Below are 72,089 nucleotides of genomic sequence, written 5' to 3' on the forward strand. Positions count from 1 at the left end.
GCCTTTGGAAATTTTGAAATTTTAGGGGTGTTGGCTCTAAATCCATAAAAATCTCTCTCTCTCTCTCTCTCTCTCTCTCTCTCTCTCTCTCTCTCTCTCGTTCAAGTCTCTTCGTCGGCCAGATCTTTAAGGTCTCTTCACATAGTTTCCTACGAGGTTAGAACTCTCTTCTTCTTCCTCCACGTGCCCTCTTCCCCTTTGGCCTTCATTATTTTTAGACATAATCGCCTTGTTTTGCGATGTAATCCGTGTTAAGCGCTCAAAAATAGATCTCGATTGTCAAAAAGGAATAAAGATTTGAAAACCCCCGCATATATCAAGATTTCATCCAGTTAAAATACACCGAAGCTAGTTTGTCTTCGGCCATACGCGTCAAGACCCTCTCCCTGTCTTCTCCAAGCGCCATGCTTAGCACACATACGACCCCCCCCCAACCCCCTTTTATCCTAATTCTCAAAAAAGCATCTCTGAAGATTCCTGTAAAAAGAAATGAAAAGAGCGTTTTGGCCACCTACTCAAACAACCCTACTTGTTTATCTTTTAAGTTTTTGACACATAACCAAATCGGATCCTACTTTGAGCAATATGGCTACATACTGGGTCCACCAGGCGCAAATTAATTTATTAGGCTGCAAGATTCCCTGCCGAAATTTTTGCGACAAGGAAAATTGGTGGTCGTTCCATTTCCCACGCGTCGCGTTGTCTGTGCCGAATCCCGTAGCTGTCGAGTCGAGCCCAGGACAGGGGTCCTCCACTGTTGCCTTCAGTGGGCTGGTCTGCGTGTAGTGCAATTGTGTGACAGCACAGACAAGGAGACCCTGTATTTGATTCAACGCTGCCTTCGGTGGGCTGGTCTGCGTGCAGTGCGATTGTGTGACATCACAGACAAACAGACCCTGTATTTGATTCAGATGACTGTTGGGGTATAAAGCTCAATGTGGTCGCCCAAGTAAGTGGGCGGGCCGCCAGGTATGTACACATGTTCTTTTGTAAAAACCTAATAAGAACTCACTATGCTCTACACATTACAGTAGAACGAGTTCACCATATCGTCGTGCTCTTCTTCTCGCACTCTCTCTCGCGTCGCACTTCCGCTCGTACTCCTTCAACTGGTATCAGAGCTCAGATCGAGGCTCGGGGCAGCACTGCAGGAGGCTAGAGTCACCAACTCAGATTGGAGTGAAATACGACAGGCGAAGACACGGCCCCAAATCTTGTGGGCAAGCCCGAAGGGCTTGGTGTTCTCAAAATTTCATTCTGAGGTCATCTCGGCCACCGTTCGGCTTCGTCGACAAAGTTCTGCGCAGGCCATTTTCGACTACGTGGTCTCAGTGGGTGCAGATCCGACTCTGCAAATTTGGGGTTTTCGGCCTACGACTGCAGGTGCTGAGGATATCGACACTCCTAGAGTGTTGATTTGTGGTTGTCTACACATCGAAGGACGACTCATAGTTCTTGGAGGCGTGTCACATACGACACCGGCGCATCTACACACAGACTGTAGGCGACATCCACTAGTTCATCAGGTAGCTTGTGTTTGCTGCTTGATATTCTAGATTTTATCCTGACATTGCGGGTACTTCCACATGGGATGTATTGTCAGAGATGATGTATGTTTGTTGAGGGTATGCCAGCTGTGAGTCACGCAGCAAACAACCATCGCAGCGGTTACAGCATACAGTGGGAAATTTGTGGATGTATGACTTTGTGGGAAGTCTATGTACTGTCAGATTTACTGCAACCTTTGTTGAGGGTCGAGTGAGGTTTTATTGAGCTGGGGGATTCTTGAATGTTGAGATCCTTTCGGTGATACAGGTCTTGGAGCGATCCCTCGAGCACCCTTAGATAGGCAGTGATGGGGGCTTTTCACAAGCCAAGCTCCTATACCCCTCTTCTCTCGTCCCCACTCCATGAAAACCTCCTCTTAGGGAGGGAGTGATAAAAAAGCATTGGAAAAAGTAAGAAAAAAAATAAAGTATGATTATGTAAATATATAAGAAAGGTAAAATAGGCCACCTCATGCCTGCGGGGTAGCCCATCCTCACCTTGCCTCCTTTTTCTTCACTGTTGCCCCGTCGGGTGTCCCTTTTCCTCTCCTCCACTCAAAAGGTCAACCCCCTCTCTCTTCCCCTTGTCCTTTCTCCTTTCTCTCTCCCCTCAAGTTACCCCACCTCTCACCAATAATGCATTATAACTCACCAATAATGCACCCTAACTTACATGCAACTTACCCTATCTTCCAAAATAGTATACCCCACCCCCTCTTTCTCTCTCCTATCATATCCCATGACCCAAATACCCCCCCCTCTCTCTAAAGGGCGCCATGTCTCTTGTCTTTTAGCTAAATAACCTTCCCCACACTCACACACACTCAGTTTCACTGAAAAAGGTGCCCACAGACCCATCCCCACCCGATGGTTACCTGATTTTTTTGTGTTCACACACATCTGCACACAGATTCACCTCTGAACACACTCCCCTCTCTCCCCTCTTGTAATTACTTTATTCTCCATGTCACCTCTCACTTTTTTTCATCAACCCATCTCTCTCTCTTAGTCTCTCTCTCATGAGACTGCTGTTCTGACACATATACACACAGCCAGACAAGTGGGGCCCATAGTCACATGGCCTATGTAGATAATGATTTCTTCATTTCTAAATTCTAGAATTTCTCCCCCCTCCTCCCCTATATAAAGAGGGGTCACCATCACACTAAGGGTAATATCCACAGTGCAGTCCCATGAAGGATTGCTCTTGTTTCGTATTTGTAGGCTTGGGTAGGTCTACAATGACTTTGACTTTGTCTAGGTCTGTGGTTATGCCATTTCTTGAGACAATGTGTCCTAAGATGCGGCCTTGCTTAACCATGAATACACACTTTTCCGGGTTAAGACAGATTCGATATGTCCTGCATTTTTCAAAGACCTTTTGCAAATGGTCAATATGTTCCTCTCTTAGAAGAGAGTGTACACAAAGATCATCCATGTAAATTTCTAAGAATATTCTTAGGTATTCCTTGAATGCATGAGTCATTAACGTTTGGAAAGTGGCTGGGGCATTAGTTAAGCCAAATGGAATAACTCGATATGCATAAATCTCCCATTCTGTGGCAAACGCTGTTTTGTGTTGATCCTCCTTGCTATTGCCTGCTGGTTGTATCCTGAAAACCCATCCAGAAAAGAATAATTAATCCCATTTCCCGACCACTCGCTCAAGTACATGTTCTGTGATTGGCAAGGGATAATTATCCCTTATGGTGGCTGCATTTACCTTTTTGAGGTTTACATAGACTCGCAGTTTTCCATTCTTTTTGGGAACTACCACAATGGGTGACACCCAATCTGTATGTTCAATTTCATAGATGAATTCACCTTCCATCAGTTTATCAATCTCCTCTTTGATTCGTTTAGCAAATGTGTCATTATATGTATAAGGACGTTGTTTGCTAGGTTTTGCATCCGATCTCAAAGGAATTGTATGTTGGCATATCAATGGATCAACTCCTTTGAGGTCTTTATATATCTTTATACTTCTTGAGAAGTTGTGTTAGCCGTTCTTCCTCTTCAGGCTCTAAATCGTTAGCTATATAGACCGGCTGAAGCTTTTCACCTAGTTCTGCAAGTTCTATCTTTTTTGCATTTTTTGGCCCATCGTAAGATTTTTGGTTTGTTCTTTCCCTGACTGGTGGTATCATGATGATTTTTCTGTCCTGGATAGTAAATTTCCGATAGTGTGATGGTACATTCATGTTTCCCTTTTCTGACTCCCCTTTACCATCACTATCTTCTTCAGTAGTCCATATCTTTCTTGAAGACCGTTTCAGTTCTTGGTATTTCTGTTTACGCTCCAGTTTTGTCCACTCTTGGTCTTTTGTTGTTTCTTTTTTTTATTTTTGAGATTTTTATGATTTTGTTTCGGTTTTAGCTTTTCGTACTTGTTTTATTTCCACTCTCGTTCTTTCTTTTCGGTCTTTTGAGAATCTTCCTGATATGTGATCTTTACACAATCCTCTGCTTTCACAAGCATCAAATAGTGAGTTTTACCATTTATCCTGGGCATCAGGTTCTCTCTCGCTTTGTTTCCTGCTCGTTTCCTCCTATAGCGTTCCTGGCGTCTAGGGTGTTGATTAGCAAAATCATAAAACTTGATATTCTCGGTTTCATTTCCACGCTCACTTGAGGTGTCTGAACACTCATTATCTGCATCATCATTTACTTCCAAATGTTCAGAGGAGTTGTAAAACTCTTCTTGTTCTGGTGGTTCTATCGTCTCATCTCCTGGTATAATGCTTACCATGTAGTAGGGTAGCACATCATAGCCATCCTTATAGCAAAATTTTGTTGTTGGACTGTCTGTAATGGTACAGACATCCAATGTTGCTAGTATGTATTCCCATTCTAGAGGTTCCAAGGAATCTTCAGGGAAAGGTTCAATAATATACTCTTTGTCCTCTATCTCTCTTTCTAAGACGCATTCCTCTCTTCTTAAGCTTCCACAATGTGAACCTTCCGCACATCCATAGCTCTTTTGGTTGCCCTAACCATGCTGGGAGTTCTGATCCTTCTACTGTAGCTGAATCAAACTCTTCCACAGGTGTTTGGTTCACATCTTTGTAACTATGGTCTTTCAGGTGTATTTTAGTTGTTGTCTCACCATGTCTATGGTATATGTGGTCATAACCCCAATCTTGGACCATCTTCAATTGTCGCATGAATGGTCATCCTACGATGATCTCATAATTGTTCTTTTTGTCGAAATTGACTATTGCCAATGTATGCTCGTACTCGATTCCACACAAAGTGACAATCACTTTTTCTAAGAGTCCTAGAGGCTTCTCCATGAACCCATCTACCAATTGCAGTTTCATTCTGGTAGCCCTCAAAGCTGGTTTTTCCCATTTTTTCCAGATTTTCTTGGTGGCAATAGCAACTCCCGCTCCATTGTCAAGAATAGCTTTGGAAACTACTACTTGGAATTCTACTGGTAGCGTGGTGTTTCCATCTTCTCCCTCGCAATACTCTCCAACCTTGTTCAATGGTACTGGCCTAGTGTTTAGTTGAGGCCTGTCCAACTCTCTGATCCCTTCTTGAAGCTTCCAGGTGAGGTCTTTAACTCCAAATTTTTCTAGGAATTTACCTGTTGTGGTCCACATGCTTGGTCGTAACCTTAGGAATTCTGCCAATGTGATTGTGCATGCCACTGGAGTGGACAACAACTCAATCAATCCTTGCGAATCCATCACTTTGTTAGAAGAAAGTCTTTGTGATGGGATTGCTCTCACTTCCGACTTAGCTTCATACTCTCCTAGGTAAGAGGGTAAAGTTCTCAGCGACTCTGGTTGGCTCTGCCCCGAACTAATTGATCCTTGGTCTCCCCCTTGTGAATGTATCTCAAAGCTCATTTGTGATCTCGCCTCAAATTCTTCAATAGGAGGTAAGATCACATTCTTTTCTTTTCTCGTGTTGTTCATGTGGTTACTCATCCTATTAACCTCGTTGGCCTCACAGATTTGCTTCCATAGATCATCTAGACTGTTACAGTCCTTATCCATTTCTGCCAACATTTTAGGCTGGAACCTGTCACTTGCCTCATCTGTGGTATTTGGCACTGTGATAGGCTCTTCTCTGGACTCATAGGCATTAGTGAGTCTTTCCTTTGTTTCCACATGTTTTTCTAAAGCTGGTTGGATAGGGGTTGGAGCTGGTGCCCCATGCCAATTTGTAGGTTTACCCAGCGGGTCTTCCATCAATGATTGAGCTATCTCGATCATCTTTTTACACATATCCAACCTCTGTTTTTCTATTTCTGCATATGGATAAGTCATCCATCTTTGCTCCTGGGTTTGGTTCCTTTTAAGTCTAGCTTCATAAGCTTTTAGAAGTGCATCCAACTGCTCATTTACCTTTTCTGCCAGTACAGATCCTCCTGATCCTGCACTTTTGGGCTCTGCTTCCTTGGGTGCTATGGTTGCCGTGGTGTGTGAGATTAAGCTAGCTAGATCCTCTAACCGCTCTAATCTATCCTTTGTATGTTTCAACTCCTCGGACAGAGATGTTTGTTCTCGTTCCTTCCTGGCTTTCCTACGCTCCTTTCTAGCTTTCCAAGTGCTTCTCTGATTCCTCGTTTCTGAACTTTGGGCATCAGTTTTTGGTTCTTCAAGTATGGGTTCGTTCGTCCTTCTTTGAGCTTGGGCTCGTGTTACCGCCTGGATGGGTATGATTGTTTCATTTTCCGATCCTCCACTGGAAGGTACTGTTTCTAGCATGTTCAAGGTGGTTTTTGCTCCTTTGCTCGGGTTTTTGGGGCAATCGGGAATCAAATGAGTAATTCCACATTCTGGGCAATACGCATTGACTCTAATGATTTCATCATGAGGACAGTCTCTCAGCCAATGGTCTCCACCACACTTGTAGTAGCAGGGTCCCTTGGGTTGTTGAGGTGCTCCTTGAGCTCCTCTTTGTTGGTAAGCATGTCCTTGTCCGCCCATGCCTCCATTGGCTATGAGCATCAGTGTTCGTTCATCTTAGCTATATCTTTCTTCTCCTCCTACCTGCGCAGCAGTTGGTGGTCCTGTATTTCCTATCATGCTCCATGATTTTGGTGTCGAGGGTTCTTCAGGTGGATAATAGGTAGGGTTTTTCGCATATCCATTGGGATCTTCATAATATGCATGCATAGGCACCAAAGCCTTATCCTCTGATTCAGTTACGGTTGGTGTGTATCTTATACCGACTGGTCGTAATCTTGGTAGGGGTGGTTGTTGCCCCAACACCGATTGTGGTCTTTCTACCCCTACAAGTCCTGGTAGGTTGCCTGCTTGATATCTAGGCATCGGTGGAACTTGAGGAGAAGCTACCGGAGCTTGGGGAGCGTAAGGTCTCTCTCTCACATATCCCTTGTTATAATAGCATTCCTTGGTCCCATGGTTTGTACATTTTTGTTCAATAGCACACCACTTGGGCTATTTAGCCTAGGGTTTGGCGTACAAGTTGATATTTTTTAGCACTTCATCTACGAGCTGCTCCTGGTTTACAGCTACTTCTCCTTTTGGTGCGGTCTTAGAAGACTTGCTTTCACTTTGTTGTGAAGACGAATCTTCATCAAGGTCCTTAAACTCTCCCTCTTTGTAGACCGCACAATTGTCCACCAGGTAAAGAGCTTCCCTGGTCAATTCATTCAACGTTGTGCTCCTCTTCATATGTAAGTCTTTCTGGAGATCTGCATTCCTTAGTCCTTGGATGAATATCAGCATAAGTCTGGACTGAGTTGGCAGTTCTTCAACGGGACAGAACTTAGCATATCTTTTTAGTCTTACGGCTGTCTTTCGTACAGATTCTCCATCTTTCTGTTTGAATTTATGGATCTGTGAGACGGTATTATGAGCTATTTCCCTTTGTGAGAATTCCTCGATAAACTCGTCAAACACTTCCTCCATGGACTCAAAGTCTCTACGCTCTACACAGTCAAACCAAGTGGCAGCATCATCCTCTAGGGTTAGTTCAAACCCTGAAAATTGGGTAGGAAAATCTAACACCTCTTCGGCTCTAATTACACGCACAAAGGCTGCTACATGATCTCTTGGGTCTTTGCTTCCTGTGTATTTCTTGTTTACCCATTTTTGCACTTGAGAAGGCCTAATTCTCTGATGATCTATAAACCTCATCATTGGATCTCCCCGTCCTAATCGATATACCTCCTCAGGCCTTCTATAATAGGTTGGTTCCTCTCCCAGTGGTGCTCCTAAGCTATAATTTCTAACAGTTCTCGCTGGAGGTGGTTCATCTCTTCGAACTCGTTCTATGGGTGGTCCTCCAGGCTCTGTTGACCCTTGAGTCTTTGGCTTACTCTCTTCCTGATACCTTGAATAGAGTGGTGGTTCTTGAAAATCCCTTAGCCCTCGTGTGGCTTGATAACCATCTCGATTTTGGTCTTGTTCCAATGTTGCACTCTGTCGGAGCCATGCCTGCAATGATGGCTGGTTTGCCGGTTGGTCTTGGTTGTTGCATGCTTGCGGTCGAGTGGAATGTGAGGTAGCGTCATATTCATCTGAAAAAAGGTTCGTCGACTTACTTGGGCTGTAGGTGGCTTTTGGAACTTCCTCAGGGGCATATGCTGATGCTCCTGGACATGTTACCCTCTCTACCTCCTCTGGGAGAATACGTTGGTATTCTCGCCCATATCTATCAACAAAAACTATAGCCTTCCCTGTAGCTATTTCATAAGAGAATAAGTAAAGAACCTTGTCTTTGCTTAATTCGTTTACGTATGGTTCTTTGCTACGAAAGTAGGAGATTATACCCTCACTCTCATGCTTGTAGATTCCCATGTTCTCGTTATAATTTGGAACCCTGGTTATTTTCTTATCATACATAAAAATAGCTTCAGGCCGATCAATGTTTGGTGGCGGTTCTTGAGCTTGTGAAACCAATTTCCCTTTCTCCACGTTATCTCCATATCTGTTGTAGTCTTTAGGGTTACTAACTATCAAATAGTGGCTCCCCTTTTCGTCTCGGAATCTATCTCCATCATCATAGACTCGGATTATCTTCAATATTTGAGCTGGCCTCTCCTCGATACAAATTCACTTGCGTCCTCGATAGTCAGAATAGACTAGGGCTCCCCTAGAGTTTCTTTCCTCTAAGAAGATCACAGTGAGCTTGGAATCATTTAAAGGATTTTGGGAGGTGCTTCCTCCTCGCATAGGTCCATCATAGGTGAAACCTCCTGGCTTTTGACTACCCATCATGAAGAAAGATTTGTCTGATGAAGTGTCAGTATCACTACCTTCCTCAATAATCGGTGCTAGTGGATCTAGCCTTGCCTGAGTTACACTCTCTTCGGTGGATACTAAGCTACCTTGGTCACCTGCCACCTTCTGGTCTCTAACAATGTATCTTCTTGATCTTAAATTCATCAAACTTATCAATGCAATTTATCACAAATCCAACCACTCACCTGGCAAAGGGTCAGTTTCTGCACAACTTCTTGCTTTGTTTGCTGAATATAACCTGTACACAAGCGTTTTAATTTCAGCAATCAGGTCAAAGCATTTATCTGCTAGAGGCTATTTTAGTAATGATTGGTATAACTGGAGAGTTAATCTCAACCACTACTGTATTTTATACATTGCTGATGTTCTGGATTAGGTCTGCTAATATGAAATTGTACTTCCCTCAGATGTTGGTCAATTTACGCGAAAGAGTCTGAATTCAGTCTTTGCTCCGTCAAATGGGCAAACAAGGTCCAAATTCACTTCTGAAAGAAGTTCTGAAACCCTTAAGACAAATGGAATCTCACTGTCTATGCCCAATCAAATTTTCTCTTCAGTAGGCCTCAATAGACATCCTACGCGTAGGATGTCTCCTGCTTTGTTTTGCCTGGATTTTTGCACTATGGTTTTCCCTTGATGTTCTGAGCCCACAACTGTATTTACTTTTTGATTTGGACACCTATTAGCTGGTCAATGAGTCAGAAATCTATTCCGAAAGTGTGTTACTGATATTGGTCAGTCTAATCAACTCCAATTTGGACCAAAATTGACTAGGAGGCTTGCCTTAAGCTATACAACACCTTGTTATGCTCACTGTCAAAGTCTGGCTTCAATTTCTTGCTTTAGACATCCTATGCGTAAGATGTATTTTTCAAGAGAATGGCTTCAAACTCAAATCACAGGCTCCCCTTGAGTTGCTAATCACTTTGGTATACTCAAAATTTGGTTTAGAGTCCAAAATCACACAGAAGACATCCTACGCGTAGGATGTCTTTTTGGCCTGTTTGACCCCAGACTTGTCCCACAGCTTCCCCTTGATGTCAGTAACCCAGTGGTATGCTTAGGTTTTGGTTTGGATTTAAAAAATCCCAAATTTTAGCTGTTCTTGCCCTTTTCAATCAAAAGTGCTAAAGTCCGCTTTGAACCCAATTTTCTCACCCAAATGAGGTGAAATCCTTTTCAGTCACTCAATATATCATGCAGGACATGCTCATGCATCCATCTTATGGTTTTGGTCTCAAAATAATGTTTTGGCCCTATTTGGGTAGGATGTCTTGAAAATTCAGTCTATCTGGCCTTTTCCTGTCAAGATATGGTCAAATTTCCACTTTCCAGTTCAAATTAGGGTAAACCCTACCTTCTGAACACACTGGTCAACTCAAAATCCCAAAATTCCTCCCAGATTAGCCTGTAGACATCCTACGTGTAGGATGTCTCCTGGCTTAAATTTTTTTTTTTTCTGACAGGAATGCTTCTGATGCTTTGTAGATCTATCAAAAACACTCACAGTAACTTTTGGACTTCAATTAGGCTTTCAAACACACTTTTGCGTCTTTTACAAACTTGTGATGACTTTACCAAGCAAGTGTACATGCATGAAATGCTCTAGATCTTGAATCATGATGTCCTACTTACTCTACTCCTACTTATCATGTGAAATGGTGATAATGGTGTTTTTGGTTGCTTTTTGGCCTCTCCGGACTCTCAAGCTCTCCTCTCGCCGCTTCTACCACTCCAACTCCCACTCAAGAACTCGACTACTACCTAAAACTATCTTGGTCTACCTAAGTCAAAGGATCTAGGCCAGACACACGCTTCCTAGACTCCCTCTAAGACCTAGAGAGTCCTCCACCCTCTGATCCTATTTAAATGTAAAACAATATTCTTGGCCAGCCAAAAATCCCAATCCTCAAGGATTAGTCTCGGTCACCTATCCAAGGTTTTCGTCCCCGGTAGCGGCGCCAATGTTGGACGGATACGCCGCGATGGACGTCAGCACAGCGAGAACTCACCTAACATATAATGTCAGCTAAGGAGGAAGCTCGACCGATAGGCACGTGGAAGCAAGCATAAGGTGTCAACCTACACTCGACCGACTCCTAACTAATTACTACAGAGGTCTCTACCAATTATCTAAGTCACAGCCTTCAAGAGTGCATAAGAGGAAACTTCCTACAACGCTTCCTAGAGCTGAACACCCATCAAACAATCTTGAAACACCATAGAACTTGCAGGAGATCCCACTAATACCAATAGGTCGCTCTCCCTAAGGTCTATGAACCAAAATCCCAACCCAAAACACCTGGTGCAAAATCAAGTAGGATGTCTGGCTGAAATCTACAGGTCTTTGTTTCCAAAATCTAAAGTGCTTAATGTGTAGTTCTACTCAATTTCAACGCGTGGATATGCTGCAATGCAAAATCGAACAACGTATGCTCACCCAAACACCTGATGAAGCTCGTAGAAGGAGCTCGCAAGACCGAACCGTACACGCGCAATGTATGTATCGACGCGTAGCTCTCGTCGGGGAAAATACGCTGCACTTCTCCGCACTCGATTCCAACCACCGCAGCACACGTAGCGTCAGGATGAAGCTGACACTTGTTTGGACGTGATAACGACATACACGTGCCCACCTAGCCAAGGCGCCCGTTGGGTCAGCTGGCCAAAGTTTTGATGTGGTCACATTATTTTTCCGATGTTTATTACATCAAACCCTGTAAAAGCCTAAAGACAGTCGTCTATGTCAAGTCTAAGTCAAAGATGTAATTTTTCCAATGATGTATGTAAAGGTCCATGAGAAGTTGGCCGCCGTTCACTTTAGAAAGCCCTAGGTATATAATACACTAAGGTTAGTGGGAAAAGGGAGATCATTTTTTGAAGACAAGTGACTATTGGGTTACGCACCGAGAGCTACCTCTTTGCTGCAACTTGTAATCATCGCTTCTATGGCTACGGTAATCCACATTCAGTTTTGTTTCTTGCATTGTGTTCCTCTTACTCTGCTCTTTCATTCAAGTGTAAGCATTCAAGATTTGGTGAAGGTTTCAAACGCATCCGTTTAGGCCTTAAATCGTTGTTTTGAGTGTTTATATGCGTATTTTATGTTGTTTTGACCCTAGGAGAGGCTTTAGGGACCCAAAAACGACCCTGTAGGATCATCCGTTTACTGTTTTTGCGTACTGTGGTACGAACGATCGCAATCTTTGTACCTCTCCAGAATGCTGTGACAGTGATAGGATATATTCCTGATAGTCCCCTGTAGCTTTCCTTCAAGTTTCATGCAATTCCGATATGATTTGCGTGGTGAATGGACGTGATGACTGTAGAGCTGTGTAGAAGGACATAGGCAGATTACTTGGCTTTTGTGAGTTTGATTTTCTTGTAGAGTTAGTAGTTGCATCTCTTCGAGTTCACTTCATTAGGATTGACACCGTAGTGAGTTTCCATGCCTCATCTGAGTCGCTTCCCTTGCATCGATAATTTTATGTTGATGCTTGAGAGCTATGCTATGGACGTCTGTTGCGGCGACCCGCAAACATTGGCACCGCTGTCGGGGAATGAATCTTAGGTGATGAGTGACCCAGTGCGTATTCAGAGTTTTCTTATTGTTCCAAAAGATAATTTCCATTCCATTTACATTTTAGTGAAGCATCTAGACAAGGGTTTAGTGCTTAGTGAAGTCTAGGGTCGGTGGACTGGCTAGATCTACTCTTGAGAGATATAGGGAGTTGTGAGTGAGGTTGCTTTAAGCATTTTTTCTCTTCAAATTTCTTTGTATTGATTGAGTACTGATCCATCATCCTTTTTTTATCCTGTTTGTTTTGTTTGATTCATTTTCTTATGTTCTTTCATTTCTGTACTTAGGAGTAGGATAAGTAAATCACATTCTAGTCAGATTTGGGGCAAAAGTCAGAGCCAAAAAACCAGAAAAACCATAACTTTGGCAAAAGGACCATAAGACCGTGAACTTAGAAAATCTGACCAAACAGAGCTGAAATTGATTCAAATCACAAAGTGGTAGCACCAAACACTGGGAAATACTTGTTAGAGAGAGCCTGTAAAATTTCATCAGATTTGGCTCTGGTACTACGATCACGATCGGTGTATCTCAGTGCCAGAATTTGACAAGATTTGGTGTGTGCCTTCCTTATAGTATTCTGAACAAGTTTGTCTAAAACAACCACACCCAAAAACATCAAAAATCAAGGAGATCTGGCCACTTGGGTAAAAATAGCATGACAGACCCAAAAACTGCAAAATCTTGACTTTTGGTGATCCAAATGCAAAAAGACTTGGGGGATAGCCTTAAAACATCAGTGTCTACAAGCATGCCAAATTTGGTCTAATTTGGGCTCCAAACTACGATCGCGCTCGGTGTACCTCGTCCCAAATTTTGACTAGATTTCATCTGTGGGATCCTCAGGTGTATACAAACATAAAAGTCTAAAGGACCTAGGGTCAAAAACCACAAAAAACAGGTCAAAACCACTGAATACAGATCCGAGTATAAAACTGCTAAACTGGCATAGAAATTGACTTTCAGTAGACCAAAACATACCAAAACTGAGAAGAAAGCATACAGAGGGATAGCCTGTACACAGGACAATCCCAAATAGCTTTCATTTCCCAAAACAAACACCAAAATCAAGTCAAACTGATAAAATTAGGAGAACAGGCACTTCCAACCAAGAAATGGTAGAAACTTGACTTTTTTGAGTCTAAATTCAAAAAGATTTGGCAGGTAGTCTTAAAATAGCCTAGTGAACAAGCTGGTGAAGTTTCATCCAATTTGGGCCCCAAACTACGATCGCGATCGGTGTACCTCATTGCCAGATTTTGACTAGACTTTACCCACACATACACCTAGGTTACATAAGATACCAGGAGTTTTCAAAATTCAAAAAAAAATCACCAAAATAGCCAAAAACAACAGGCAGTCAGGAAACCACTGCAGCAGACCAAGATCTGGTAAAAACTTGACTTTTTCTTATCCAAATTCAAAAAGATTTGGGGAGTAGACTGTACACATCATTGTCTACCATATCCACAAGTTTCATTCAATTTGGGCTCCAAAGTACGATTGCGATCGGTGTACCATAGTGAAATTTTGAGTTGAGGCTTGGTGAGTAGGTAGCTGATAACTAGACAAACAACTTTTCCAAAAGAACCAGGGTCAAAAAACCAAAAGACAGTTGTCAAATAGGGCAAACATTGATCACTGATCCTTCAGACCAAAATTTTGAGAAAATTTAAGTTTTTGTCATCCAAATTCAAAGTGGGTTTGGGAATAGACTAATCATACCCATGTCTATCAACTCCTAAAATTTCATGCAAAAAGGAGCTGGAACTACGATCGCGATCGGTGTACCCCAGTGACATTTTGGATTGAAAATTTATGAGTAGGTAGTTGACATCTAGTGCAACATATTTTCCAAAAGGAGCAAGGTCAAAAAAGCAAAAGAAAGTGATCAAAAGTCCTAGATACACAATCAGGCCAATAACCGCAAAACCACCTGGGATTTGTGTTTTCATTGGTCAAAACATCTCCAAATTCAAAAATACAAAGACACTTGGTATCAGGACATCAAGGGCTAGCTACTGTGCAAAAATCTTCAAAATCTATGACATGGGGTCAACGATCGCAATCGGTGTACCTCTACACAGTGGGGGTATCTGATTTCATAAGTTTGTAGACCTACTTGAGTACATCCCAAATCTCAAGTTTGAGTGAAAAATACCCTTTGGAAGCCAAGATACAAGCCAAAGTTCCTGTGTTCTGGTCCTGAGACTGATTTGAGTGCGGTTTCAAGAGCAGTTCACTAAAATTGCTCTAACTTTTGATAGGCAACTCCAAATCTAGTCAGGTATAGCTAGGAAGAAAGCTTGGTTTTAGATCTTTTTTCTAGATTTCCTAAATCCAAACTTTTAGGGTACCCAAGACCAGTTTCCAGAGACCAAAAAAGTCACAAATTCCTAACTTTTTAGAGACTTGACCAGGGGCTGAAATGGATTGTGTGGACTAAGCCAGTGTGTTCTTATCAAGGACCATCTTGAGAGTATTGAGTGAGGCTTAAACATGAAAACTCATCCATCATTAGGGTTTCCCACTCAACTCAGAGCTATGACACCTACACAAACAACCAGAAGTACTGCAACACGTATAACAAGAGGGTTGAGACAAGACCATGAGGCTTATCAATCATATCAAGCCAAACCTCAAGGCATGGCTCATGGATATTTGTCAAGTGATCTGGAATCCAAACCAATCAACTAAAATGCAGGAGTTTGGAAGAACAAAAGTGGAAATTGCTGGAGACTTAGAGGAGAATCATCCTCTAATCAACAAACCCAATGTGAGGTTCATCAAAACCAATGAAGCCACGAGAGTTCTAATAGATTACACTTATGATGGCCTTTATAGGTTACCTATTGGGGATCAAAACAACTTCTATAGATGTTTAAATTCCATCATTGAAGATTTGATAGACTATAAGAACCTCTATGCCTTCACATACACAGATGACCAGGGAGTGCACGTTCTAATAGTAGATAAGTATGGACGAGAGTACAAACTTATCAGCCCAATTGAGCTAGAAAGATATACATACATGGGTACCCCATTCTCTGCTTACTAATTTCAACCGAGTGTAAGCGTACCAGGGTTTTTTGAGACTGATTTGCAAGAAGCGAACATTGAAACTATGGAATCAAATGGACCTCAAACATCCAAAATAGCTATTCACGAGAGTGTAGCTCCTACCTCATTGAGTGGAACCAAGAGACCACCAATTAGACTTAAAAATCCATCAACATTTCCAAAACATGTCTCAAAGGGGATTCCACCAGGATTTGCTCCAAGACGAGAAGAAGGAACGAGGGATGTCTTTGTGAGAGACCCCAACACGCTAAGATACATGGTTGAACCAGAACCAATGAGACCATATCAATTGGCCAAATGTGTCAAGAAGAAGTATGATGGATTAAGGGATCCATACGTACATGCATCCTTGTTCAAACAAGTGTTAAGAGCTGAACAAGTATTTTATTTTCATACACAGTATGAGGGATTTGGCTTAACCTTGGAAGGGATAGCATTGAATTGGCTCCAACCGTAGGACAAAAATGCCTTCTCAAATGTTGAACAACTGTTGCAAGAATTTGTTGTGGAGTTCTCTAAAAGGGGAATCAAGTATAACACAGTGTCCCAAATCTATGCATTCAAGCAAAAAGAAGATGAGAGAGTGAAGGAAGCATCGCTACGCTTCAAATAATATATAGAGAGATGTCCGTAACGCGAGTTACCACAGGATGAAAGATTATCAATTCTCTTCATAGAGGGTTTGAAAAATGAAACTCTCAAGAAATATTTGCACTTAAAAGGATGCACTTCCTTTGAACAAGTCACGAGAGAACCGTTATACCTAGTTTACAATTGTAAAGCCTATGGCGAGGAAATTGGTGATACAAAGATCACTAGGGATAATGATCCTTTAGCATCTAGTGAAACCAACACAAGGCAATAGGTTATGTCTCAATTAATTACCAACCTAGATGAGCTAGCAGCGCAAGTAGCACAACGAATAAAATGGTGTGCCATTGAGCAAAAATGGACCAATCATGATATGAGTGAGTGCTACTATAATCAAACCTACACGAGGGGGATACTATTTGGACATCAAATAGAAAAACAAATGCCATTACCAAATCATCCATTATTTCAAAATAGGGTTGTATCAAGGGCTTTACAAAGAGCTGAGGTATCACAACCTAAGCTAGGGCAAGAACCTATGAGAAAACTCTATTCATTGAATGAGGACACTCTGATGGTCATAGCCAATCAAGAGAGTAGACCAGAGACCATTCTGGCTAAGCAAGAACAACCATCAATTGTGCCACCAGTGACTCAACAAGATGGACCATGCTACAAGTGTGGAGGTAAACATTGGGCCAAGAATTGTTCTCGTGTAGAAATAATTGGATATTGTTTGGAGTGTGCCATTACGCACATTGTTCCAAATTGTCCAAAACACCCAAACAAACAGGGAAAAACAACAATGAATGTTGTGGGAGTGTTACCTTCTCCAAGTGGATCAGAGGCAGAACCCAAAATTCCTATGAAGGTAGTGACCTGAGCCCAAGCAAAAGAAAATGCTGAGGACCAAGCTAATGAGGAGAGAGATCAACAACCCAAACAAGGGGAAACAACTATTGTGTCAGTGAGGACTGGGAGAAAATCTTGGAAAGCCAAAAGAGACAGAATTAAAGCAAAAACAATTACAAATCAAACTCCACTACAAACAGAATTACAAGAGACAAAGGAGCAGTTAAAACAAGAACGGGAAAACAAAACGGTGGTGAGCGATAAGAAACCACGGAAGGCATCTTCTGGAGGATCTCTATTTGTACTCAAAGTCCTAGAGACATTAGATGCTGCACTGGAAGCATATGAGGCTAGATTGAAACCCAACCAAACCCTAGAGCAATGAGGGATGAAGTATCCTCATGCTGAGGTAGAGACTGAGAGGTTGAAAATGTGTAAGGAATTGGTAAAAACTGCACAGGCAATGATGGAGCCTGAAGCATCAATTCCACCTCCAAAAACAAAACCAAAAAGTGTTGGATTTGAAATGCCTAAGGCAAAGGTTGTTCAAACATTAACTCAAAGAAACATTGAGCTAAAATCACAAAAGTATGTGCAAGCAAAGGCTGTAACACAAGAAACCAACAACCTAGAAATTCAACTAGATGATCAAGTAGTGGCCAACACCACTAATGATGCAAGGTCAAGATCACAATTTATGGCACCTATCCCAGAGATAGATGAGCCATGGCCAAATGAATTGTGGGAAGCAATTAGAAGTGCAAATTGAGGTCAATACAGGGAATGAAGTCTATTAGGGAGACATTCAATCTCTAAATGGAGATGCAGGGACGAAAGTTTCAATTGAAAGCAAACCAGAGTCCTTGAAGACCTTACCCTCATACATAGGAGAACATGAGGTAGGCTCAGAGATTGAGTGGTGCCATCTCAGAGGAGAGCCATATCCAAGATGATGGATACAAAGAGTATGCAAGAGTTGATGTCAGCTCCAATACATTGCACCATTAATCTATCTGAACTGCTTAAGATTAGACCACATATATGGGATGAAGTAGGCAACAATTTGGGGAAGATGGGATTAAAGATACCTCTTCAAGATCTACCCTCAAATGAACAATCAAACAAAACTCAACAAGAAAGTGCAAACGCTAAACCTGTGCCAATAAACAAGGTGGGGGAATATTGCGAAAGAGAAGAAGGAAACACCACCTTACCTGTGGAATACAAAGGAGTTAAAACATTTGCTATACTTGATAGTGGGGCTGGAGTAGCCATAGCCACAAAAGACATTTGGGAAAAATGGGGTAGACTAGCGCTTAGGAAAACTAGAATGAAGCTGCAACTTGCAGATGGATACATGGAAAAAACTATGGGTATCTTAGAGCAAATTATTGTGACTTCTTGTGGAATTGAATATGAACATACATTTGCAATAGTAGATTTTGGAAAATGGAACAATTTTGATATCATTTTAGGAAGACCTTTCATGTGTCAACTTAAGATGGTTCAAGATTGGGGCTATGACTATATCTACTTGAGACATAAAAAGATCACCACAAAAATAAGCATAAAAGACCATAGCTATAGAGATGTGAATAGAACTCCTTTAGAAGAAATTGAATCTACTATAGTCAATGGGAAAGAGATACTTGCATGGCTACAAACCAAACAAGAACTTTGGATGTGTGGTGCTTCGAAGTGTGGAAGCTCAATGAAGGAGGATTGCATCCTAAAAAGATCAATGGACGATGAAGCTTACATACCGGAACCCTTTCCAGAGGAGTTATTTGAGCCATTTGGATGGAATCAAATATTGGCAACCTTGGATGTGTGTGTGAATGAGGTGACCCCGACTAAATTTTGTGATGAGGAAGGGTATGATATAACTCCCGTATTTACGATAAAGGTGTTGAAGGAAGCTAACGAGATTTGTGAGTGTGAAGGTAGAAAAGGTGAAACAAATAGCTACGTCATGGAGCATGATGCCAAAGTGCACATGAAGAAAGTAGAGCAACAACAAGAATATGTCATTATTGACATACCTGATGAAACAACAAAACCTGTTTCAAAAAAGCCGACTCCAAAAAAAGTGCAAATGAAAGTAGATGAAGGAGAAAAGCTTCCAATTTCAACGGAAAATCTTAAACAAACGCAAGATCAAAAGAAGAACAGGGACAAGGAAGAAGATGGACTATCTCCTACGATGATCAAATTCAATTTATGCGGACAAACGGGGCTCAAGGTTACATGTTCGGCCGCAATAGATCCAGAAGCAACACATAATCTAATGACTTATGGAATATGGATCATGATGGGAAAGCCACCAGTCAATGAGCTAGAAGAAACAGTTTACACAAGTTCAAAAATGTCGATTCCTAGCTTTGGAGTGGCATAAGCTGTACTCAAATTGAGTACTTGGGAGTATAAAGATACTTTCCACATAATCAACTCCCATCATATCAAAGAGAGTCTGGTCCTAACAGAAAGCTGGAGGAACATCTTCTTTTGACAACAATCAAAAGCTTCAACAACAACAACGGTAAGACTCCATGAAGCTTCTCAAATCCATGCAGAGAAGAAATCGCCAACCATCACGGAAAAAGGTAAAGCAAAGGTAAACATTGAAGTATATCAACCTCGCCAGACGACTTTACCTTCAACCAGCTTCCATCAAATTTTCCACGAAGCCTCTACATCAAGAGCCACACCATCAACAATGCAATGTAAACCAAAGCAAAAAGTCTATCAACCAAAGTTTCCATCACAAAAAAGCATCCAGAAGAAGCCGAAGAATGTCAACCAAGTGTTGGTATCCAAAGAGCACATCCAAGTCAAAGACCTAGTTTGGATACATGAAACACGGGTTCAACCACAACAACAAAAGGTGACAGGGTGGACAACATCAAATGAGTCAATCACTACTCAAGGCTACTTCCAAGGAAACATTAATGTTTGGGCCAAAAAGCCTAAAGTGACAGCCTGGACCTATCCACCTCAACCAATGAGTTCTACAAGGAACAAGATGCACTATCAACGGAATACAAAATACTCAGGCAAGCGAAAGAACACCAACAAAAGGCAAACAAAAAGACCCCTTCAAGCGGGCAATGCGACATGTTTGGGTACCAAAGTCACTCGCTAGTCAAATTACCCAACGCAAACAGGTGAATCAGCGAATGATTCCAGTTAAGCTACTTGAAGCACAAGGATTTTATGAAGGTAAAACACAAATATGGTTACCAAAAATTGTAGCTCAATTGGGAACAACGAAGAGAAATCAAGCAGCACAAGCTCTTACCCCAAAGCAAGCAATGACAACCAAAAGCCAACAGAAGCCAATTACAACCAAGGCTGCTGCAATCTACAGATGGATACCTTGTTATCAATTACAAAAGAAAGGCTTTTACAACGGAAATCATCAGGTTTGGATACCAAAGCCTAGTGTCCATCAAATTGTAGAAGAAGATAAAATGCCAAAGGTGGTCACACAAGGACCAAAAACAAGATGGGTTCCAAAATTGCTAGTGGAAACTCAATCAGAGAGAACCCACACATCTCGACAATCACTTCTCATGGAAATTAATGCAAAGGCTACATCAAGCCCTATCAGAGCTGAAGGACTTTTTTTACAAAGAAGTATCAACATATAACAAGCAAGTCAAGAGGAGCCAAAATATGCCAACCTACTCAACAAAATGGTGGAATCCAAAGACCAACACAATGATAGAGGCCTTAATCTCAAGAACTTATGGCATTGGGTTTCAGGCCATGAATAGGTAAGTCCAAGTCGCCATTATAAAAAAAATAGCATTAAAGTCAAGAGTCGGGCAACTGAGCCACTAAATGAGCAAGGCATTAGTCCCAAAGCTTCAAGTAATATTCTCTGTGGTCTAAGAGTCTTATCTATTCTAGGTATTGCTCAAGGTGGAGGAGTTGAGCATATTTATGTTGTGTTGCTCATGCTGGTATAGGTGAGCATAAGAGTCCAAGTCTATGTATTTTAAGTTTGGTAAAGTGAAAAGGAGAGTCCAAAAGACACTCACGCACTATACATAGTGAGTAATGAGTGGAGAAGCTTCAACATCAAAAACCCTTCTTGGAAATGTGGAAGCTATTGAGATGTCCTTGGATATCACATATGCTAACTTTGTTCCTTGAAGCACCCAATAACTCATTTTTCACACCGCATGATTTTCTTGAAAGAACTCTTGTGTGCATATAGAGTGTCCCATAATTGGCACTTGCATTACTTTGTTTCTCCCAAGCACTCACCTTGCATGAACAAGTACTCAACTTCCAAATGTTCAACCCCAATAAGAGCGTATACCAAAGGCAAATTTTTCCCATCGGGTTTTTTCCCTTTGGTCATCGAGGTTTTAAGACCCTAATCCAGACCTCATCATCAACTTCTTGTATATATTCCTTCTACATCAACAATAATGAAAGGTCTACCCAAATCAATCAACAACAACTTGGAGCAAAAACAACACGTCTCCATATGCTTATCAAGAGAATATTTTATCTTCAAGGGTAACAACAAAGCTCCATCCAACAATGGCACGTCAAATAATGGCCTACAACATCAAGCAATGAGAAATTTAGCAAGCGAGCTATCCACAACAATCAAAAGTAGCTCACACGGTGCTTCAACAATGGTGACCTATTGTAGAAAACTCAAATTGCAGTGGACTTTGAAAGAATATCCATCATAAAGTCCACGCCACAAAGAGGATCAGTTCTACATGATCAAACACTTCAACATCCATCTTTACGGCGGCTAAGATTGGCAACCAAGAGGCGAATGCACAACAAGAAGAAACGTTGCGTCGATAATCAAAGCTCAAATCATGTATCAACAACATGACAGCTATGCATCACTCAAGGAAGGGGGGAGCGTCATCAACAACAACGTGCTTCCCAAGATGAAGACCAACCTTGAAGACAACCGTATGACAAGACTGCAGAAGGTCGTGTCAAGGGACGACACGAGCTAGGAAGTGGGGAATGTTTGGAGGTGATAATGACATACAAGTGTCCACCTAGCCAAGGTGCCCGTTGGGTCAGCCGACCAAAGTTTTGATGTGGTCACATTATTTTTCCGATGTTTAATACATCAAACCCTGTAAAAGCCTAAAGACAGTCGTCTATGTCAAGTCTAAGTCAAAGATGTAATTTTTCCAATGATGTATGTAAAGGTCCATGAGAAGTTGGCCACCGGCCACTTTAGAAAGCCCTAGGTATATAATACACTAAGGTTAGTGGGAAAAGGGAGATCATTTTTTGAAGACAAGTGACTATTGCATTACGCACAGAGAGCTAACTCTTTGCTCCAGTTTGTAATCATCGCTTCTATGGCTACGGTAATCCAAATTCAGTTTTGTTTCTTGCATTGTGTTCCTCTTACTCTGCTCTTTTATTCAAGTGTAAGCATTCAAGATTCGGTAAAGGTTTCAAACGCATCCGTTTAGGCCTTAAATCGCTGTTTTGAGTGTTTATATGCATATTTTATGTTGTTTTGACCCTAGGAGAGGCTTTAGGGACCCCAAAAAGACCCTTTAGGATCATCCGTTTACTGTTTTTGCGTACTGTGGGACGAACGATCGCAATCGTTGTACCTCTCCAGAATGCAGTGACAGTGATAGGATATGTTCCGTATAGTCCCCTGTAGCTTCCCTTCAAGTTTCATGCGATTCAGATATGATTTGCATGGTGAACGGGCGTGATGACTATAGAGCTGTGTAGAAGGACATAGGCAAATTACTTGTCTTTTGTGCGTTTTATTTTCTTGTAGAGTTAGTAGTTGCATCTCTTTGAGTTCACTTCATTAGGATTGAAACCCTAGTGAGTTTCCATGCTTCATCCGACTCGCTTCCCTTGTATCGATAATTTTATGTTGATGCTTGAGAGCTATGCTATGGACGTCCGTCGTGGCAACCCGCAACCAACACTCTCTGTCGTACACAGTACGCTCACTCACAGACTTCAACACTTGTTTTAAAAATGACAAAAGGTTTTTTCATTACGGTCAAAAAGTGGTATATATACCTTACAATTCTCAAACCCTAAAGTTCCAAAATCAACCATCTACTCAATCTATCTATCAAAACTGGGATACAATCTGGAAACTTCTGTAAGTCCCAAAATTTACAAGGTGAAAAATCAGTTTTTTCGCGATGAATGAATAATTACAAAAATAATAATCCGCCGAGTAGTTAGTTGCCATGGGGTGTGTCCAGCTTCTAACAGCTTGATGCAGCAAAACTGGGATCAAAAGGGGGAAAGTGGAAGGGGGTTGTGATGCACGACAAACTTCTCTCCCCGAAGTGGTCTTATCTAAGATATGGTGGACTCTCAGGGGAGCTGATGAGGAAGTGCAAAAGTGTTGCTGAGGTTTTGGAATGGGGGGAAGTAACCAGATACTTTAAGAACTCCATATTGCAATGGTCCCCCTGGCTCTCTAAAATATTGGGGCCACCGCAAAGCTCTTACTGGATAGAAATGGCCAGGAAGGTGAATAATAAGGGGCTCATTCGACTAGAGCAATTCTGGGATGGCAACAGGAAGTGCTGGAAAACTACTGACTCTTTAGCCATCCAATTTCAACTGGATGGCTTTAAGATCTTACTAGTCTATAGGGTGATTAAAGATCTTGATAAGGTGGTGATGCCAATTTGTGAATCCAACTTTGAATAGGGTGCTTGGAGATGGCCCGGGAGTAGCCTCTTCTGGAAATCACACTCTAAAGGAATTTACCATGCATTAATGCACGAGGCTAATTGGTGTAGCCCCCTCAACAAATTATGGAAGAGGCATTGGACGGAAAAACGGTGAGAGGGAGTCATGGAGAACATCTGGAAGCCAAGATGGCCTCAATATATGAAGATATTTCTGTGGAAAGTGATGTGGGGTGCGTTGCCGACGGGCGTAAAGATACAAGAAAGAGGCATCCGGTCCGATCGTTTCTCAGGGTGCATAATAGCCAGTGAAGACCTAGCCCACCTTTTCATGGGATGCCAGGCAATCAGGGGCATGGCTGGGAAAATATGCAAGTGGATTCAAAGGACATGGCAAAATAAGTTTTTCAAGAATGCTCTCTTCTTTGGTAGTAACAGTATGGGAAGTCCTGCTCTTCTCGTTTGTACTCAAATAATCAGGTACTACTTCTTGCACCATATTTGGCAAGCAAGGAACCGCTGCGTGTATGAGGGGGATCTAGCTGTGGAAAGCTTTTGTGAAATCATCCAAGAGAGCACAGTGATGATCCACATGATCGGAGGCAAACAAGCCTCAAAGGACTAGTATAGAACAATACATAACATCTTGTAGTAAGTAAAGCCGAGGAGTAGGAGTGGTTTCTCTGCCAAGCAGATAACTTGTAATCCTTTGATCCTCAAGGCTCGGTCTGAGCTCAAGGATTGGTGTATATTTTTGTTCTTAATACTATCCACTCACAATTGTTAGTTTTTTTTTTTTTTTGTAAAGATGTGAAATGAAAGGTGAAATAAAAAGATCCATGTACTATTTTAAAGCTGAAATAACATTTAAGGTATGTCTCAATCCTCACTGAAAACAATGAAAGTATGCTAACCCATTTAAGATATGTCTCAATCATCACTGAAAACAATGAAAGTGTGCCTAACCCAGCACTCCTGTTGTAAGGCTTCTTTTAGAAAGCCAAAAATATAAAAGCGATAAAGTCATTAGGTTGAGTTTAGCTGGAATCAGTTTTCGAGAAAGGATTGCCTCAGCTTAGCCTTGAGCTGGTTGAAGATGGAGACTAGCCGATTGCAAACCATGGAGAAGGGAAGAAAAACGATGAAATATGTGAGAAAATAGTTCAAAAATCTTACAAATTTATGCTACTATTTTCGGTTCGCTTCTTTGTTATGAGAAAATTCGACCAACGGTCGCTAAATAAAGAGACTTTCTCAAATATTGACTAAAATTAATTTATACAATGCAAGAAAAGTCAAGCGTGAGACTGTGAAATAAAAATAACTCATCAATATATATGTGTGTGTGTATCTATAGAATTTACTAAAATTATGCAAGGTGAACCTTCACTTAAATATTCTAAAACAATAGAATGCAAGAAAGGTCAAGACATGTCACGATGAAAAATGAAAGGTGAAATAAAAAGATCCATTTACTATTTTAAAACTCAAAGAACATTTAAGGTAAGCCTCAATCATCACTAAAAACATTGAAAGTATGCCTAACCCAACTGTCCTCTAAGGATTCTTTTAGAAATCCAAAAAAGTGAAAGAGTCACGATTGCTTTCTAAAACAATAATAAAGTGATAAAATCATTAGGTTGAGTTCAAGGTTGTGTGTATGTATGTGTGTGTGTGTGTGTATGTATCTATAGAATTCAAGGTTGAGTTCAAGATTGTGTGTATGTATGTGTGTGTGTGTGTGTATCTACAGAATTTACTAGAATTATGCAAGGTGAAGCTTCACTTTAACATTCTAAAAGAATAGAATGCCACAAAAGTCAAGACATGTCACTATGTGAAATGAAAGGTGAAATAAAAAGATCCATTTACTATTTTAAAACTTAAATAACATTCAAGGTAAGTCTTCATCATCACTGAAAACATTGAAAGTACGCTAACCCAACTCTCCTCTAAGGCTTCTTTTAGAAAGCCAAAAACCATTTTTTTGGCCATGTTTTTCAAGGAAAACTATCTCAATTGTGCATTGATAAAATTTCCTTTTGGTCCAAGGAGACCTTAATCAATGGTTCAAAAAGTGCACCAATTCTCCATTCACTCTCCTATGGACTTCTGAAGGCCAAAAACAATCATAGAGACTAGGATGCATTCTAGTAATCCATTGAAGTATCCTTAGAATAGGATGCACTCCAGTAATACATTGGAGTACTACAAAAGAGACATTGACAAATTCTTGTTTGAAAGAAAACTTATATATTATAGTAATTTTTTAACAACTCTCGGAAGCAATACATTAGGGAGAATATTTCAAGAAACATCTTGTGTGCCACAAAAGAGAACATTGTTAGTCATTCTTTTGTCTTGAGAAGTACACATCGAGGAGATTATTTGTCTCAAGATCATCATGTTGGTTTACAATTGTGTTCTATGTATAGTCTCTATTGTTTTTCATGAACAACCGTCCTAAAAACCATGGAATCATTTTTCCTTGTGAGAAAAGTTTGGAGTTTCTCAAAAGTCTCCTCCACGTGTTTAGAAAAATGACATATGTTTTTGTCATGTTCTATGTCATTGTATACAGAGTGTCATCAAATATTCAGATATTACCTCCCTCCAAATCTTCAAATATCCTCCAAATATAACTCTATTTTTCATGACCAACTCTTTTGAACCCTAACACAATGTTTGGATTTTTGCAATTCTTGTTGCTCATAAACATGTTGAACTTGGGAATTAGGGTTGGCCATGCAAAGTTTCTTAGGGTTGGCTGCTCTAATCCGGATTAAGGCCACATCCATTTAGCCACTTTAGTCTACTTAGGGTTAGAAACTTATGGTTTGGGTACTTTGAGTTGGTTGTGCAAAGTTACTTAGGGTTGGACGTGTAAAGATGATTAGGGTTGGATGCTCTAAACCTGCTTAAGGCCATGTTGGTTTATGGGTTTTAGTCCGCTTAGGGTTAGCAAATTATGGTTTGGCTGCTTTAAGCTGGCTTTGCAAAGTCACTTAGGGTTGACCACTCTAAACCGGCTTAGGGACACATTGATTTGGCCGTTTTAGTCTCAAGGGTCACTACATTAAAAGAGGCCTATTGCATGGGTTAAATACTAAGGATTATTTTTATATATTTTGTCGCATTTTACATACACAATGGTACTAAAAACAAGATCTTGAAAAAAAATATTGCAGATTGAATAGAAAAAGGGTCCCTTTTATTGGTGAAAAATTCACATCTAAGGGGTTTCATGAATAGTCATTCAATGTATGCAATATATAGATTTTACATATAGTGAATTCCCAAGGTTTTAGTCTACATAGGGCTAGCCTCTTAAGACTTGCTTCTTATGGTTTGGCCTCTTTAATTTGGCCATGTAAATCTACTTACAGTTGGTCGTGTAAAGCCACTTAGGATTGGCCACTTTAAATCGACTTAAGATCATGTTGGTTTGGTCATTTCAGTCCATGTAAGGCTAGCCACCTAGGGTTAGCAACTTATGGTTTGTCCACTTCAATTTGGTTGTGTAAAGACACTTTGGATTAGCTGATCTACCTTGTACCTATTGATGGTTTGGGCAAGATAGCAAACATATATGGAAAGTGTGTAAATTATTTCTAAAGTCCGTTTTCATTTAGGAGAGAAACAACGCAAAGTGGTTAGCTTGAACGGAAAAATGGCAAGCAATTCCTAAAGTCCAATTGAATTTTTTCTTACGAAAACATAAACAAACTTCAAAAACACTTTTCTATCTTTGCCATTTGTGTCAACAAAAGTAGAGAAGGCTTTCTCAAACCATCAATAAGCAAGTGGTCAAGCAATATGCAAAGCGACAAGCACAAACGGCAATGCACAAGCTGTTTCTAAAGTCCATTTGCATTTTTCTTATAAAATTGCAAACAAACTTTGCAAATGGCTTGATGCTTTACATATAGTTTATCTAGACTAGTAAAATGGTGCCGCCTTCGACGGCGGAATGCCCTCTATTACCCTCAATCTCTTTGCTCTTGGAAAATTTCATAAGAACAGATGAACATTTACTCTGTGTGTGTGTGTGTGTGTGTGTGTGTGTGTGTGTGTGTTTGTTGAAGTCTACACTGCCGAAGGAGTTGAAATCTAGTATAGTCGCCCTCTTCTGGTGCCCCCTCTCTCTCCCTCTCCCTCTCTCTCTCTCTCTCTCTCTCTCTCTCTCTCTCTCTCTCTCTCTCTCTCTCTCTCACACACACACACACACACACACACACACACAGTCATCAGGGCTATAGGACCCTCTTTCATCAGTCCTCCTTCAAATTTAAAATGTAGAGGTAAATCTCAAAATTTGTAGATGGGATTACACTAAACCTTGATGTTTTTTGAGAAATTTCCTTTCTCTACATATTGGGTGGATTCTTTCTCTCTCTCTCTCTCTCTCTCTCTCTCTCTCTCTCTCTCTCTCTCTCTCTCTCTCTTTGTTGTCCATGTATTGGGCTCTCTCTCTCTCTCTCTAGCTAGAGAGAGATAGAGCTCTCTCTCTCTCTCTCTCTCTCTCTCTCTCTCTCTCTCTCTCTCTCTCTCTCTCTCTCTCTCTCTCTCTCTCTCTCTCTCTCTCTTATCAAGAGAGAGAGAGAGAGCGGCATTGTATGTGTTTGAAATTTATAAGATGGACAACATTTGAATCTTTGCAAGTTCACCTGAAAACCTTTATGCAGCAACCTAAACAAAAGTTATAACAACATATTTTCCAACTAGCTTTGCACTAACATATATAGAGTAAGTGATATTTCCCATGTCAAAAAGCATAACATGCGTAGACTTAAGATTTATAAGCTCAAAAGAGTAGCCTACGACATGCCCTGCTGTGGTATCGGACCACCCATGGCCCACGATGTAAAACACATCTACAAATCATTGGAGGAAGAGATCCTAACACAAAAACACGTAGGAACCAAGCACCGAGACTAAGATTCTGAGCAAACATAGCATTAATTGGATGGGTTCTACCTAGCTCTGCAATGGTGACATGTGCTCTGAATCCTATCTGAATAGCAACTTGAATGTAGCACAGTAAGCTGGGATCATATGAAGCATGATATATACTCACCATCAAGAATTCTGGGTAATATTGTGATCTATATCCAAACAAAAAGCTATTAATATAGATAGATATTTTGATACAAAAAAGCTATTACTTTACTATATCAACATCAACATTGTTACCTTGCTACATCCAAGTCCTCGAGTAGATGAATCACCTGCATGGCTGTGATTAGACCCCTCCATAATGGTGGATCTAATATATAATCGTTGACTGTGAGATTTAAATTCTTTAAAGTATCGAGATGTCATAAACACACATATACAATATTTTACCTCGGACGTGTCGAGGTCGTCTCCCTAGTGTGTAGGTCACAGAGGTGTTAGGATTCATATTCATTCATACATATATAATAAAGGATTAGAAATTCACCAAAAAGCACATGAATCATAAATCTAGCAGCACTACTAAATCTTAGTCAATTGTTTCAGCGAATATACCTTACTTGCGGCTACACCATGTTTCATAAGAAGATACTAAGCTTATAAATGACAAATAAATAGTCGCTCTATCGCTTCTTGTGAGAGTCACCGTGCTTTTTTATTGGATGAAACATATCCAACCACATTAAGCCCCATGGCAAGGGAGTGGGAGGGGGCAGGTCAAATTGCAACACCTCTTTGTAGACAATGTTAGAAGTGTATGTTCTTTGATCTCCATGTCTACTAACGCTTGTTAAGTGACTATCACCAACAACAACCTTGATGACAGAAGAGGATCTCACGCAAGACATGGCCACATACAGCTGACCATGGGTGAAAACAGGTGTTGGGAGATACAATCCAAGAACTCCCAATGTTGGCCTTGTGACTTGTTGATTGTCATCCCAAAAGCACAACGCAGGGGAAATTGGCGGCGTCTCAAATCAAAAGGGAGACCTTCTCTAGATCCCATGAGAAAATCAATCTTTGGAATGAACAATGCATTTCCTGCATGTGACCTTGTAATGATTTTTGCTTCAATCACTTTGCTGTGGAATTGCTTACAAATCAAGCGTGTCCCATTACAAAGACCACTTCTTGAATCCAAATTGCAAAGAAACATAACTGGAGCATTCTGTTTCAATTGTAAAACATGCGGTGGAAACCCTCCCCCAAGATCTAAACTATTTACAAACTCACTTGTGAATAAAATGCTATCACAATCTGATTCACACACTAAGTCTGCACTAACATATTCGTTATAAGTACCATGAAATTGTTGCAAGCCCAATTTAATTGTTTATAGCATCCACCTGCTTGTTCTGTGGAGCCAAAATTGCTCTATCCTTGAAAAAGGTTGCATGGCAAGAGAGTGTTTCAAGGTATCTATATATGCAAGCAACCAATGTTTGCAAATTATCTTGTGGTAGCATCATACAGGCAGGAAAAGCCACATTATCAAGTATGTCCCCATCAGAAACATCGCCATTACCAATATCAAGTGTCCATTGCACAAAATCTCTTTCAATAATATTACTGAAACAATTGACCACTCGCATATTTTGTGTTAGATGCATGATTTCTCTACTTTGCCAAATGTATGAGTGGCACAAAGATGCATAACAATGTCTGCTCTTCCTCCTTTATGCACAACAGGTAATATCTGTCTGAAATCACCACCAAGGAGGAGAAACTTTCCACCAAACAACATGTCATTTTGCATGACATCTCTTAGTGTCTTATCAAGAGCCTCAAAAGCGTGTCTATGAGCCGTGGAGGCTTCATCCCATATGGTCAGTGAACTCATTCTCAACAGCTCAGCAAGTTGACTGTTTACTCTAATGTTACATGTGGACTCAGAAGTTATATCAATAAGGATCTTGAACCTAGAGTGTGCAGTCATTCCGTTGTCGAGAAGTTGTGTTGCAATCCTGGACGATGCACATGCCAAAGCAACTTTGGACTCTCCACATATCCAAGAGAGAAATGCATTGTAGACATAAGTCTTTTCCATTCCACCTGGCCCATCCAAGAAAAAAACAGTCCCTCTGCTCATGCTAACTGCTTGTAAAACCCGATTGTAAGCTTCCCTTTGCCCAACATTGAAAGATGATTCCATTCTAGCAGAGAATACTCTTTGTTCGTCTCTGTTATATATGAACTCTTCAGCAAGCACTCCATGCTCACTCATAATTTGCAACGTGTGATCCACCTGGGGCATTCCAGAATAATCCGAGAGCCTCTTTCCATAGTGTTGAAGCATTGTCTCTAAGTTTGACAAAGCTTGGTTTTGCGCCATGTGTTCACAGATATTCGCATCATTTGTGCGAACCCTCATATGGTATACATGGTCCTCAGAAATCTCCTTACAGAAGTGATTCCACAATGCACCAGGATGTATCGGATCACAAAAAATCAGAATGACTACAAACAGTAGGCACACTTTTTTGCCCTATTTGTTGAAAAGAAGCTTCTTCCAAACAAAGAAACCATCCATCATCAACTTGGAGTGATCCTCGTGCATTACATGCTTCTTTAAATGTGTCATATACTTGTCCATTGAAGGTTCTAATATTCTCAAAAAACTTACATCCTTTGCACATGTTGAATAACATACGCAAATAGTAAAAATCTCCAGCATTCGGAACAATGTGGTACATTCTTTCAATCTATCTTTGAGTCCATGTTCTACTTGCTGGATTCCAAACCCACTTTGTTGGGAATTCTATGTACAACAAATCGCTGGCCTCTGGATATTGTTGATTTGCAACAGACCATTCAGTGAGTGTTGTCTTATGCTGGCCTCTCTCTCCACCACACTCTGTATAGTCACTCTGTCGCTGAAGATGACTTGATTTTGATGAGGCAAGTGAACTTGGAGCCTTTGTATGCCACGTTTCTCTTGATGCATGTGAAACCAAAATATATGCCAGATAGCCTCACATGTTGATACATATAGAGCATTAAGATAGTTTGTAACTTCATTTAGAAGCCCTTCACTATCTTGTAGAACAATAGTGGCCCTGTCATGTCCCTCATACACATACTTGTAGAGATATTTCACAGCAGATATAGTGGAGAAAATCTCCACATTGATACGTGCATTGTACCTTATTGACAAAAATGGATTGTATGGAACAATCCGTTTATTACTCATTTGCACTTTATTATGAACAGTGTAATTTCCATCATCCTTCGTCATGTACGTTGGGTATTAATCCCTAGCCAGAGTAGTCGAGGCACTGAAGCTTCGAGGATATTTAAACCTGCACTTTCCCTCTTTCATACATGGAGCATTCTTATTCAAGTTTCCACACGGGCCATGCACATTACACCGACTTATAACATCATACAACTGTGGAAACATTACCTTATCAAGTATCTCCACACACATAATCTTATCATAATGCAATTTCTCTGTTGGCTTATGCTCAGATGCAAGTATCAATAGAATGTGAGCACGAGGAAGGCCACTCTTTTGGAACTCAATCACAGAAATGTGTCCAATGACCTTACCAAAAATATCTCTCTTAATCATAAAGACCATCAAATCCTTGAACTTATGCTACAAAACACGGGCAGTAAGATCAGGACGATCATTGGATGTCTATCCAGGAAGTAATGCATCATGTATCTCCTTCCATCCAGGACTGCATGTGAATGTAATGAAGGGATCAGGTTTTCCTCTCTTGCGTACAATTGCCATGGAATCCTGATACAACTAGTGCATATAGCGAGGACCACCAACATACAAAGAAGGAAATACAATCCTTCCTCCAACATTAGCAACCAATAACAGTTCTCTATCATCCCTTGTTCCATCTCTTGCTCCAACCATATCTGTCAAGCCTTGATACACCTCACTTCGAAGTTCACTTTGATGATTACAAGCCCACAAAAGCCTCAACTCCTCCATACAACTATATGCATCAACAATATATTGTTGCAGTAGCCTACCACCATGTAAAAGACGTTGTGTCGTGTCATCTCTAATTTGCAATCTATACTTATAGAAATCCATTGTAGAAATATACTTTGTAGTTCCATTTACCCCCTCTCTGCGTACTTCCGCTCTTTTCACTTGCGGTATGTAAGGATTCCAACCCTCTTCACCATTTGGAAATAGCATCACATATAATAGAGGCATGTATGACCTATGGAAAATTGAGATTCTTTCTACAACACCACCCAAAAGATTCAACACAATATCACGATGGCCAACGTTGCTCTTTTCACCCTGACTAGGCATGATTGTAGCAACTTCCACACTTGTTGGAGCAACATACTGCCAGACATTTGTACGATTCTCAATAATGACCATCCTAATCTCCGGAATAATGAAAGTTTGGACCATTGTAGCAAACCCCCTAAAAGCTTGAACATACGGATTTACTCGATGCATCATGGATTGCAAGATTTCCAAAACATCCAGTTTGAGTTTAGAAACATGACTCATCTTGTTTTGCAACTCATTCTCAATGTAAAAAAAATACACTGAGCAAAGCAAGGGATTTGACCTGATTGTTCTTTTGGCATCAATAGACCAATGTTATGATAAATAGATCCATACACTTTGAAGGTATATATTCCTTTTCTTCGGCGGAGAGATTCATCTATATGAGCTCCCAAAGAAGCAGATGCCAACACACTATTGTATGCTCTGATATGTTTCAATAATTTTCTATTATTACCCCCATGCATCAATTCTCTTAATTCTAAAGGAGGTTCACTTAATGGTGGCAAAGAAACATTTCCTGAGTTGCAACAACTCTTCCCCACAAATGTGAGAATGGTCTTTGCTTCTGTTTTCCAAGCTAAAGCACCACAAAAGGAACATGAAAAATCCAATTTGCCTATGTTGTGAAGAACACACTTTTCATGAAAAAGAGACAACATAGAGATATGCATCAAGGAAGCGGTCTCAGAATATAAGTAGGTGATAGATAGGCAATGTATCCTATCTTTGGAGTAATCGCCCTCTCTGGAGACAATTACAGGCTCCTCAGGAACATCTCCATTATTGGCTTCCAAATTGCCTTACACTTCAATCCCTACATAACTTTGCGAGAGAATTGACTCGTTATCTACATCCAATGCAATCCTTCCGTGAGGAACTCATTGCATCGATTCACGTTTATCAAATGTTGGCAATCTTCCAAGCGAGGCACATTAATCCCCCCCATATAATGTCGAACTCTATCTCGTCTTGATGCACGTCTCATAGCTCGAGAGGCTTGACATATCCTACTACGTCTTGCATGTCCAGGAAAAAACACCTTTGGACCAATAGCCATCTGTCCAAAAAAAGAACTCTTATAAGTACTCACAGATATATATAGGTTAGTATCTAGAGAATTAAGAAGAGAGTATGGAAAAGAAAGGATTTCCCAACTATGTCTATCTTTCTTTGAGGGAGTCAGTGAGAGGAGGCTTACCAACCCACATGGTAAATGTCTATATACTTCTGTATATGTCTCTCTATATCTCATCTAACTACTACTAAGGATATAATTGGGGGAGCGAGTCCATCCAATTACCCCATTGACGATTGTCGGTTAAGGCCCGAGTTTCTGCCAGCAATTTTTCATAGAGGCAACACGCCAGTCTACACATCAGCTGGATTCTCGCAGTCGATGCAGATGTGCTAGTTAGGCACCCTTATTTTACCCGTCCAGTTTATTCTTTTTGTTGGACTTGGATGATCAATGCTTGCCCGACCTAGACACTCAAAAAATTATAAGTAACGTTCAGTCGATATAAAAGGAGTAGAAGCCCTAATGTTTTTCCATATGCAAGTTGGGAGCGCTAATGAAGAGTAGAGCTTCCTAGCGCTTCTAGAAACTCATCAGCTCGACATTTGTGGGTCTAGAAACAGCCATTATCTATAGTGTTTTCTCTAGATTAGCATAGAATTTTGCGAATTAAGCCCCATACCAGCCATTGCAATAGGATAGCCAACGTTTGTAAAATTGGTCAACCCATTATTGGCCATTGGAAGCCCACATCAGGACGGATTTAGAGGTGCATCCAAATCAGCCCCGAGGTGCTTCATTATGAAGAGTTACCATGGTGGCAGTTCCCATTTGAGTTGGTAGAGTTGGATTGAGGCCTGAATTGTTGTGTACATTCCATTTACGCAATCAAAAGCAAATACCACATTGGCAATGGTGTGCATGTGATTGCATTGGGAGAGACACTCTCGCTTTGCATCTACCAAAAATAGCCCAGAGCTTCTTGACCCTTCCCAAATTGGGCATATCTGGCAATCAATGCATTCAAAGAGACGGCATTCTATATAGGAAGCTCTTGCCCACTTTTTCTGCTTTATGAAGTGCTTCACATTTGTCATACCTAGAAAGAAATTCAGACATTGGAAACACCTAGAATACCTTGTGTGTGTGTGTGTGTGTGTGTGTGTGTGTGTGTGTTTGACGTGTGTGTGTGTGTGTGTGAGAGAGGGAGAGAGAGAGAGAGAGAGAGAGAGAGAGAGAGAGTGGGCAAGGGGGGCGGGGAACGGGAGGTGTGACTCAAAAGACATATTGGCAACAAAAATAATACAATTATGGAGTTCCTCTGAGAATGTAGTATCCAAACAAGACAACCAAGAGTCGTGAGCAAATTCGTATCCACTACATACATAACCTCCACCAAAATGTAGTCAATATTCCCAAAGCCACCAGAATATAGATTCACTAAGCCTATAAATGAGAAAAAAGTGAGTATGTATTTTGAAGATCCTCTGAGAATGTAGTATCCAAAAAGACAACCAAGAGTCATGAGCAAATTGGTATCCACTACATACATAAGCCTCCCCCAAAATGTAGTCAATATCCCCAAAGCCACCAAAATATAGATCCGCTAAGCCTATAAATGAGAAAGAAGTGAGTATTACTATCGATTACATAATTCACTTCTTGCAAGGGTTGCCCTGCTTTGAACTCGATGGAACATCTCCAACGGCATTAATCCCCTTCTTGGGCCAATGGGTCGTTACCAATGCATGGAGCTTGTTTGAGATAGATCTAACTTTGGAGACACTTGTAGTATGTTGTACTGCTACAGCGGTCAATTTGTTGCTAGTGCTTCGTAATCCAGGCACAATGCTTTTGAAATCCATGCTATCCTTGTCAAGAAGGGACCTCTCCAAAAAACTCATGACTTTTGTCTGGTTGCTTTCTATGTGAGAAAGTTGTTCTTGCACTGAGCTCAGCTGCTGCAAAATACCATTGATCTGTAGCTGCATCCGCTCCTCTAGATGATGAAGATAAACCCCTTGCTCATATTGCGAATGGCTCAACCAGTGAATGCTCTCTCTGTAGGAAACCTGTGATGCCTCCACTCTCGGGCAACGTGCTTGGCATTTTGTAAATTGTTGCTTGGGTCTCTCCCTGGGGTAGAAAATATCACCTCCGAAGAATCTCCTCCAGAGGTAAGCACGTGCTCCATTACTGTAAGAATAAGATATATATTTAGCACCGGCTTATACATGTTTTTCTCTCTATCTATTTCTCCCTCTCTATTTTTTCCCTATCCACCTCTCTATGATGCAAGGTGGCCATAGAGAGAGCAATAGCCAAAGCTTGTGTGCATCCTATGGCCATAGCAAAAGGTTGTTGACTTTGCTATGGGCATAATGTGAAACCGAGTGTGCGCGCACGCACACACACACAGAGGCTCTCTCTCTCTCTCTCTCTCTCTCTCTCTCTCTCTCTCTAGTAATTACTTGTGCCTTGCTTGGTGGATCTAAAAGAATGTCTGATTATACAAAATAAAAATGAAGTTAAAATGCCCAAAGATGCTGTTTTGAAAATTTATCAAAATACCCTTAAATGCCATTATCATCATCATCGTAAATGCCCAATAATACCCCTCAAATTTCAAAAATTCTCAAAATACCCTTGCATCTATTTAAGGTCCGTTTTTTACTATCAAGGGGGGGTATTTCATTTCTCTCTCTCTCACACAAAAACATAATATTTCATTTCTCTCTCTCTCTCTCTCTCTCTCTCTCTCTCTCACACTCACACACACACACACACACACACACACACACACACACACACGTGCACACACACACACGTGCAGCTTAGTGCGCAGTCGAAGTGTCCACACACACACACACACACGTTTGTTCGAGAGAGAGAGAGAGAGAGAGAGAGCAAACCTGCAAGGCGAGGAAGCTGTCGGGTGATGGAGCGCAATCCAAGGAGCTGCCGGTTCAGGGAGCGCGATCCAAGGAGCAGTCAGGTAGGGTGAGCTGGGTGATGGAGAGCGATCCGAGGAGCTTCTTGTGATGAGCCCGATGATGAGGCTACCAGTTCACGAAGCGGGATCCGAGGAGGTGTCGGGTAGGGTGAACCGGGTGATGGAGAGCAATCCGAGGAGCTGCTGGTGACGAGCCTCGATGATGAGAATGAGCTGCTGCTGTAGCCGGTTCAGGGATGGCGATGAGCCCGCAGCGATGGCGATGATGAGGGTGAGCTGCTACAGTAGCTGGCTCAGGGATGGCAATGAGCCCGTAGTGATGGCGATGGTGATGAGGAAGGCTGCAACGATGGCAACAGCGATGGCGATGAGCACGTGAGCCCACATTAGCGATGGCGATGGCGATGAGGAAGACCTCCCTTCTCTCTCTCTCTCTCTCTCTCTCTCTCTCTCTCGCCCGCTTTGATCAGCCTGGCATCGCCAAGCGCGCCTACTCAAGAGGCGGTTGGCAAAAATCTGTTTATTATATTTTTGAATTTTTCCACCATGAACCCGCCTAACTACTCAGGAGATGCCATGTGGCGGGGGGGAGCAGGAATTCCCTCCCCCTTTATCTAGTAGTATAGATACTTATTGATGGTTTAGGCAAATCAAATTCAAATTCAAATGGCTTGTTCTCTTGCCATTTGTGCTAACAATATAGCTTGCCCAAACCCTCAATTTGCAAATGGACAAGCTATATGAAAAAAAACAAGGACATACGATAAGCTATGTGTAAAAATGACAAGCAATGTGAAACTTTGTAAGCCAAAATGGTAAGTATGCCAGCTGTTTTAGAAGTATGATTGCATTTTTTTGAGAAAAAGGCAAATAAACTTCAGAAAATGCTTGTGCACTTGCCATTTATGCTTATTACTTTGCATATAGATTTCTTAATTTCCTATAATCAATGATTTGGGAAACTCATAAGGATTCTTATTGGTACAAAGGGCAAGACAAAAAGCTATTTTTGGAGTCTGTTTTCATTTTTTCCTCATAAAAACACAAACGGATGTTAGAAACGGCTTGCCCTCTTGTCATTCGTGCTTGTTGATTTGCATAGGGCTTGTCCAAATTAGAAATAGGCACAAGGATAAGCTATGTATAAAGCGGAAAGTAGAAATGGTAAGTGTGTAAGCCATATCTCTGTTTGCAATTTTATAAGAAAAAACATAAATGAACTTCAGAAAGCCTTGTGCACTTGCCATTTGTACTTGCCACTTCATATATGGCTTGACTTTTCTTCCAATTTTAGTTTGGGCAAGCTCTATGAATTTTTGTTAGCACAAACAACAATAGGACTAGCCATGTCTAGAGCGACAAGCAAAAGTGAAAAACTAACAAGCCATTTATGAAGTCCGTTTTTGTTTTTAATAGAAATAAAGAAATGGACTTTAGAAATTTCTTATCGTCTTGTGATTTTTGCTTTCCATTTCACATATGGGTTGCCCAGATCATCAATATGCACAACAGCAAGACACGTGAAAAGTGGCAAGCACAAACTGCAAAAGGAAAATCCATTTATGGAGATTCTTTTGTGTGTTTTCCCATGGAAACACAAGTGGATTTTAGAAATAGTTTATCCTCTTCTTGTTTTTGTTTTCTGCTTCGCACCCAACTTGCCCAATGATTAAGAGGGACATGGAAAAACAATGTACAAAGCAACAAGTAGAAATGGCAAGTATGCAAGTTGTTTCTGAAGTTTGTTTGCATTTTCAAGAGAAAAACATGCAAACCAAATCCAAAAGTGACTTGCATACTTGCTATCTCTACTTTTTTCTTTTCATGTGGTTTGTGCACTTTTGGAAAAAACAAATTGCATTCTATTAGCTATTTTTGGAGTCCTTTTGCATTTTCTATAAGACTACGTCTAGGCCTAAGGTTTTGTACCATCTTTTTGAGTCAAGTATAGGTTTAAAATTAACGTTATATTTACAAGAATTATGAGTAGCAATGATGGTGTGGAACCGTCGGTCGAGATGGCTATCTCTTGGTCAATATTTTATACCCTTGTAATCAATGCAAATGGATTGTGCGTTGAAAACAGCATGTGTTGCACAATAGCACGTCCATGAATATAATAAGTTCAATCGATAAATTATAGATCAAATTATTGTCAATTCTAATGCATGATAAGTGTAAACAATATTTTTTTTTCATTACTTTGTACTAAGAATTAAAAGTTCTGAATTCTTTAGGACTCAAACCTTGGACATCATGCATAAATACTGCAACCTACAAAAGCCTGTTTATATGCGATCCGTTCAAGTAAAAACCATAGCTATGTTTGAAGTGTCAAAAAGCTTAGAGGAGGGTGATGATGCAAAGCAACACCCCAACCAAGAGATATATCATGAAAATCAATTTGTCACCGTCTAAAAGTATTTTTTGTCTTAATGTGTCCATTTAGTTTTGGGAAAAAGAAAAGAGAACAAGTGAAGCTAATTTAAGTGCTCATGAGCTATCCCGATCAAAGGCTTGGGACCAAAAGAGAAGAGTCCATAAAAGAGCAAGGGAAATTGCTATTTAGTTATTTCAGTCATATGTACATAATAAGGAAGGGTGAATATATCTTGAGAAGCCTTGATTAAAGGTACAAGGAAAATGATATAACCTATAGCAATTGTAAGAGTTTAGAAAAAGAAAGTAGTTGTGCTAACTTCAAGGTATTAAAATAACTCTTTCGACTCCAAGTATGAAGTCTAAAAAGTCTTAAGTTAAATTCCAAACATGCCACAAATAATCTAAAATTAGTAAGCTTTGAGAGTCGCTTAGTGGCACCTCCAAATCACTGTGCGCTTTCTTACAAGAGGTGAAGTTTTAAAGCCCAAGGGTTAATTTTATTTTTACCGAATTCCATTCTCATTTAGCAAGTCCAAAATTAGTAGGAGGTAGATTGTACCCCGGATTAGCTTCAAAAATCCTCAAAGGTTTGTGCAAAGGTCTTACACCTAATCTAATAAATTAAAGGGTAAGTTTATGGTTTTTAATAAGTGAAAGGAAGAAGATAAAGTCAAAATTTAGATCAACCCTTTCTTATTTAGAAATTTGACTCTAGTTCTTTCTTTCTAAGCTTGGCTAGACCACATGTCTCAAAGAAGCACCAAATTGCTTGATGTGAAGTTAGTAAGTGTGTGTGGTGTATAGAGAACCCATTTTTCCAGTATAGAAAGAATATAAAATCGTGTGAGCGTGCATGAGTTGCATAATGGAATGTTTACTTCTCACTTGTCGTGTTATATGCATCCCATTTGAACACTAGTTGCAAGTTTTGCAAGAGATAAAAGCAAGGGCTTGTTGGGATTTTTGTTGTCTCTCTCCCTCATTCACATGCTGTCAAGTTCTAAGTGTGGCAAAGAAAACTCTCTCTCCGCTCTCTCTCTCTCTCTCATGGTAGCTCTAGAGATAGACTCTATGCTCAAGAGCTTGGGTATGGATGCAAACAAGTGAAAGATTCATCAACTTCCACTACTCTATTATGCTAAGCTATACTTAGAGCTTGCTTGAAAAATGTTTTTGTCACCCTCATCTACCTCTTACCCATAGTTCTTTCTCCACGATTGGGTGTTTTGGGATTGTAAAGGAGGGTTACACCATGGAATGTTAAAGAACACCATCTTCTTTTTTCAAAGAAAGCTTTGCAAGAGAACAAGTTGTGTTTTGATCAAACATGTTGATCCCTTTGACCATTAAACTGTGCTTGACCCCTGCCTCGACGAAACAAAGGATACATACCTCCTCTTTTCCTCGGCGGGTTAGGGAAATCTAGAGCATAGTGGCCCTCCTCTCTACAATTGTAACATCTATCAAGAAATTGCCTATCTATGCCTCTACCTCCCCTTGCCTGGCCTCTGTCCATAACACTTAAATGCAAATCTTGCATTTTCTCAGACAAATCTTGAATTGTACGTACCCATTGTTGAGGAGCGGTTGCTACCCCTCGATTAGCTTGATTCTCCACTTGAGCTTCTTCCCTTGGACTTGAGGTATGATTGGGAACCATCACTTAGTATGCCAATGCACCTTGCTGAATCTTCTTTTTAATTTTTCGGCTCTTTGCCCGTGCACTAGCAACAGTCCCGTTGTAATTCTCTGGACCCTTGAAATCCACCTTTTCACAAACTTTGGGATGCAAACAAGCCATAAATTTTTCCAATTTAAAGTACTCACCACCATTAGCCAATTGCATGGCAACTGCGAAGTCCCTCTAGCATTCTTCAAAGCGACCGAGGAAAACACCGAACCCCTCATTCACATCTTGCTTCAAATTCTTCAACTTTTGCCTCTTTCCCTCGACCGGTGAGGGTAATCTGGAGCATAGTGTCCCTCCTCTCTGCAATTGTAACATCTGCCAGGAAATTGCCTAGGTCTACCTCTACCTGACCTTACCTGTCCTCTGTCCATAACACTTAAATGCAGCTCTTGCATTCGCTCAGACAAACCTTGAACTATACATACCCATTGTTGAGGAACAGTTGCTACCCCTTGTTGAGGTTGATTCTCCACTTGAGCTTCTTCCCTCGGACTTGAGGTACGATTGGGAACCATCGCTTTGTATGCCAATGCACCTTGCTCAATATTCTTTTTAATTTTTCGGCTCTTTGCCCGTGCAATAGCAACAGTCCCGTTGTAATTCTCCGGACCCTTGAAATCCAGCTTTTCACAAACTTTGGGGATGCAAACAAGCCATAAGTTTTTCCAATTTAAAGTACTCACCACCATTAGCCAATTGCATGGCAACTGCAAAGTCCCTCTAGCATTCTTCGAAGTGACTGAGGAAAACATTGAACTCCTCCTTCACATATTGCTTTAAATTCTTCAACTTTGTGTCCAGATCGATAGGGGACACCTCTTTATGGAAATCATGCATAAAACGGGCTTGTAACGCCGGCCTTATAAGTCTTGCCTCTCCTTCTAGGGCATAGAACCATGTCTTTGCTCTTCTTTGCATCAGCAACGAAATCGTTTGCATTTTGCTATCTTCATTTGGCATATGCAGTGATAGCATATACAACTCAAAATCGGCCATCCACTCTTCCGGATCTTCTTCTCCATTGAAAATTGGTCCATAACTGCGCACTGTCGTCTCTCCTTGATGGAAATAAAGTTCTTTGATCAAAATCGACGAGCAATCACTTGCTCCTCGATGGGGGCACCAGAAGATGGAGAGGGGGAATGAGGTATACACCCGACACACAACACACAGCCTCCCTATATATGAGGGTATCCACAACACCCCTAACCTCTCAAATAACCCTTTCCAGCTCCCAAAATAGCCAGGTTCTGTCCTCTTTGTAAGACGCTTCAAGTTGCATGCATACCCTACCGCAAGTATTGACAAGCACAAAAAGAGCGAGAGAAAAGGAGGGGAATGGGGAGAAGAAACACGAGAAAGAGGGGCAAAGGCTTAGTAATATTGCATATGGAGAGAATACAACCAAGTCTGCAGCTCCAATGGAAAGCTTCCAATACATAGGCTTGCAGGTCTTCAAAAAATCTCTCTAGCAAAAAAGCCCTTAAAAGTTTACTTCTATTCCCTTTTATAGGGCTTGACTAAGGCTAAACAAGAAAAAATGGGAGCTATCCAGCTCGTGCAATCAACTGAAGCCCATATTAGTATTTTATGGCATTGTTAGCACTTGGTACACTTCATTTTTGGCAACTATTGCATGGTGCATCTCTTGGTCCTTTGTCTGCCAGCCTCGGCCGCCCAGCTTGCACTTGTCTTTTTGGGCCTCTTTCAGCTCTCTCTCTCTCTCTCTCTCTCTCTCTCTCTCTCTCTCTCTCTCTCTCTCTCTCTCTCCTTTGTTGCCCTTTGTGGCGGGCAGGACTGCCCTTTGAATTGGCCCTTTAGGCCTCATATGTGCCCACTCCCTTGCCTTTGAGTTCCCTCATACCCTTTCCTCTCTCACTACTGACTTGCCAATTGCCTGTCATGGGACCCTCCCTGAAAGGGTGGTGGTAATGTGTGTGCTAGTATCCACCCAGCCGTGCTAGTATCTTATAGCCTCCCCCTAGCATACACACTGTCTGGTCGTGTCAGTGGCCTTGCCTGTAGGACCCATGTCCTTACATTACCCCCCCCCCCCTTTGAGAATTGTTTTTGTCCTCGAAAACAAACGTAAGAAATCATTTCTTAAGTGCGGAGACATTTTCCCATGTAGAACCTTCTTCAGGTCTATCTAACCATTTTACCAACACCTGTTGTCTGACATGATGTCTAGTGCAAAGCTCATGAGAATCAAAAATCTTTTTTGGCTCAAGAGGGATGCTTGGCAGTTCAATAAGATCAACTAACACACCTTTGTCAATGACATTGTCATTTTGTCCTAGCTGTTTTCGTAAACAGCTAACATGAAAAACAGGATGAACTCTTGAGTGCTCTGGAAGAGCTAACTCATAGGCCAATTGACCTATACGTTTGAGAATGGTAAACGGTCCACAATACCGTGGTGAATAGCGTGGTGAAACTTTAGCAACTTTTCCTATCTTCAGACTTTCTGAACGCTCCGGAAATTTTAGGAAAACCTTGTCTCCTTCTTTGAAAGTAGCAAGATGATGATTCTCATCTGCGTACTTATTATATCGATCTTGAGCTTGCTTAACATTTTGTCAAGCAACTCGAATCATGTCAAAGTGGTCTTGGAGAAAATCATTCGCTTGTTGTATCTTCTCCTTAGCCAACCCCACCGTAACGGGTGATCTAGATTGAAATCCATACAAAAGCATAAATGGACTACACCCTGTAGTCACATGCTTTGAGCTATTATAGGCAAATTCCAATATAGGTAAGTAGTCGTCCCAATTGGTTTGCTTCTTGCTAACGTACGCTCATAGCACATCCTCTAGCACTTCATTAACTCTTTCTGTTTGACCATCTGTTTCTAGACGATCAGCCGTACTTAGATTAATAGTTTCCAAATTTTGGAACACAGCTCTCCAAAAGTGATTATCAAACTTTCGACTCTGTCACTAATGATACTAGCTGGAAGACAGTAGAGTTTATATATATGCTCTACAAATAGCCGTGCTAATTTTGGTGTCTTAACTGTATTCTTAGTGGAAATGAATCGACCCATCTTGGTAAGACGGTCTACAATTACCCATATGGAATCATGGCCATGATTTGTAGTAGGTAGTCCTACTACAAAATCCATAGAGATTTTCTCCCACTTACCTTGTGGAATCTCTAAAGGATGTAAACAGCCACCTATCTTGAGGCGCTCTGCCTTATTAACTTGGCACTGTTGGAAGTTTAGTATGTACTCTTGAACATCATGATGTAAGCCCGACCAATAAAATTGCCGTCGAACTAAGGCATACATCTTACGAATACCTAGATGACCAACACTTGGACTATCGTGACACTCAAATAAGATTTGGCGCCTAGTGTCTGAGTCCTTTGGCACACATACTTTACCTTTGTGGAGTAAGTAGCCATTATCAATGGAAAAATTCTTCCATCGCTTAAGCTCTTCCTGAGTAGGGGTGGAGCTCTGTGTGTTGGAGTTTTTATCTACGCGTGCAGAGACATGTTGATCTAGTTGTACAGACACATGTCAGTGTGAGGGATCACTTTTTTAAATTGCACTCCACACTTTAGCATATGATTGATCTTGTGCACACTTTCCACGTAATGACTCTAAATATCCACTCTTTATTTTTGTGAAAGCAAGTGAATTAATATGAGGCATTCGGCTTAGTGTATCTGCCACTACATTATAGCTTTACGGCCCTTCAAGCCCGTTTGAGTAGTAAAGCATTTGATACTCTCATGGTCAAAAACTGCTTCAAACTCGACACCATATAAATAGTGTCATCACTTTCGTAAAGAGTGAATTATAGCATAGATCTCTCTCTCATAGACAGAATAATTATGTTAAGCTCTATCTAACTTTTTTACTTTCAAAGGCTATAGGTCTTCCCTCCTGGATAAGTACCACACCAATTGCTTTATCACTAGCATCACTCTCTATCACAAACGAATTAAGTGAATCAACGATTGTGAGGATGGGACCAGAGGCTATAGCTACCTTGAGCTGTTTGAAACTGCGCTTTTGGGCTTCTTCCCAAGAAAAGGTCTTACCTTTTTCTTTAAGTTGATCCGTCATAGGAACGGTAATTTTGGCATAATCATGGATATACTGTCGATAAAATCCAGCCATGCCTAAAAATATTTGAAGCTCCTCAACCGTGTTGGGATGTGGCCATCGAAGAATGGCAGAGACCTTGTCACTGTCCATTTTGATGCCAGATTAAGAGATCACATGACCGAGGTAATGTATCTCTGTTTCAAAGAAATCGCTCTTACTTTGCTTAGCATACAACACGTGAGATCGTAGCTATGTGAACACTAATCGTAAGTGTTCTATGTGTTCATATTCAGTCTTCCTGTAAATGAGAATGTCATCAAGGAAAACCACAAAAAAATTTCCAAGATAGGGACGTAAGACACTATCCATGAGTGTCATAAATGTAGCTGAAGCATTGGTTAGAACAAAAGGCATAACCAAAAATTCAAAATACGCGAACCGTGTTTTAAAGGTAGTTTTGGATATATCTTGCAGTAGGATACGTACCTGGTGGTATCCTGAACGAGAATCTATCTTTGTATAGCATCTTGCCCTCTAGAGTTGATCAAACAACCATGCACTTGAGGCAGAGGATACTTGTTCTTGATGGTTATCGCATTTAATCCATGATAATTACGCACATGCGCATAGTACCATCTTTCTTTTTTACCAATAGAATTGGTGATGCCCAAGGCAAAGTGCTAGGTCTAATGAAACCACGAGCAAGGTAGTCAGCCAACTGACTCTCAAACTCCTTGGATTCTTTATCACTCATACAATAAGGTGGTTTACTCACCGGTTTAGTGCCCGAAAAGACATCTATGCCATGCTGCACATCACGTGTAGGGGGTAAACCCAGTGGTAAAATCACTTGAGAACACATCACTATACTCCATGAGTAAGTGAGTCAAGTTTTGCGGTGCAAAAGGAGAAGGTAAACTAGAGTTATGATGTTATGTAAAATCTTGTAATTCCTATAGTGTTTGTTTTACAACAGCTACACAGTGCTATTGAGCTGTTTGAAACTGCGCTTTTGGGCTTCTTCCCAAGAAAAGGTCTTACCTTTTGCTTTAAGTTTATCCATCATAGGAACGGTGATTTTGGCATAATCATGGATATACTGTCGATAAAATCCAGCCATGCCTAAAAATATTTGAAGCTCCTCAACCGTGTTGGGATGTGGCCATCGAAGAGTGGCAGCGACCTTGTTAGTGTCCATTTAGAATACAACACGTGAGCTCGTAGCTATGTGAACACTAATCGTACGTGTTCTATGTGTTCATCTTTAGTCTTACTGTAAATGAGAATGTCATCAAGGAAAACCACAAAAACTTTTCCAAGATAGGGACGTAAGACACTATCCATGAGTGTCATAAATGTAGCTGAAGCATTGGTTAGACCAAAAGGCATAACCAAAAATTCAAAATGCGCAAACCGTGTTTTAAAGGTAGTTTTGGATATATCTTGCAGTAGGATACGTACCTGGTGGTCTCCTGAACGAGTATCTATCTTTGTATAGTATCTTGCCCCGTGGAGTTCATCAAACAACCATGCACTTGAGGCAGAGGATACTTGTTCTTGATGGTTATCGCATTTAATCCATGATAATCTACTCACATGCGCATAGTACCATCTTTCTTTTTTAGCAGTAGAATTGGTGATGCCCAAGGCAAAGTGCTAGGTCTAATGAAACCACGAGGAAGGTAGTCAGCCAGCTGACTCTCAACCTCCTTAGATTCTTTAGCACTCATACAATAAGGTGGTTTACTCACTGGTTTAGTGCCCGGTAAGACATCGTATCTAGCCGTGGAGTTCATCAACAACCAGCACTTGAGGAGAGGATCTTGTTCTTGATGGTTATCGCATTTAATCATGATAACTACTACATGCGCTAGTCCATCTTTCTTTTATAGCAGTTTGAATTGGTGATGCAGGCAAGTGCTAGGTCTAATGAAAACACGAGGAAGGTAGTCAGCCAGCTGACTCTCAACCTCCTTAGATTCTTTAGCACTCATACAATAAGGTGGTTTACTCACTGGTTTAGTGCCCGGTAAGACATCTATGCCATGCTGCACATCACGTGTAGGGGGTAAACCCAGTGGTAAATCACTTGAGAACACATCACTATACTCCATGAGTAAGTGTGTCAGGTTTTGCGGTGCAAAAGGAGAAGGTAAACTAGAGTTATGATGGTATGTAGAATCTTGTAGTTCATGTAGTGTTTGTTTTACAACAACTACACGGTGCTGTTGAGCTGTTGGAAACTGCGCTTTTGGGCTTCTTCCCAAGAAAAGGTCTTACCTTTTGCTTTAAGTTTATCCATCATAGGAACGGTAATTTTGGCATAATCATGGATATACTGTCAATAAAATCCAACCATGCCTAAAAATATTTGAAGCTCATCAACCGTGTTGGGATGTGGCCATCGAAGAATGGCAACGACCTTGTTAGTGTCCATTTTGATGCTAGAATAAGAGATCACATGAACGAGGTAATGTATCTATGTTTCAAAGAAATCGCTTTTGCTTTGCTTAGCATACAACACGTGAGCTTGTAGCTATGTGAACACTAATCGTAAGTGTTCTATGTGTTCATCTTCAGTCTTACTGTAAATGAGAATGTCATCAAGGAAAACCACAAAAAAATTTCCATGATAGGGACGTAAGACACTATCCATGAGTGTCATAAACGTAGCTGAAGCATTGGTTAGACCAAAAGGCATAACCAAAAATTCAAAATGCCCGAACCGTGTTTTAAAGGTAGTTTTGGATATATATTGCAGTAGGATACGTACCTGGTGGTATCCTGAACGAGAATATATCTTTGTATAGCATCTTGCCCTGTGGAGTTGATCAAACAACCATGCACTTGAGGCAGAGGATACTTGTTCTTGATGGTTATCGCATTTAATCCATGATAATCTACGCACATGCGCATAGTACCATATTTTTTTTTTACCAGTAGAATTGATGATGCCCAAGGCAAAGTGCTAGGTCTAATGAAACCACGAGGAAGGTAGTCAGCCAGCTGACTCTCAACCTCCTTGGCTTCTTTAACACTCATACAATAAGGTTGTTTACTCACCGATTTAGTGCCCGGTAAGACATCTATGCCATGCTGCACATCACGTGTAGGCAGTAAACCCGGTGGTAAAATCACTTGAGAACACATCACTATACTCCGTGAGTAAGTGAATCACGTTTGTAGTGCAAAAGGAGAAGGTAAACTAGAGTTATGTTGGTATGTAGAATGTTGTATTTCTTGTAGTGTTTGTTTTACAACAACTACACGGTGCTCTATAGAATTAAAATTGAGAGCACTTTGCTCATTAGATTTGTTAACACTTTGCTTATCATTAGAATTCTTTGCACTTTGCATACCATTACTAGAATTCACCGCACTTTGCTCTTGAGATTTCAGAAGGCTTGGAGACAAGCATTAACACAAAAAGACTTCATCTATTAAATTTGCTTTCTACAAAATAGAAAGCTTGGTTATACATATAAGAGGTGTAGATGGTATATTTTTCTTACCAAGCAAAAGCACATGCTTACCATTGGTCATGAAGGATAAGGAGTTGTGTTTATAACTAGTGTGCAATGTGTTTCCTAAACCATGCATCCACTCCCGTCCTAAAACTACATCAGCACGGTCCATGGTCATAACTTGGAAGTCAAGGGTCATCGTATGATCTTGAAAATAAGCTCAACCCCTTGAACTACCGTATCCCATACTTCTTTATCATTCCCAAACATCTGTTCCACCATATACTTGTCAGAGCAGGGAGTCTATGTAAGCTTCAATTTCTTGACTAGCTTATAGTTCAAGAAGTTATGAGTTGCACCATCATCCCACTAAAATACGAACACGTTGTTCGTTAATAGTGCCATGCATGTGAATCAAACCATGGGGGCCAAAGGTGGGCTACCACATTGAAGCATGCACACAACACTTGTGATTTTCTTCCATATGAAGAACCTCTACAACACAATATATAGGAGATAAATCTAATGTGAGGAGTTTCACCATGTGCATGGCCTTTTCTTTGCCTTGCAAAAGAGGACAATTGTTCTTGTTCTGTTAGCCCGAAAGACATCTAAAACACAAATTGTGTTTCTTTGCACGCTCAGAATCAGTTGTACTAAGAGACCCACGTGGTGTATGTTGTGAGTTCTTAGGCTTCTTAGCTTCTTGTGGGCGTGGAGAGGTAGATTGTCTCTTATTCCTTTTGGAATGTGTGGGAGATCTACCTCGCCATTGATTCTTAGCCACATTGCTCTTAGAAAAATTATTCTTAGAGTAGGGAACATTTCCTTTCTTCTCTTGGTCATCATCATATATTTGGGCATGACTGATGGCTTCTTCCAAAGTTTTTGGATGTTGGGTCTTGACATGAAGACGATAGTCTTTATCAAGACCCCTATTAAAACCCCGTATCTTTTGGAATTCACCTAGACCTTTTAGTTTTAATATGATTTCCCGATACTTCGAAAGGTACTGTGTGAGAGAGAGGCCAGACCTGCGGCATGCATCCCATGCTCACCAACTCTTATCTTCTTCATTAGAGTCCAAAAACTCTTTGGAGAAAGAAGCATGAAATGCATCCCAAGATGGAGGACGAGCATCTCTTGGAAATTTCATCCACCACTTACAGGCATTGCCTCTAAGAGATAGACTTGTTTCCATAGCCGTCTTTATATCCGGGGTGTGCATCAATCTATGAAAATCACTCCATTTGTGTAAGGGCATCCTTGTTGCGATCAGGCTCTTCCCCGTGAAACTCAAGAATGGTGATATTCTTAAGTAATGCATTGCTACCTTCTGCATCTTCTGCAGCACTTGTCTCTTGGACTCCTTGAGTCGTGCAAGCTTGGTTCCCCTGAACCGTGCCACTTGTGGCTCCTTGAGCTGTCTGTGAACTCATAAATTTCACAAGTAACTCCGTAAGATTGGTAACAGTTGCATTGAGTGCAGAGAGGTTGCTTTCAAGTACGCTTTGGTGATGTTCCATGGTGATGTTCCAAAGTCTTGAAAGAAGCCATATCTACAAGCCCATGATCTCCTAGATCATCATCATCATGCATATTAGTGTCAGCAGCACCCGTGGTGCCCTGATTTTGATGTACATGCTCAAAATCAAAAGTGTGTGTAAGTGGGATATCCTCACTGGCCATAGTAAACACACACTAATGTAAAGAGAGAAAAAACGTCAATTTATACCTTGTGAAATTGAAGTCTTTGTGTTTTGTATGCTCCACGATTCGTGTTGCATGTGAACCTTGCCTTGCGGGAATTGTAGCACTTCACGCGTCGTTCATCGTAATAACACCTTTGTTGCCTCTTCACAAAAACTCGTTGTTTTTGTGAAGGCTTTTGCTCACTTTGAAGCTACCTCCTTGAGGAAAAAAGAATTTTTGGAGAAAAACTTGTCTTCCTCCAAGAAGTGAAAAGGAAAGGTGAAACTACTTCCTTGATGTTTGAAGCTTTCACTTTCCTTTTAGCTTTCCTTTCAACACAAGTATGCTATCTTTCCTTGTTGTGTACTTGTTATACATAACAAGGGTCAATATCTTGATGGTAAAGTGTTTTCCTCTTACCCTCATGGGGTGGGTTTAACCCTCCTTCATGCAAGGGTTAAGGGGGCCTTCCTATGCGCAGTGTAGCCAACGGTGCCAATGGAAGCCTTCGGAGTCTCGTTGCTGCCGAGTTGCCGGTTGAGTTTGCCTTGGTTGCTTGCCTTGGTCGTGCGCGGTGGAGGGCGTAGGTGGGGCAACCGTCATTGTCTGTCCCCACACGCTGTGCGTAGAAAATTGTGCATGTCTTCTTTTTGCTGCACAACAGAAACTATCTACGAAACGTGTGAGAGAACCAGCACGCCGCATACACATGCAACCCGCTTTTCCCCTCATCCCAGAAATAGCTCGGATACCAATGAAAGGGTGGTGGTAATGTGTGTGTTAGTCTCCACCCAATCGTGCTATGTTATAGCCTCTCCCTAGCGTACACACTGTTCGGCCATGCCGGTGGACTTGCTGTAGGACCCATGTCCTTACACTCCCCTACCGGAGCACTAGCGATATCGCTAGTGGGGGGGAGGGGTGTCTTCAACAAAAATGGGGGGCCCCAACGGGCGCGGGAATCGGCCCCAACCGAACTACCAGGTCACTTCAGCACACTCTCCGCGGGCGCCAACGAGAACCACCAGACGCCACCAGCACACCATCGGCGCAGCCAAAAGAATCCGGCTTTAGCCATGGAGCGCCACCGCGTAGAGTCGCAGGCGGGCCGTCATAGCCTCACGCCAAGGGAGTTCCTCCTTGCCTTCACATACCCAAATGGAATCACATTATCGGTCTTAAACCCCGCCAACTCAGACGTTTCCATTGCATATGGCACTATTGCCTGCCACATGGCGTCCTCTGGTGAGCATGGCCTCCAAGCTCTTTCTTTTTTTAAAACTCCCATTAAAAAAAAAAAAACCAACTTGCACTTCCGGCAAAGTATCACCTGCCGATCCAATTGTCGAGCCGAAAAAACCCAATCGCAAGCTAATTGTGCTGACTCAAAAGTTCCCGACTCCTGCTACACTCCAAGATTCTTCGAGACTCTGAACCGAGGCCGCAAAAACATGAATATTCATCCGTATCCAAGTTCGGGCAAATGCACCCCAACTTTTTGGCTTCCATATCTTTCCACTCTGGGTTCTGTTTGACAAGCAATCAACTCTTGCTAGGTCCATACAACACTGCATAGCCCCTTCTTGAACCCTATCAGAGCCCAAAAAACACCAGATGGCACGACACCCCATGTGGTCAGGTGGGCACCAACCTAGTCCCCGACAAAACTTCAAGTAGCCAAAAACTACAATTCGTAACTCTGACCTGCGATCTGAAAAGATAGGAAGGCTCCATAAATTGAGCACTATGTGCCCATACACTAACATCCACTTGGGCCACCTGTCCGCAGCTACCCTATCCGGCAAGAATGTGCAACGCACTACACCTTCAAACTCCAATACCTTCGACTCCATAGCTCTGTATGATGAGCCGTCTAAACCTGCGCCTTCAGCACTTCAAGCTCTACATTCTTGGACCCAAAGGTTTCACCTTGCACCCCCTTCATCTGTTCCCCAAATTAGCCCCTTTTGGAGTCTTTCTTGGCCTATAAACGGCATCAGCCATATATCTCCGCTGCTACCCGTCTGCCCATGGCCTTTATAGCTGCTCCAGCCCTTTTCCATGCTTCTGCTAGCATGTACATACCTGCCCATGCCATCTTCTAAGGTCGACAAACTTTGGCTATCCAACATAATAGGTGGATGTACACCAAACCTTGTAATACTCCCTTATTTTTTTGAAAGAAGCGGTGTACTTCAACTAATGAGGATTCTCAACTGTAATATATTTTTTCATGCCCTCTTAGACTCTCTTAGTCTATACCCCTTGTAAGTGGCCGAATGTCCGCGAGAAAAGTCCTCTTAGCTCTTAAGTCAAAACCCTTAGTTTTTGACTAGCACATTATCATTAGCTTGAAGGTATATTGGACGTTTACAGTGAGAGCCTCTTGCTTCTACAATTTGTAATCCACTTTTCTCCTTGTCTGGTAATGAGGATTCATTTTAGAATAGCACATTGGGTTCCTTGCCTCTTGCTCTACAATCTAAGTGTAATCATTGTTGATTCTATTGTGGTTCACGAAGTCTTGCCTGTGAGCTAAATGCATTGATTTGAGGTCTCAAATGGTTGTTTTTTAATGTTTTGACCTTGGATAAGTGTTTCTATGCTTAAGGGGACCTTCCCATGTAGATTAGCTCCAATTTTTTGCACATTTCTTGTCATAAAATCTAATATCTAACCAACCCAAATGATTTTCTCATATTAAATTGATCACTTAATGTGGGAGAATGAACGAGAACAAGTGTTAAGATATAGATATGTGCTTATAGATCTATCTCAACACGGGGCCAATGGTAAAGGGGCCCAAATGAGAGATGGTCTATCAAAGAGCAAGGCTAACCAATGGAGCATAAGACATTAGGGTTAGCTTCATTGAAGACCTCCAATAATGTGTGTAAAAGTCCTTTGACCTTACGTAAGCTAGGTCTAAGCTTGAGATGGGAACCCGGCCCAAGCTCGAGGTGCTTATCGTGCTTGAGGTGCTTGTCGTGCTTGAAGTGCTTGATTAAGGTGCTTGAGGTACTTGACCTGCTGCATGATTAAGGTGCTTGAGGTGCTTTGACATGCTTGCCTGAGATGCTTGTGGAAACACCCCTAGTCCAAGTGCTTAGTCATGCTTGATGACTAAGGTGCTTGAGCACCAAAGGTCAAAAAGATCTCTACAAAGAGGGAGGCGAGCCCTTTTCTTAGTGGCTAGAGTGAGAATACACACACACACTCTCAAGGAAAATCAAGTCCTCTCTCTCAAAGAGAAAGGGTGACACTTGTCGCAAACTACACTTATTTGCTAACATGGCTCAAGCGTGTGATTGGCTAGGCTTGGCATGAGCCAATGAGATTCAATGATGAGCTAGAAGAGGGATGGACCCTAGCAAGGAGGGGGGTTGCTTAGGGGGTATACTCACCCCACACACACTCACAAACACTCTCATTGTGTGCTATGAAAAGTGCAAGAGCTCCCTCTCCTTCCCCAAGCAAGTGGAGGTTGAGAGCCTACACCAACACTCTTGATATGGAGTGCAAATCCACCAAGAGCCATGATTCAATGCTTAAGCTTGCCATCTCCTCTTCTTCATTACTATGCGGGGTATACTCACCCACACACACTCACAAACACTCTCATTGTGTGCTATGAAAAGTGCAAGAGCTCCTTCTCCTTCCCAAGCAAGTGGAGGTTGAGAGCCTACACCAAATCTTGGATATGGAGTGCAAATCCAGACAAGAGCATGATTCAATGCTTAAGCTTGCCATTCCTTCTTCTTCATTACTATGTATTATGTATGCTAGCAACAAGAGTTATGATAAGTGAGCTAACTATCTTTCTCCTACAAAAGTTTCGTGTTCCTCTTCCCTACCTAACATTCCCTACTAGCTCTCTCCACCTTCGAAGGTGTTTTAAGGTTTTGGGACTGAGGCTTGGGATAGTTAAAGCTTTCTCAAGTTTATGTTATGTTTGTGATGCATGAAGCTTTCCATCTTCATTGCATCACCTAGGTCACAAGGAACACAAAGATTGTATTGTAACAAGTCTCTCTTAATGGGAAATCATAATACAAATGCTATTGGAGGGGGACCATCACCACATAAATCCGGTCCTCAGCTGTTGTCATGTTCTCTACATTCTCTCTCTTGCAAAAGTGTATGTTTTAAAATGTGTTGTATGCCAAAGACCAAGTATGATAGAGGGAAGCAACTGGATTACTCTAGCCATTGCCTATTCCAAATTCACGATGGGAGAGTATATCATGGATTTATCTTTGGATTACCTAAGTCTATCCACGGGAATACAGGAATATGGACAACAGTTGACAGGTTTAGCAAGCAAGCACATTTTATTCTTGTCAAAAGACTATTAAGGACATCAAATGGCAACTCTCTTCATATCTCAGATTTTCAAGCACCATGGATTCCCACATCCATCATGTCAGATAGAGATCCTAGAATGACCAGTAATTTCTGGAAAGGTCTCTTTGAAAATAAGGAACAAGATTTGAATTTCTTCTTCGGCCTATCACCCACAAATGGATGGCCAAGTGAGATAGCCAATCTTACGATACACGATCTACTCAAGACTTATGCTACCAAAGTAGATCAACACTCACAATGGGAAAAGTACTTACCTCTTGTAGAGTATGCCTACAATAATATTGACATACTTCTACAGGAAAAGCACCTTTTGAGATCATTGACGGAAGACCTAAAAGTCCCTTGCTACTCAAAGTACATGGAAGATCTTCGCCGCTGATGAGTATAGCCGTGACCTACAAGAATCTTTACAAAAGATTAGGGAGGCTATATCCATCTCTCAACAAGGGCAAAAAGTGCTCTGCTAGATAAGCACAGAAGAGCCTTAGGTCAAAGAAAATGATTGGGTCTTACTCAAGTTTCCTAAGGTTCGATTAAGGCAAACGACGGGCAAAAAATCCTACGGGCCATCAATAGTATTATGCTAAACTAGCAAAAAGATACTATGGTCCTTTCCCAAATCTGAAGCCATCAATGAGACGGCTTATCAACTCAATTTGCCAACCATTTGGGCTCATACACAATGCCTTTCATGTAAGCCTACTTAAGCCCTACAAAAGAGACCCACCAACTGAAACAATTATTGAAGACCCTCCCGAAGTTGAAGACCAAGAAGAGGTGCTACAACCCGAAGCTGTCCTTCAGCATGAAGACAAGGTACTACGACATGGTAAGCTTATCCGACGGTATCTTATTAAGAAGACATGACAAGAGTTGAGGACGGGATTTATGTGGAGCCGATCCCCCCTCCAATAGGCATTTGTATTATGCTTTCTCCCATTAAGAGAGACTTGTTACAATAAAATCTTTGTGTTCCTTGTGACCTAGGTGAAGCAATGAAGATGGAAAGCTTTATGCATCACAAACATAACATAAACTTGAAGAAAGCTTTAACTATCCCAAGCCTCAGTCCCAAGACCTCAAACACCTTCGAAGGTGGAGAGAGCTAGCAGGGAATGAGGGTAGGGAAGAGGAAGAAGAAACATTTTGTAGGAGAAAGAATTAGTTCCTCACTTATCATAACTCCTGTTGCTAGCATGCATAATAGCATAGTAATGAAGAAGAAGGAGATGGCAAGCTTAATCATTGAAGCATGGATCTTGGTTGGATTTGCACTCCATATCCAAGAGTGTTGGTGTAGGCTCTCAACCTCCAATTGCTTGGGGAAGGAGAGGGAGCTCTTGCACATTGCATAGCACACAATGAGAGTGTTTGTGAGTGTGTGTGGGTGAGTATACCCCTTAAGAAACCCCCCTCCGTGCTAGGTCGACCCCCTCTTCTAGCTCATCATTGAAGCTCATTGGTTCAGGCCAAGCCTAGACAATCACAAGCTTGAGCCATTTTTAGCAATAGGTGTAGTCTTGGGACAAGTGTCCCCCTTTCCTCTTTGAGAGAGAGGACTTGATCAATGCAAAAACAATTAGATAATTGTTGTAAATTATCACTGTACCCCTTTTAATCCTAGCCAATAGAGTTCAAAAACCTCATGGAGGTAACATGGGTAGGGGCTTGACATGTGTCCCTGTTGCCTCTTTAAGCTTCAGATTTCCTTGAGAGTGTGTGTGTGTGTGTGTTCTCTCTGTAGCCCCTAAGAAAAGGGCACGCCCCCCTATTTGTAGAGATATTTTTGACCTTTGGTGCTCAAGCACCTTAATCATGCAGCATATCAAGTATCTCAAACACCTTAATCTAGCACCTCAAGCACGACAAGCACCTCAAGCACGATAAGCACCTCGAGCTTGGGCCGGGTTCCCACCTCAAGCTCAGACCTAGCTTACGTAAGGTCAAAGGACTTTTACACACATTATTGGAGGTCTTAAATGAATCTAACCCTAAGGTCTTATGCTCCATTGGTTAGCCTTGCTCTTCGATAGACCACCTCTCATTTGGGCCCCTTTACCATTGGCCCCGTGTTGAGATAGATCTATAAGCACATATCTATATCTTAACACTTGTTCCCGTTCATTCTCCCACATTAAGTGATCAATTTAATATGAGAAAATCATTTGGGTTGGTTAGATATTAGATTTTATGACATTACCTCTCTCTTGAAATCATAGTCGTCCTCGACTATGAGGTAGAAGAGATAAAGCCTTAGTCATTAGTCAATTTTACTTAGCGGGTAGAGGATCCCTTTTTACCCTAGGACATCTTTCCAAGATGGATCACTAATCCATTTGGTGCTTGGGAGACATAGTTGCCGCAAGCATGTCTTCTCTTTAGTCCATTTCATTCTCCTAAAGTAGAGTGACAAATTCTACTTGGTGTTTGAGAGACGTCGTCATCACAAAAATGATTCTAAGCATGCATACTAGTTAAATTTGCGCACAATTAAAAAGAGGACTAGTCTTATAAGACAAAAACATGAGTCAGTTAAAAGAAATTTGTACATTTGCTTACTCTAATGTAGCATTGTAAGCATTGACAAGGTTCATACTATCCTTAAGCTGTATTCCTTGCATCCATCTTGGATCTTCAACAGGATAATTTTTGAACTTATTAAGATACCGTCGGATAATCTTACCATGTCGTAGTACCTTGTCTTCATGCCGAAGGACAGCTTCGGGTTGTAGCACCTCTTCTTGGTGTTCAACTTCGGGAGGGTCTTCAATATTTGGTTCAGTTGGTGGCTCTCCTCCTTTGTAGGGCTTAAGTAGGCTTGCATGAAAGGCATTGTGTATGCGCCAATGGTTGGGCAACTTGAGTTGATAGGGCATCTCATTGATGGGCTTCAAGATTTGGAAAGGACCATAGTATCTTTTTGCTAGTTTAGCATAATACTTTTGATGGCCCGTAGGATTTTTCCCCGTCGTTTTCCTTAATTGAGCCTTAGGAAACTTGAGTAAGACCCAATCATTTTCTTTGAACATTAAGGTTCTTTTGTGCTTATCAGCAGAGCAGATTTTTCCCTTTGTTGAGAGATGGATATAGCCTCCCTAATCTTTTGAAAAGATTCTTGTAGGTCACGGCTATACTCATCAGCGGCGAAGATCTTCCCATGTACTTTGAGTAGCAAGGGACTTTTAGGTCTTCCCTCAATGATCTCAAAAGGTGCTTTTCCCGTAGAAGTATGTACAGCATTATTGTAGGCATACTCTACAAGAGGTAAGTACTTTTCCCATTATGAGCGTTGATCTACTTCGGTAACATAAGTCTTGAGTAGATCGAGTATCGTAAGATTGGCTATCTCACTTTGGCCATTCGTTTGTGGGTGATAAGCCGAAGAGAAATTCAATCTTGTTTCTAGATTTTCAAAGAGACCTTTCCAGAAAGTTCTGGTCATTGTAGGATATGTATCTGACACGATGGATGTGGGTAATCCATGGTGCTTGAAAATCTGAGATATGAAGAGAGTTGCCATTTGATGTGCCTTAATAGTCTTTTTGACAGGAATAAAATGTGCTTGCTTGCTAAACCTGTCAACTATTGTCCATATTCATGTATTCCCATGGATAGATTTGGGTAATCCAAAGATGAAATCCATGGATATACTCTCCCATGGTGAATTTGGAATATGCAATGGCTGGATTAATCCAGGTTGCTTCCCTCTATCATACTTGGTCTTTTGGCATACTACACATTTTGAAACATACTCTTGTATGTCCACTTTCATGGTAGGCCAATAGAAGTACGTCTCTACTCCTCGGAGAGTAGGTTGAATACCTCTATGTCCCGCATATGGAGGAGCATGGGATTCGTACATAACTTTCTCACGAAGGGAATGGGTAACACATAGCCTATTGCCGTGGAGAAGATAACCATCCTGCAAGGTGAATGGTTCCTCTTTCTTCCCCAAAGCAAGGGCTGACATTATGTCTCTAACGTCACAGTCAGTAGCATACTCATCTATCATAGAGGATAGATCATTGTGAGTAGCTATAGACAGCGCATTAACTTTGGGTCGTCGTGAAAGTGCATCAGCCACTTGATTGTGCTTACCAGCTATGTGAGAAATATGGAAATTAAATTGTGAAAGAAAATTTTTCCACCTCATTTGTTTGTCGGAAAGCTTGGTTTGCGTCATGAATACTTGAGACTTTGGTGGTTGGTTCGTAGGATAAATGGAGTCCCCAATAGGTAGTGCTTCCATGTGTCTAGGGCATGTAGAACAACTAAAATCTCTTTCTCATAAATTCCCAAGACTCGTTCATTCTACTCTCTTGATTATTGTCAGCCATGTTTACAAAATTTATGTATGTACTTAGTGTATGCTTTGGCAATTCAAAACCTTAGTTGCCACTCCTTTTAGCACTTGAAAATAGGCTCTTAAGTATCTACACCCACGGCTCGAAGTGGTTAATTATAGAGAGTAGAGGAGTAGGTCTAACATAGAAGAGTTGTCGAGGGCTAGCTCCTTTGGAACTTCTTATGGCTCAATAATGGTAAAGCCATAGTCAAGTCTAAAAATACTCCATTATTAAGTCCACAACTCCCGAGGTGTGCACCATCCCCCACATAGTGGGCTCAACAAAACTGATAATAGATCCCAGTTCCACTTACCCTAATGTAATTAACAAAATTAACCATTTATAGGCTACTTAAGGACCTCTTATCAACAAAGACAAAAATGATGCAAAGGGGAAAACAAATGTTCAAAATACTTCCCAAGTCAATTCCAACAACAACAACAATCGGTCCAAGGAGAAGGGAGTTTACAAAGGTAAAAACAAACTCTCTCCTGAAGAGATTGAAGCTTTTCGCAAGGACCATAAGTGTTTCAAGTATGGGGAGCAAGGACATGGCTATCGTTCTTGCCCCAAGAAGAATAGTCGCAATGAGACTCCTAGGGCTTCCACCATCGAAGCTCCAAAAGAGGATGCTCATTGCAAAGGATCATCACTTTCCTATGCTTGGGGAAAGGTAAGAGAGCATGATGCCTTCATCTTGTTTGACCCTGGATCTACTCTTAACTTCATATCAATGGAGTTGTCCACCAAGTTGGGCATTCAAGCTTTTGAGATGGGAGATATAGTAGTGGATGATGCAGCTTTCAAGGGACAACAAGCCTCCGTTACTCCCTTGATTGGGAAGTCGAGGCTTCATATCCAAAGCTATGTCGACAAGGAATACTTATTCATCTCTCCTCTCCAACATGAGGATGTTATCCTAGGGGCACCATGGTTTGATCGCATGACTGCCAACATGAAGTTCCTTGAAAGGAGAATCTACTTCACCTACAGGGTAAAGAACATGTATATAGATGCTAGTGAGCGTGGTCGCACTATTCCACTTGTAAATCCTCTTGCTTTTGATAAGTCAATGAAGAGCTCAGTTTCTGCGTACATGATTTTTGTCAAAGAGTCTCTAAAAGATAATAATGTTTCATCAAATGTAAATGGTAGGAATCAAGAAGAGTTAGACTTGTCTAATTTTCTAAAAGGATTCCAAGATGTGTTCATTGATGATATCCCTATGGACTTATCTCCAAAACGAGGGGATGATGACCATCGTATTGAGCTCCTTCCTCGAAGCTCACCACCTAACAAGCCTTCTTATCGAGTCTCACAAGCTCAACAAGAGGAGATCATGAGGCAAGTACAAGAGCTGGTAGACAAAGGGATGGTGAGGCCTAGTTCCTCTCCCTTTTGTTCTCCAGTCCTTTTAGTGCAAATGAAAGATGGTACATACCGAATGTGTGTGGACTATCGAGCACTAAACCATATCACTATCAAAAACAGATTTCCCGTACCTCGGGTAGAAGATCTGTTTGATAATCTACAAGGCTCTACCTACTTCAGTAGGATTGACCTTAAGAGTGGCTATAATCAAATAAGGATAGTGGATGAAGATATATTAAAGACCGCGTTTCGCACAACTTTTGGTCTTTATGAATATCTAGTCATGCCTTTTGTCTTGACTTATGCACCAGTTACATTCAATCGTTTGATGGAGAAAAATTTTAGACCATACCGCAAATTCACTGGAGTGTTGTTTGATGATATCATTATCTACTCCAAGTCTTTGGAGGAACATAAGCAACATCTCCAAGTGATTTTTCAAGCATTGAGGGAGAACAAGATTTTTCTCAACCAAAACAAAAGCGAATTCTTCCTTCAAGAGATTCAATACCTAGGTCATATTATCTCTAAAGATGGTATCCAAATGGATCCATCAAAGTTAGAGGTAATAAAAGCATGGCCTAACCCAAGAAATCTACATGAGCTAAGAAGCTTTGTTGGTATGTGCGCATACTATAGACGCTTCATAGCAAAATTCTCTCAAGTAGCACGACCACTACACGACTTAAATAACAAGAATGTTAAGTTTGTGTGGACTGCTAAGGAGCAAAATTCTTTTGAAAATCTCAAAGAGAAGCTTACTTCCCAACCAGTCCTCATGATTCCGGATCTCTCAAAGACATTTGAAGTCCAATGTGATGCTTGTGGTGATTGCCTTGGAGTAGTTTTGCTTCAAGAAGGGCATGCCATATCATATGAGAGCCGAAGGCTCAATATTGATAAACGAGTCTTGGGCATTTATGAGAAAGAGCTTTTAGTTGTTCTACATGCCCTAGACACATGGAAGCACTACCTATTGGGGACTCCATTTATCCTACGAACCAACCACCAAAGTCTCAAGTATTTCATGCCGCAAACCAAGCTTTCCGACAAACAAATGAGGTGGGAAAATTTTCTTTCACAATTTAATTTCCATATTGCTCACATAGCTAATAAATAAGCACAATCAAGTGGCTGATGCACTTTCACAATGACCCAAAGTTAATGCGGTGTTTATAGCTACTCACAATGATCTATCCTCTATGATAGATGAGTATGATACTGACCCTGACGTTAGAGACATAATGCCATCCCTTGCTTTGGGGAAGAAATAGGAACCATTCACCTTGCAGGATGGTTATCTTCTCCACGGCAATAGGCTATGTGTTACCCATTCCCTTCGTGAGAAAGTTATGTACAAATCCCATGCTCCTCCATCTGCGGGGCATAGAGGTATTCAACGTACTCTCCGAGGAGTAGAGACGTACTTCTATTGGCCTACCATGAAATTTGACATACAAGAGTATGTTTCAAAATGTGTAGTATGCCAAAAGACCAAGTATGATAGAGGGAAGCAACCTGGATTACTCCAGCCATTGCCTATTCCAAATTCACCATGGGAGAGTATATCCATGGATTTCATCTTTCGATTACCCAAATCTATCCATGGGAATACAGGAATATGGACAATAGTTGACAGGTTGAGCAAGCAAGCACATTTTACTCATGTCAAAAAGACTATTAAGGCACATCAAATGGCAACTCTCTTCATATCTCAGATTTTCAAGCACCATGGATTACCCACATCCATCGTGTCAGATACATATCCTACAATGACCAGAACTTTCTGGAAAGGTCTCTTTGAAAATCTAGAAACAAGATTGAATTTCTCTTTGGCTTATCACCCACAAACGAATGGCCAAAGTGAGATAGCCAATCTTACGATACTCGATCTACTCAAGACTTATGTTACCGAAGTAGATCAACGCTCATAATGGGAAAAGTACTTACCTCTTGTAGAGTATGCCTACAATAATATTGTACATACTTCTACGGGAAAAGCACCTTTTGAGATCATTGAGGGAAGACCTAAAAGTCCCTTGCTACTCAAAGTACATGGGAAGATCTTCGCCGCTGATGAGTAAATCCGTGACCTACAAGAATCTTTTCAAAAGATTAGGGAGGCTATATCCATCTCTCAAAAAAGGCAAAAAGCTGTTGTTGATAAGCACAAAAGAGCCTTAATGTTCAAAGAAAATAATTGGGTCTTACTCAAGTTTCCTAGGGCTCTATTAAGGTAAACGACGGGAAAAAATACTACGGGCCATCAAAAGTATTATGCTAAACTAGCAAAAAGATACCATGCTCCTTTCCAAATCTTGAAGCCCATCAATGAGACGGCCTATCAACTCAAGTTGCCCAACCATTGGCTCATACACAATGCCTTTCATGTAATCCTACTTAAGCCCTACAAAGGAGAGCCACCAACTGAACCAATTATTGAAGACCCTCCCGAAGTTGAAGACCAAGAAGAGGTGCTACAACCCGAAGCTGTCCTTCGGCATGAAGACAAGGTACTACGACATGGTAAGATTATCTGACGGTACCTTATTAAGTTAAAAAATTATCCTTTTGAAGATGCTAGATGGATGCAAGGAATACAGCTTAAGGATAGTATGAACCTTGTCAATGCTTACAATGCTACATTAGAGTAAGAAAATATACAAATTTCTTTTAAATGACTCATGTTTTTGTCTTATAAGACTAGTCCTCTTTTTAATTGTGCACAAATTTAACTAGTATGCATGCTTAGAATCATGTTTGTGATGACGACGTCTCTCAAACACGAAATAGAATTTTTCACTCTACTTTGGGAGAATGAAATGGACTAAAGATCAGACATGCTTGCCGCAGCTATTGAGGCGGTCCGGGGCGGGCAACAAGAAGAGCAACCTCTAGACACCCTTCAAAGCTCCCGTGCTGCTCAATGGGGCTGGGGCACAACACAACACAAAACAAAACAACAAACCCCCAGCCAAATCCCAACTACACAAGGGGCACCACCTAGTTTAAGAGCGAACTAGGACGCAAAAGAGGAGAATCGTTAGAGCAACCCGCAAACAAGCAAGGAATTTACACTAACCCTAACACCAATGGAACACTCTCACACACTAAGACACGAGAGAGAGAGAGAGAGAGAGAGAGAGAGAGAGAAAGAGAGAGAGAGAGAGAGAGATGGTGCTCGGGCTGCTTTGAAGTGTATCGTTAATGATCAAGCAAACATAAATATATATATGTAAGAAAGAGAGAGAAGGGGGAAGGGGGTGCTTGTTGCACTAATGCCTTCTTACAAATCTGTCATGAACAATCAAAGTGAGATTAGTATTTGTTCAACATAGCCTGAGTGAATTACACCACAACACATCACAAGAAAAAAGCCACCCCAATCACTCTCTTAAGGCCAGGGGAGTCCTCTCCACCCTGTCGCCCTCTTACAGCATGTGGGATTTATGGCTAAATTGACAACAATACCTAGAGACAAGCTATCAAGAACTTAAATAAAATACCAAGACACTTACACATCATTATTGTCCATGACTTCACGTTGGAAGGAAGACAAGGTATCCATGCTTAGTCCAAATTCACCCTCCTTGATTCAGCAAATGTTGGGCTTACACTAGTAGGAGAAATGATAGATTTCCTACTCTCAATTTAATGATCACTCTCTCTTACAATGGCATAGATTTCCCTTGCTAATCACCCCTAATACAACACATACATATGCCTAATGCCAATGAGATTCCACTCAAGAGGTTGAGCTTGGCTTCTCAAGCTATAGCATAGTGCTCTTTCTTCTCCCCCCCTTTTGTGCTAGCTACACCCTCCTTTTATAGCAATTTTGAAGCCTAGGGTTACTCCTCTAACCATGGTTGGGTTAGATTTTCAGCAATTTATCTAATTTCTTTTGCTTGGAATTATCAAGGAGTTGGTGGGGAAAGAGAGAGGAGAGAAATGGAGGTGATAGGACTTTTCATAGTGGGTTAGTGTTAGTAGAGTTAGTATTAATTTACAAATGGAATTGGATATTTACAATGGGATTATCCATGTAGGATACAAATAAGGAAGAAAAAATCTTAAGAGGTAAGCAAAGGTGGATTCCTTACAAGGTTGATGCTCCAAGTGTCTTGAGTAGGGCCAATTTTGACGCTTGTTGACGGTCCACTAGCTTTGACGGTACATTTTTTCTCCACTCTTGACCTTCCTTGAGAGACAAGGTAATTGAAGCTGAGTAATCAACCACCATGATGCTGTCTTTTAAGAGAAGAGGCTGAATTTTGTGGTTTTTTTGATAGATATGGGTAATTTGGAGGAGGAAAAATGAGACTAGGTGGTCAATTTTGGAATGGAATTGTGTGTGTGAGGTATGAGTTCACCATGGTTTATCTTATTCTTCAAGGATGAGGAGAAGGTGAGTAGGGTGCAAAGAGGAGTGGTGAGAGAGGTGGGGATGATGAGTGGAGAAGTGTGTGTGAAAGAGGAAAATGATAAAGTGGAAGAGAGAGTGTGGCTGCATAACATGGGAAAATTGGGGTCCACTAATAAAATCATAGCTCACAGTTCATAGCTCAAAAAAATATGAAAAAATTTGAGGCAAAAGTTCAGCCCACAAGCTACAACTTTTGTTTGTATCACCTTTTCAAATTCGGAGAGCAAGTGAAATTGAAAAATTCATCAAAACCGACCGTTTTTTTCCACTGCACAAGGTCCTTGTGGGGTCCTTCTTTGGATGATTCTTTTGAATACCTCCAAGAGTGAGCCCTCCATAGTGCATGTATGCATGCCACCTACCCTTGACCTTATTTGCTAGGTCTATAATTGAAGATATTGTTGAGATCATGATATAAGTGAATAGTACAACTAAGAAAATCAAATATTGAGGGGTCTAAAAAATATGTACATGTCAAATATAAATAATATAAGTGGAAAAAATATAAAGGGGTCAAAAGAAATCTCTCTCATTATGAGGCTACCATAAAAAGATAAATATTTTTGGTGTTCTAATTTTTTAGAAAAAAAACAAAATAGATGTAGGAAGGGAAAAATCACAATAGTGAAAAAATATACACATAAATAAAACTAGTTTTTTTGGATTTTTGTTGGGGTGGAGTTACACCAAATATAAGAGAAGCTTACATGAAAATATTTCTATATGGAATAAAGAATATGAAAAATGGTAAGAAAAATTGTGGTAATGGTGAGGCAATGTACAGAGCATAAATAACACACACCTAGGTAGAAATATTTAAATAAATATCAAAATAATTATGAAAAAAACTTTTATTTAGTCCCTATATACAAAGAAATATTTACATACGCATGGGCCATAATATACTTATATTTTTTATTTTTATTTTTTATTTTTTTGGCTCAACTAGCCCAATGGCTAGCTAATTGAGGGTTTTTTAAGAAGATATGGGAAAAGTCCCGTGACTCACGCACGCCTATGTACAGTGAAATGGTAGGGATAGCCACAGTGTTTGGGTGATTTTGGTAGGGTGAGGTAACTCACTGTGGCAATTACAAAGAGCCGAAAAACGGCTATCATTAGCCCTCCCCCTGGATGATGGTATATTCATGTACCATCATAGAGCATCTTTTCCAAAGAGAGTGCTTCAGAGTCCTTGACGAGATCTTTATTGTTTGGCCCCTCAGAATTTTTGCTAGAGTTACACTCATGATTCATGTAACAATACTTACATGAGACAGCGGCCTTTGGACAGATCTTTGGTAGATCCTTTGGTAGAAGGCGACTCAAATAGGGCTTCAAGCGATACCCGTTTACCTTCCTGGAGTGCTCTTTACCATTCAAGTCCATAAGCTGATAGTAACTAGAATTGAAAGCCTTCTTGACTATGTATGGCCCTTGCCATCTAGTTTCAAACTTGGCATCAAAACGATTGTCAAGTCGATTGTCATACCTTAGCACGAGCTCTCCTTCATTGATGCCTTTGTCCTTCAGTTTCTTGTCAAGCCTCTCCTTTGTCTGTGTGGCTTTCCTCTTATAGCACTCGTATGCTGCTTCTCTTTTCCACTCAAGCTCACAGCTAAGGTAAGAAGTTGATCCATCCATGCTTCTTGATCATCTTGTGCTGATTTGCCATGAAGTTTCATTGTTGGAATGTTTAGCTCAATTGGCTGTAAAGCCTCTTGACCATAGACCAAGTGAAATGGTGTGAACTCCGTGGCTTCCCTATATGTGGTTCGATACGCCCACAAGGCACCATCCAAGAAGTCATCCCACAACTTTGTCTTGTTTTCCACCATCTTTCTAATGATGCCTGCAATGACACCATTAGCTTTTTCTACCAAACCATTTGATTGGGGATAGTAGGGTGTACTGTGACGATGTAGAATACGAAGTTCTTCACAGACTTCTATGAGCAATCCCTTTCTAAACCCTGGACCATTATCAGAAACAATCTCCAAAGGTGTGCCAAATCTACAACAAATGTGAGTGTAGACGAATTTGCTCACTGTCCTCTAATTTACCTTTGCCACACTTTGTGCTTCCACCCACCTAGTCATATAGTCTACAGCCACTAGAATGTAGAGTTTACCATTTTTTGTCCTAGGCAGAGGACCCATAGCATCAATGCCCCACTTTCCAAAGGGTCTATTTGCAAGCACTATTTGCCTCGGGCCATGCACCAACCTTCTATTTCCATTTATCTGACAATTGTGACAGCTTTTACACCAATGTTGAACATCCACATGCAAGCTTGGCCAAACATACCCCGCAAGCAAAATCTTCTTCATAGTTAATTCTTGGGAAAAATGACCACCACATGCCTCTTCATGCAAACCTTTTAGAATGGCTGTAATTTCCGCGATAGTTGGTACTCTTCTGCACACTTTATCCTTCCCTCTTTGATAGAGGGAGCCTTCTAGGAAGAGATACATGCTTGCCTTCTTCATGAGTCTCCTCTTCTGAGCTTTTGTGAAGTCTGGTGGAAACTCACTCTCCAAAATGTAGCCAATGATGGGAGCCAATGACTCCAATCCCTGGTACCTCGGTTGCTTCACAGCAGCCTCCACCATGATGACCTGCACTTCTTTCTTTACACATGCAACGGCTTGTTGTGCAAGTAAATCAGCATCTTCATTTTGTTTCCTAGGAATATGATATAATTGAACCTCCTCAAATCGATTAAATAGCCTACGGATGGTATGAACTTTGGCCCTTAGTCTTTCATTTTTGCATGCCCAAATGCCTAAAATCTGCTTCACAATGAGAAGTGCATCCCCTTTTACCATGAGACGTTCTATACCATGGCCAATGCATATTTTTAAACCATGAAGTAGTGTGTCATATTCTGCTTCATTGTTGCTAGCTGAACTTGGTAGATTGAACTTCTCTTTCATGACCACCTCTCCACTTGGGTTGAGCAACACTAGCCCTCCCCCTGCTTTTCCTGTGGCTCGACGAAAAGCTCCATCAAGAACAAGGTAAAAGCATTAGGAATACTTTTTGGTGGTGGCAATGGTAGGGTCTTTACTTCAGGCACCTTAATCTCCTTTTCATGCACCCTATAAGTGAGAATCCCTGCCAATTGTGCACGCACACTATCTTCTACCTTGAAAGAATATTGAAACTCTTGCAACTCCATAATCCACTTTGAGATCCTAGTACTAAGATTCATTTGAGATGACACCCAAGGGAACAAATTTTCTGCAGTGAGAATTACAAAAGGTTTTGGTAGCAGGTAGGATCTAAACTTTCTCACCGCAAACATGAGAGAAAGCATCATGAGTTCTGCTTCTGTGTAGTCTCTCTCCAAAGCATTCATGACCCTACTAGCAAAGTAGATGGGTCGCATCCTTGTACTGAGGGGATCTTGTTGTAGCAACACAGCACCAATAGTTTCCCTTCCAACACTAGAGCTAACAAAGAATGTGTACTCCCAACAAGGAGGCATGAGTGTTGGTAGCTCTGACAAAATGACTTTAATGTTACAAAAATACTCTTCAAGCTCATCAGACCATGCAAATTCTACTTGTCGTGTCAACTTTTGCAAAGGATGAAGCAACTCCGAGACTAAGTGAATGAAGCGTAACATATACTTCACCTTCTGAATGAAAGAGATGACCTCCTTAAGACTCTTCGGTGATGGGAGCTCAATAAGAGCCTTTGCCTTTGAAGGATCCACCTCAATGCCTTTATAGGAAACCTTGTGACCAAGCAAGATCACTTCATCCTCACCTATGTGGCACTTGTCGGGGTTGAGTTGACCTCCCATGTCGTAGAGCTTCTTTAAACCTTCTTCTACCCTTTGTAGATGCAATGATTTTGAGCTATAAATGCAGAAATCATCAATGAACACCCTAATTGATTTTCCAAAGAATGCTTGAAACACCATGTTCATGAAACGTTGGAATGTTGCAGGAGCATTTGTCAGACCAAATGGCATGACTCTAAAAGCATAACAACCCCAAGGAGTGATAAAGGTTGTTTTCAATTGATCTTCCAATGCGATACCTATTTGAAAGTAGCCTGAGTAGCCATCACACACAGTGTACTTCTCATGACCAGCTACCTCATTTAGTATCTCATCTTGAAATGGGAGGGGAAAGTGATCTCTTTTTGTTGCCTCATTGAGTGGACGGTAATCCACACACACCCTCCACTTTCCATTTTTCTTAGGAGTGACAACAACGGGAGAGACCCACTCTGAATTCTCCACTGGATAAATGAAACCTACTGCTAGAAGCTTTCTTACCTCCTTGAGTAAAGCCTGCTCCTTGATGACTCCTAGCCTTCATAGCTTTTGAGTCTTAGGTGTGGCCTCTAGCTTCAACTCAATCTTGTGTTGAACAACATCTACTCCACGCACATCGGTGTAGTCTTTAGCAAAAAGCCTCGGAAATTTCCTTAGCACACATTTGAACTCCTCTCTTTCATCCTTTGTAAGTGTTGTAGACAGTATACCTTCCAGCATCCCTTCATCTTGAACACCTTCGTTCTCTTGAGGACCTACCTCCTCCAAGCCTTGACAAGAGGTCTCTTGGTTGCTTGGCTTAAACCTTATCCCCATGACTTTGATGGAAGACTCCTCTTCAGTAATGCTGCCGCTACTTTCTTCTTCTGAAGTGCTATCGGTCCAACCTTCTTCCGTCTCACTTTGAGATGATTCTTCATGGAGCTCCTCTTGGCATTGATCTTTCATGTCAAAGACAACCTTCTTATGATTGTCATTCCTGCAAATTAATTTCCCACTCTCCCAATCCTGCAAAGCTCGCATTTTCATTAGCCATGGTCTCCCTAGGATAAATGGGTAACCATTTCCTTTGGTAGACATGACATAGAAATCCACTGCCTTCTTAATGCCAAAGGCCTCCACAAAAACATTTTTACAAATGCCTACACACCTAGCCTTGCTATTGTTTGCCATTTTCACTTTGATTTCAGGTGTCTCATGGATGTGCATGCCTAGTCTTTGCATGAGCCCTTCTGTCATGATGCAAATTTGTGCACCCCCATCCACTAGACCTTTCCTAACCAATCTTCCTTTGATGTAACAGTCTAGCACCGGTGTAATGTCCTCATTCATTTCAGCTTGTGCAATTTTTACAACAGGCACACTCTCTTTTACCTTTCTCCTAGTGGTAACTGCCCTTGTTAAATCCCTCCTAACTTCTGGACATAATGCAAGAAATTGAGGCCATGAAATATCAGGACCCTTACCTCTCATGTCTTCCAGCAAGTTGTACGGAGCCATACCATGTCCAAGAGGGAAGTCTTGGAGGTTGATACGACGTCGAGTCCTCTTGGTTTCCTTGGTTTCCTTTGCCTTCTTGCCTTGTCCATGGTCACTCTGTGATGTGACTCCTTCTCTCTCTTTACCTTTTCCTCGGCCACGCTTAATGCCATTTGCTTCCATGTCAACCTCATTTGAATTTGTCACCTCTACCACATGCACGTTTGGGTCTGGTAAAGGTGGAACTCCTTCCACTCCTTGTGGAGGTGGTCTTGCTCCATTTGGCCTTTGTATAAGCCGTGGTTGCTGACTAGTTCCTTTACTTGCATTCATCACTGGGTAATTCAAGTTAGGTCTCCCTGGCTCCCCACGGGGCCAAGGACAATTATACATCCCATGTCCAGACTCACCGCAATTCCAACATTGCAAGACTCTCCTAGGTCATGGGTCTCGCTCTTCTGACTTCTTTGCTTGTCCCTTTGGACCTACAGCTTGTGCAAGGTGAATTGACAAGCTGCTTAAAGATTCATTTAACTTCTCAATCACTTCTGCCGTTACCTCAGGAAGCTCCTTACATGTTGATGCTTGTGACTTACCTTTGGGTCTAAGACCTTCTATTGGAACCTCCCCCCTTAAGCACTTGAGTTTCCTATATTTCTCAGCAGCCCTAGTTTCAGCTGCATCAAAGGTAGCAGGTGCACCCGCCTCAACTTTTACCTTAAGGTCAGGAAAGAGTCCGGCTATGAACCTCTCCTTCTTTAGAAATTCTGCACCATCACCAGGGTTAGCAACATTTCGTATCCATAGAGCCCAAAGACGTAGGAACTCTTGCTTGTACAAGTAGTAGTCATCTAAGTCTTTTTGCTTATGAGAAACAATGTCTTGCCATAATTTTTGAGTGTTTTGGGGATCAAAGAAGTATCTCTTAAAACGATTCAAAACTTCTGTGTAATTCCCCTTAACTTCCTCAGGCAAAGAGTCAAACCAAGTACTAGCATCTTTCCTAAGGACCACCTCAAACATTTCTAACCGTTCTTGATCGGTTACTATCCTCTTGATACGGCAAGACATCTTGAAATTTGCTAAAAATAATTCTGCATCCTCTCCAGGCTCTCCAAAGAAAAGAGGATATCCAGACATTTGGCGTTGGCTCTCCATTGAATTGATTTCAAAGTGACGCGTTTTTGTTTTTTCTTTCTTTAAAAGATTTACACAATAATATTTTCTAAATTGCAATCTATTCTACAACAAAATAAAAATATTCACATCAAATGACCTATGATAATCAATAAGAGGTAGAATGACAGGGTTTGGTGACGCGAGAATTTCTCCTACTCTTTGGGCACCAGACATGAATACCATACGTTGTTGAAAATGGATTTTTCTACTAATTGCAATGTTTACTCTAATGTGTGGAGTGAAATGAAAGGGAAAAACCTGTATTCCTGGGCCATTATCCATGGTTTATGCATGACCTAATTCTTAAAACAAAACAAAAATATAAACGTCCAAACTAAGGTCGTACCTAATGAGAGGCAAAATAAAATGATTTACTGATGCGTTTATCTCTACCAACCTAAGAGGACCTAAAACTCTACGAATTACTCGCTGAAATTGCAACTTAGTACTAACAATTATGTGTACCTTTTGCCTTGTAATGGGAATGAAGGGATCATACAAATTCTCGTGATTCATGCAAGCTACTTGATTATGCTAAACGTTGAGCCTTCACAAAACATACACAACCCTGTTCCTCCGTGGGGACACCAATTTGAGGCGGTCCGGGGCGGGCAACAAGAAGAGCAACCTCTAGACACCCTTCAAGGCTCCCGTGCTGCTCAATGGGGCTGGGGCACAACACAACACAAACCAAAACAACAAACCCCCAGCCAAATCCCAACTACACAAGGGGCACCACCTAGTTTAAGAGCGAACTAGGACGCAAAAGAGGAGAATCGTTAGAGCAACCCGCAAACAAGCAAGGAATTTACACTAACCCTAACACCAATGGAACACTCTCACACACTAAGACACGAGAGAGAGAGAGAGAGAGAGAGAGAGAGAGAGAGAGAGAGAGAGATGGTGCTCGGGCTGCTTTGAAGTGTATCGTTAATGATCAAGCAAACATAAATATATATATGTAAGAAAGAGAGAGAAGGGGGAAGGGGGTGCTTGTTGCACTAATGCCTTCTTACAAATCTGTCATGAACAATCAAAGTGAGATTAGTATTTGTTCAACATAGCCTGAGTGAATTACACCACAACACATCACAAGAAAA

General features: G+C 41.2%; 2 protein-coding genes across 2 annotated transcripts; both read right to left on the reverse strand.

Moving 5' to 3' along the window:
- Positions 1-30,107: 30,107 nt before the first annotated feature.
- Positions 30,108-31,742, reverse strand: LOC147460716 (uncharacterized). Its single transcript, XM_086503872.1, has 2 exons — positions 31,484-31,742; positions 30,108-30,964 (listed from the first exon to the last, which is right to left on the reverse strand). Exons 1-2 carry the CDS (start codon positions 31,740-31,742, stop codon positions 30,108-30,110), a joined length of 1,116 nt encoding a protein of 371 aa, XP_086359998.1.
- Positions 31,743-32,261: 519 nt separating this feature from the next.
- LOC147460717 (uncharacterized) lies at positions 32,262-32,861 on the reverse strand. The gene has a single exon (XM_086503876.1). It carries the CDS (start codon positions 32,859-32,861, stop codon positions 32,262-32,264), a length of 600 nt encoding a protein of 199 aa, XP_086360002.1.
- Positions 32,862-72,089: the final 39,228 nt, after the last annotated feature.

This window comes from Adiantum capillus-veneris, chromosome 3, assembly GCF_014529385.1.
Source record: "Adiantum capillus-veneris isolate H3 chromosome 3, ASM1452938v2, whole genome shotgun sequence".
Classification (NCBI taxonomy): domain Eukaryota; kingdom Viridiplantae; phylum Streptophyta; class Polypodiopsida; order Polypodiales; family Pteridaceae; genus Adiantum; species Adiantum capillus-veneris.

Bases quoted from the DNA above. Each gene is read 5' to 3' on its own strand.
- LOC147460717 (XM_086503876.1), bottom strand. From the start codon at position 32,861: ATGGTCATTATTGAGAATCGTACAAATGTCTGGCAGTATGTTGCTCCA.
- LOC147460716 (XM_086503872.1), bottom strand. From the start codon at position 31,742: ATGACGAAGGATGATGGAAATTACACTGTTCATAATAAAGTGCAAATG. The intron at 30,965-31,483 runs GTGAGGCTATCT...TACTGTTTGTAG, and splicing joins TGCTCTATATGTATCAACAT to TCATTCTGATTTTTTGTGAT.